General features: G+C 37.9%; 2 protein-coding genes and 3 pseudogenes across 2 annotated transcripts; all 5 read right to left on the bottom strand.

The window, feature by feature from the left end:
• Window positions 1–3304: 3304 nt before the first annotated feature.
• LOC119525329 lies at window positions 3305–4221 on the bottom strand (annotated as a pseudogene).
• A 12688-nt stretch (window positions 4222–16909) lies between these two features.
• LOC119525328 (olfactory receptor 7A10-like) lies at window positions 16910–21487 on the bottom strand. The gene is made up of 2 exons (XM_037824005.1): window positions 21430–21487; window positions 16910–17505 (listed from the first exon to the last, which is right to left on the bottom strand). Exons 1-2 carry the CDS (start codon window positions 21485–21487, stop codon window positions 16910–16912), a joined length of 654 nt encoding a protein of 217 aa, XP_037679933.1.
• An 11263-nt stretch (window positions 21488–32750) lies between these two features.
• LOC119525327 (glycogen synthase kinase-3 alpha-like) lies at window positions 32751–43198 on the bottom strand. Its single transcript, XM_037824004.1, is given in 4 exon segments — window positions 32751–33307; window positions 33310–33477; window positions 33480–34108; window positions 43185–43198. Coding segments are annotated over 4 exon segments (1368 nt in total).
• Window positions 43199–46958: 3760 nt separating this feature from the next.
• LOC119525441 lies at window positions 46959–53494 on the bottom strand (annotated as a pseudogene).
• A 1909-nt stretch (window positions 53495–55403) lies between these two features.
• Window positions 55404–70559, bottom strand: LOC119525326 (annotated as a pseudogene).
• Window positions 70560–72089: the final 1530 nt, after the last annotated feature.

Genomic DNA, 72089 nt, shown 5'->3' with positions numbered 1-72089 from the left:
TGCATTGTCACAAGCCAGCTGAATCCCAAATTCTCTTAGGAAGCTCTTGGCCACAGTGCTGTGAAGGGGTATCTCCCAAGCTCTTGCAAAGATGGCTGCAAGGGCATGGAAACTATGCATTTCTATGATCATCTTCCTGGTGCAGGGGCCCTTTCTTGGCTCAGCTGCTCTTTGCTGCATGTATGTGATGGGTTATCACCTATGCCAGATGAGACAGGTGCCATGCCATAGAAGGCACTCCCACCCTCCTTGACTGTGGCTCCCACTGCCAGTTCCTGCCTCTGAACACAGTCTCTCAGTTTCTCCCCACCACAGCTCCAGCTGCCATTTCCCCAGCAGCCTCTGGATAAAACACTTACATGACTCTGAACTCAGTCTCTCAGTTTCTTCAAGTACACAGTCACTGTGGATGAAGAAGTCCTTGCCCAGCTGGTGGAACCCTGGAACAGCTATTCTAGGGCACTTTCTGTCTTTTTTCTAGTGCTTTTCATGGAGGAGAATTTTGCTGTATCTCTCCTAATCTTTCATTTTGGATCTTTCTCTCCTTGTTTAGTCTTTAAAGAGGGTTAGTTCAGGGTGAATTAAAACCTTAAAATTATGACTCATAAATATAAGCCAGATGAAAATTATGGTTCATAAATATAAGCTAGATAAATATTGTACACATCTTTTAATAAGTTAGGTCTGATGTGATACCTTTGAAATAAATATATTTTGGATATAAATTGAACTTTTCTTCATTTGTGGTGAAATTAACTTAAACTAAGAAATTTAAGAAAGCTGAGTTAAATTTGCAGATAACCTTTAGTTGTGGTGAGAATATATTAAAGATAATGGGTGCAGAAATGTTTCATTTATTTGTAGGGTAAATCTGGATATTTTTAAAATTAACTGAGTAATCATTTCTGTTGGGTAATAAGCTTGAAGGCATGAGCAGAAATAAGTATCAGGATTATTCAGCCAAAAACTGAAGTAGATGAATGACTCAGATTAGTGGCACTTTACAGACTCAGTTGTGGGAGGCTGTGGTCATCAGCATTTTTCCTTGACCCTGAGTACTTGTTCACAGAGGGACTTCCAAATTAAGTATTGCCCTGCACCAACCCTTTCTAATAATCTTAAGTAGATCAAGGGCCTCATTTTTATGAACAAATATGAAGTCAGTGTTACCCTTTTTTTTTTGGTAGCTTTATAAAGACATAACTAACCCTTTGTACTGAAAAGTTACTTTTATTTCTCTCATTATCAAAATATAGTTTGATTATAGTTTTCCAAAACATGGATGTTTATAATATCCCTTAGTTCATCAGAAATTTCAGCCTAGATTGTGCAGCACCACTAGGAGGCCATTTTAGGAGTTTGCACTTTCAGTTTTCTTGGTGAAAGTCTGGAATCTGAATACCCAACTAAAATTTCACAGAATACTTTGGGTTGAATTATATGGTCTTGAGAAATAAAAAAATCCTATTTTATTAGTTAATTTTAAAAGTAAAAAACCATTGCAATGGTTGTTGAGTAGGTGTGGAAAAAAGAATGTGGCTTCAGGAAGCTTAGTTGTACTTGGTTATGACTGGTGGTATATTGTTATTGAGCTTCTTTGATTGCACTTGAAAAAAACATTTATATGAATAACTGGGAATTGCTCTGGGAAGTGTTGCCATAGTAATCTTATATTCTTGTAATAGAATTTTCTACTTTTATTCAAACATGAAATATCTGGATATGAAAATTATATGGGCAACATGCTCAGATATAAACTTCAGAATTGTCTCTCCATTGATTTCATAATTTTCTGCATCCCCTGCCTGTGGACTTTTTATTTATCTGGAAAGTAATTACAAAGAGGTGGTAAAATAGAATAAGAAGCCAAGGAGGGGAGAAAAGTCCTTTTAAGTCAGAAGCACCAAAAAACTTCAAAAGCTGATGGGAACCGTTTCATCATTGTCCAGGTCTTTCAGTTGGGCAGAAAGTTGAATCTCCAAAAGAGGATTTGGCCATATTGAAAATAAAGTGTGTGTGTGTATATATGTGTATATATATACATATATATAACATAATAAAATGTGTGCATATGTATATTTACAAAACAAGAGGCCTATATATGTATATGTATATATTTATTTGCAACATAAGAGGCATAAATGGTTAATAAAAGAGAAAGGGAAAATCAGTGCTAAGGAATGGAGCATTATTCAAATATCTCAACAATAAAGCTTACCCTGGTTGCTTTGACTGTGCATCAAATTTGAGTGTGAATTTCTTGGCATCAGTAAGTTACATGATTTCATTATCAGAAAAGAACATAATATTTTTTCAGAAAAATAAATGGCAGACATCCTTAGAAGTTAACTCTAAAATAAATTTTTTGTGGAGAAGCCTTCCTTTCATGTAAGACTCAGTGGCTACATGAACAGTGCTCTTCATAGCAGCTTTATAACTAATAAAAAGGAATATATTTCCATGATTATTTCTTGAAATCAGGATAAAACATTAGATAAACTACATTTCAGCAGGTGATTCTGCAGAAGATAAGCTAACAGTCCATATATAAAGCTTCTCAGTTTCCTAATATGGTCAGATATGCACTGTAGAGAACCTAGAGAGGAGGAGACAAAATCCTTCTCTTTTAGATGATCTTCCCTAATTGGCATTTCCTTCAGGCAGGCTTGATTGGTGCAGGCATCTTGTGGTTGTTCTCTCTCTCAAGGCCTGAAATGATGCAATAATGAGGAGGGAAATGTGCTACCAGTAATCAAACACAGCCTAAAGTTCTGTATGTCAAAACAATGTTGTATTTGTTCAAAAGGGAGAAAACCACAGACATATAATGAAGGGTTCAGAAACAGAATTAATTATAGCTATGAATTTATTATATTAAAAATGACAAAAGGAGACTGTGAAAAACAAGGAATATTCTATAAATGCTGTTGGATAACAAAGATAACCATGGCCAGCTGAAAAGAGATGAATCTTTATTGTGTTTACCAGAAACTTAGAAAAAGAGAAGTGGAACAACAAAGTGGAAGATTATATAAAGTTTCTGATTACAAACACAATTAAACTAGAATATCAGTAATCATCAGTGAGTTTAATGTGAGGAACTAAAAAATATTTAATTTAGAGTGGAAAAGCTGGATAGCTGAGGGTTGTAGTGCTCCTGACACTATTAGAGAAAGAATGAGTGTTGCTTGTTCACTGAATAAGGTAAATTACATGGTATATTGTGATCTAAAATCTGACTACATGAATGATGCAGAGATTCTTCAGGTCCTCTATTTCTTGTAGGAAAAACATGAGTTAATAGTTAGGAAGGCTTATTGCCTCCAGAATATGTTTTATACCATAATCCATGCTGATTGTTCCTCTTTGGCCTTAACAAAATGATATAACAGTTTGGGGCAAAGATGCAGCCTAATAATCCAGCACTGGAGGCCAAGATGGAGAAAATCTCCACAGCCACCATGACCTTCCCCTTGGTGTTGTGGTAGTCAGGGAGGAAAGTGACCCAAACACTGCAGAGACCAACACGCTGAAGGTCAAGAACTTGGCTTCATTAAAGGTGTCAGCATGTTCCTGGCCATGAAAGCCACAGTGAAGCTCCCCAGGGCCAAGCAGCCCAGGTACCCCAGGACACAGTAGAAGGCAGTGACTGAGCCTTTGTTGCACTCAATGATGATATAGCCAGGCTCAGAGTGTGCATCTTTGTCAATGAAAGGGGCAGGGGTTCCCAGCCAGACTCTACAGAGAGTCACCTGGATAAGGGAGCAGATGGGAATAACAGAGTTGGATGCCCCTGACACCAACCACTGTCTCATCCTTCTCCTTGGTGCAGTGGCCTTGGATGCCAGAACCACAGTGATGGTTTTGGCCAAGACAGTGGAAAGAGCCAGTGAAAACAATTCCAAATGCCATTTGTAAGAAGATGCAGGTGGCTGTATTAGGATGACTGATGAAGAGTAAGGAGCAGAGGAAGCACAGGAGGAGGGAGATGAGCAGGACATAGCTGAGAGCCCTGTTGTTGGCCTTGACTATGGGAGTGTCTTGGTTCTTCACAAAGACCCCAAGAATAACAGCAGTGAGGAAAGAGAAGCAAAAAGCTGTACAAACCAGAGCCATCCCCAAAGGGTCACCATAAGCCAGAAATATCACAGCTTTTTGGAGACAGTGAGTTCTATCACTATTTGCATACTGATTATCAGGACACTTCACACACTGATCCATATCTGGGGAGAAATGCAAAGTGCCATCAGCCCAGGTTCAGTAATTTTCTCTTACTCACAGGAGCCCTAATGAATATCATTGGACAGTTTTAGCCAAATCTCCCTAGCTTGCATTAACTCAGTTTTCCAATCTGCTTGGTTTTCTTTCCCCCAACTTTCTCTTAAACCTCTGACCCTTTTTTTAAGACTTTTAGACCCTCATTTGGTTACCTGTTGCATTTTTCATTCCACTGTTCAGCTTTCATTCTTTTCTTTTTAAAATATGTATTGGCACAAAATATACACACATAAATGGCAGGAATCATATTTGTATTGATTGTTGAATTATGAGGAAGTGAAAACATGTCTAACCCCTCACAGGCCAAGGAGTAGAACATAAACTGCCTCTTAGAAGCCCCTTCCCTAACACTTCAAATCATTAGTCCCTCCCACATCTCCAAGAAGTGACCTTCCAGGTTTCTAACACCATAGATTAATTCTGCTTGTGTCCTTTTGCTCATATTATATTTGTGAGAATCATCCCTGATACTCCATATACATATAGTTAATTCATATTTTAAATATATACTTTTTGTTATTTTCTTTTTACAAACATACCATGCCCTACAAACACACATTTCCCCTTCCCTCTGTCTTCATCCCTAGTAACCCCGTTTCTGTTTCTGGGGTTTTATTATTTCTAGATATTTCTTACAAGTGACTTTATAAAATATTTGTCACTTTGTGGCTTGCCTATTTCAATGAGAGTAATGTTTACAACATTCTTCTATGTAGCATCACATCTCAGAAATTCCTTTCTACTTGTCATCAATTAATATTCCATTGTTTTGTTTATCCATTCCTTTGTTGATGGACACTTGGGATATTTCCACCTGTTGGTGATTGAGAATAATACTGCTATAAACTCTGTTCAAATTATCTGAGAGTCTGTTTTCTCCTTGTTTGCTAATATGCATAGAAGAGGAATTGCCAGGACATATGGTAATTCTATATACAACTTTTCAAAGAACTGCCATACTGCTTTCCCTAGAGGCTGCACTATTTTACACTTCCACTAATAACACACTAGAGTTCCAATTTCTCCATATTTCCAACAATTTTTATTTTGCATTTTTAAGATGTAGTAATGTTTATGGGTGTCAAGTTTTGTATAATCCATTCACTTATATTGCTGGATAGAATTCAATTATATTAGCACATCATCTTGTATTTACCCATTTTACTGGTGATGGACATTTGAATTGTTTATGAGTTTTAGTTGTTACTAAAAGTGGTGCTATGAGCTTCTTTGTAAGTCTAGTAAAAATAAGATGCTATATTGCTGGGTCTTATAATAAGCAAATATTCCCCTTTGCAGGTAATGCCATACCATTTTCAAAATGCCTACACCAATTTACACTCCATCAAGCAATAGAATTCCAGTTGTTTCATATTCTCTCCAGCACTTGCACACAATGTCTGTTGAATTTTAGATAATTTGGTGATATTTTGAGCTATTTCACTATGATATTTATTTGCAATTTCCTTATGACTAATTAATCTGAGCCCTGTTTCATATGAGAATTTTGCATTTGGAAATGTTTTTGAGTAAGAACTTTCTATATATTCTAGATGTGAATTCTTATTGTTAAAATATGTTTTTATTATTTTATTCCACCAGTGGCTTGACCTTTCATGCTGAACAGAAAGCAGTAGTTTATTATAGTTACATTTAGTAAACTTTCCCTCTAAGGCTGAAGCTATATCTGTTTTAAGAAATTTTTCCCTTCCCACCTTCCCAAGTTGAAAATACTCTTCTTTCAGTTTCTTTCTTTTTTTTTTTTTTTTTTATAACATGTCTCATATCGATCAGTCCAAATGTGACCAGTTTGTTTCTGGACTTGCCAATTGTCTCCTTTTATTTTCTTTTTTAACCTTATGCTGAAACTACATTACTGTGATTTTTAAAAACTTGAAACAGGTAGCATAAGTACTTCCACTCCATTCTTTGTCTTCAGTTTTGTCTTAGCTATGCTTTTCTTCTTTTACCATATTCTTATGAATTTTATGTTATATTTGCAAAAAAAAAAATGTGGTACTTATAGCAATTGCATTGTATCAGTACAGCCATTTGGATAATACTATCATCTTTAAATTCTTGCATGTTTTCATCCATGAGCATGGTTTATCCCTCCTTTTATTTCACTCTTCTTAAAATTTTTCTCAATGTTCTTCTATAACTTTATGAGCAGAATCTTACAAACTTTATTTAGTTTTATTTACAGGCATTTCATACTTTCAAGATGTTGTATATATCATCATTTAAATTTTCACTTTAGAATGCCTTATAATTAGCATACATAAATTTTAAAGTTTGGATATTAACCTTATATTCAGACCACTAAACTCAGTTTATCAAATCTTCCAGATTTTATACTTACAAAATATTATCACCTGTAAATAGAGACAGTTTTATTTCATACTTTTCAGTGGCTATTCCTTTCAATTCTTTTCCTGCCAATATTCCATTGGGCAGGGCATCTAATGTAGTGTCTGGTAGAATTGGTAATATTGAGCATTTTTTTTTCTCATTTTTGATCTCTCTGTCCTGAAATTCTTTCAATATTGCACCATAAAATATTATGTTTGCTCTAGTTTTCAGTAAGTGTCCTTTTTGGGATCAAGATTTCTCCCTTCTCTTCCTAATTTGATAATAGTTGTTTTCATTGTTTTTTGTTTTAAAATCATGAATGAGTTTTGAATTTTATTAAATGTTTTCCTGCATTTTTTGATATGATTATTCCTCCTTTTCAGGAGGCTCATGTAATGAATTGCATTGCATGAACATAACTGGCTCATGATACAGACTCCAAATACTTGCAATATATTTGGAATGTGGACTATTTTAGGATATTTGAGTTTATGTTCAAAAATGTTTGTTCAAAAATTTCAATAAAAATGCATTAATAAAAGATAGCCTATAAATTTCCATTTTTTAATGATCTTGCCAGATTTTGGTACCAATGTTAAGCTCTTCTCATAAAATGAATTGAGAAGTTTTCCATTTTTTCCTATGGGCTGGAAGAGTTTGTATAAATTGGTAATTTTTTTCCACAAAAGTTTGGTAGAATTCTCTAGTGAAGCCATTGGTCACAATAAAAATTTATGAGGACTTTTCTTCTAGGGATTCAGTATCCATAGTAGATATTAAACTTTACAGATATTTTGAATGTAATTTTATTGAGATATATTCACACACCAAATAATAGATGCAAAACATGCAATCAATTGTTCACAGTATCATCAAATAGTTGTGCATTCATCACCATAAGGAATTTTAGAACATTTTCATTACTACAAAACAAAAAATAAAGGAACACACAAAACATCCTATACCTCTTATCCCCCTATTATTTATACTTTTGTCTTTATTTTATTATTCATCTACCTATACACTGGATAATTGGAGGATAGGTCACAAAGTAAAGTATTCACAATCACACAGTCACATAATAAAAGCTATATATTTATACAATCATCATCAAGTATCAAGTTTACTGGATTATACAGTTCAATAGATTCAGGTATTTCATTCTAGCTGTTCTAATACATAAAAAACTAAAAATGGATATCTATATAATGCATAAGAATAACCTCTAGAATGACCTCTTGACTGTATTTGAAATCTCTTAGCCACTGAAACTTTGTTTCATTTCTCTTCACTATTTGTCAAGAAAGTTTTCTCAATTCCAGAATGCCAGGGCCAGACTCATCCTTGGGAGTCATGTCCCATGTTGCCAGGGAGATTTACAAACACTGGGAGTCATGTCTGATGTAGGGATGAGGGCAGAATGTTTACCTGCAGAGTTAGACTAGAGAGAGGGACCACATCTGAGCAACAAATGATATTTTCTTTGGGCACAATTATAATTAGGCTTAGCTTCTCCTTTGCAGGAATAAGTTTCATAAGAACAAGCCCCAGGATTGACAGGTTGGTGCATTAAACTGGACTCTATAATACTGGCAAGAATATCTGGAATTAACCTGGTGGGGAGGTTTAATATTTCCACATTTTCCCAAGTCCCTGAATGGGACTTTGCAAATACTTTTTATTTTCTGCACAAAATTCTCTGGGATGTCTTAGGGTAATTCATTAACCTATATAGAATAAGAGGATCTCATTCCTTATTCTGGGGTTCATGTAATTATGTTGGTTAAATAAGCTGACCATGCAGGTTAAATTAGATAATGTACTACAGAAATTATAAATGTTGTACTAAATAAACTTCTCTTAAAAACTAGTAAAACTTAGGAATAGATGTTACTACTGTAAAATCCCAGGGAAATGCAGAGCTTTTCAGAGCCTCTACAGACCCTCTCCCAGGCCTATTTGAGGTGGTCTACACCCCTCCATGGATACACTGCCCTGTTTTGGCTGAGAAATATGGTGACCCAACTGTCAAAGCAGTGCCCTAATACAAACCCAGGTCCTCCTGGCCAACAGAATGCAGAGCACTCCTGGGCCAGCTGCTGCCTGGGACAGTTGAACCTCTTAGTCCCCAGCACAAGGTCTTTCCATGTGGGAACCTGGAAATCACCAGACACATTGTGCCCACAGTGGAGTCTCAGCAAAGTTGCAGAGTGCCCAGCCCCCACCCTGGTCTTGGTGCCTTCCAGTGCCCATAGAGACCTGTAGCCTTGAGTGGATTGTTAACTGATAAGGTCCCAGCACAGCAGCCTGATGCAGAAAGGGAGAGTTGGGGCTGTGGGTATGAGGAAGCCCAGGAGTGCCATATGCTGGAAAGTCATTAAAGTGCAATCTGGAAAAGTCTCTTTCTGCCCAGCCTCTAATAGTATTCTGAAAAGTGTTGCATTTCCTGAATGAGACCCCAATCCTTGTATGGCTGGGAATTACTGATAAACCAAGTGCCAAAATACATATTCAATGGTAACCAAAGCAACTATAAAACCTAAGATGAGTGAAGGAAATCAACTTCCAAACAAACTTTATCAAGATTATCCAATGCCAAGAAACTAGGAAAAAAATCACAGAGCATGTGAAGAAGCAAGAAGATCTAGCCAACCCAAGTGACCAAATTAAAAGGCCAGAGGAGATACAGAATTTGAAACCAATAATCAACATATTCCAACAAATCTCCTAAATAATTTCAACAACATAGCTAAAGAGATAAACAAAATCAAGAAGACACTAGAAGAGTATAAACAAGAATTTGAAAGAATATATTTAAAAATAGCAGATTTTCTGGAAATGAAAGATACTGTAGCACAAATTAAAAACATTCTAGAGACACAGAACAGCAGATTTGAAGAGGCAGAAGAAAGAATAAGTGAATTAGAGCATTGAGAAACTGACTTCAAATGAACAGAACAAATGACAGAAAAGATGGAAAAGTTCAAATTGTTTCTAAGGGAAATGATTGACAGCACAAAGTACACCACAAATAAAAGAATCATTGGTATCCCAGACAGACAAGAGAAGACTAAAAGTTTGCAAAGTTTATTTCCAGAGATAATTGGGTAAAACTTCCCAAGACTTACAGTAAACATAAATATGCAAATAAAAAAGCACAATGACCTGAAAAAATGAATAAATCCAAATAGGTCCACAACAAGACACATAATAACCTGACTGTGCCATGCTGAAGAGAAGCAGAGAGCACTGAAGGCAGCAAGAAATATGTGAATCACCACATACAAGGGAAGCCATATAGATTATGCACTAACTACTCATTGGGCACTATGGAGGTAAGAAAGCTGTAGTATGATATGCTTAAGGTTCTGAAAGTGAAAAATTGCCAGCCAAATATTCTTTATACAACAAAGCCTTCCTTCAAAATTGAGAGAGATTTAAAAATTTTCACAGATAAATAAATTATGAGAGAAGTTGTTAACAAGAGACATGCTCTACAGTTATGTTAACTGAGAAAGAAAGACAGTTGAGAGAGGTCTGGATGAGGGTACAGAACTGAAGTGTATTAGTAAAGGTAATTTAGAGGATAAAAGAGACAGAGAAAAAATAGATCATACAAATAAAAACTAAAGGATAAGATGGTTGAATCATGAACTAACCACGCTAATAACTTTGAACATTAATGGATTAAACTTCTCAATCAAAAGACACACATGGGCAGAATGGATTAAAAATAAGATCCATATATATGCTGTTTACAAGAGACTTATCTTAGATACAAATAGGTTGAAAGTGAAAGGATGGAAAAAGATATTTTAGACAAGTAGTAACTAAAAAAACTGGGGTAGATATATTAATATCAGACAAAATAGACTTTACATGTATAGATATAAGAAATGGTAAGGGCCCTATATATTAATAAAGGTAAATTCACCAAGAAGGAATAACAATCATAAATGATTATGCACCCAATCAAGGAGCTTCAAAGAATGTGAGGGAAACACTGGCAAAACTGAGGAAGCAATAGACATTTCTACAATAATAGTGGGAGACTTCAACACAATATTCTCTTCTGTAGATAGAACAACCATACAGAAGATCAATAAGGAAATAGAGAACCTTAACAATGTGATAAATGAATTAGCCCTAACTGACATATATGGATTGCTACACCACAAAAGACCAAGATATATAGTCTTCTCATGTGCTCATGGAATATTCTCCAGGGTAGATCATATACTGGGGGCACAAAACAGGTCTTAATAATATTTAAAATGATTGAAATTGTTCAAAGTACTTTCTCTGATCATATGAATCAGAAATCAGAATCAGAATGAAGCTAGAAATCGGTAACTGCTGAAGAGACAAACTTTCACAAATATATGGAGGTTAAACAATACACTATTAAACAATCAGTTGGTCAAAGAAGAAATTGCAAGAGAAAATGAAATATCTTGAGACATATGAAAATGGGAATACAAAATATCAAAACCTATGGGAAGCAGCAAGGCAGGGTTAAGCCTATATTGAAAAGGGAGAAACGGCTAAAGCCAAAGACCTAACTGAACAACTGAACAAACTAGAGGAAGAGCAGCAAACTAACCCTAAAACAAGTAGAAAACAAGGAATAACAAAGATTAAAGCAAAAATAAATTAATTGGAGAACAAAAAAGCAATATAGAGAATGAATAAAACCAAAAAATAGTTCTTTGAGAACATGAACAAGATTGACAAACACTTAGCTAGACCAACAAAGTAAAAAAGAGACATGATGCAAAAAATAAATTTAGAAATGAGAAGAGGGTCATCACCTTGGACTCCAAAGAAATAAAAAATATTATAAGAGGATAATATGAAAAACAAAATACTTGCAAATTTAATCCCTTCACATTAAAAGACTTATACACTAAGACCAAATTGGGTATATTCAAAACAAGAAAATCAATCAATCTAATACAACACATCAACAAATTGAAAAGGAAAATCACATGATCATCTCAATTGGTGCAGAAATCTCATTCATCAGAATTCAGCACACTTTCTTCATAAAAACATTTCAAAAGGTCAGAATCAAAGGAAATATCCCCAATATGATAAAGGGCATATATGAAAAACCCACAGCCATCTCATACTCGACAGTGAGAGGCTAAATTTTGGAATGAGACCATGATGGCCCCATAACCACTGTTATTCAGTATTTTTCAAAAGTTCTACCTAGAGCAATTAAGCAAGGAAAAGAAATAAAAGGTATCCAAATCAGAATGGAAGACACAGAACTCTCATTTTCTGCATATGACATGATCCTCTATTTTGAAAATCCAGATAAATCTATGACAAAGCTACTTGAGCTAATAAACAATTTCAGGAAAATGATGGGATACAAGATTAATGTGCAAAAATAGGTAGTGTTTCTACACACTAGTGAACTAACCAAAGTGGCAATTAAGAAAAACATTCCATTCACAAGAACAATTAAAAGAATCAAGTATATTGGAGTAATTTTAATGAAAGATGTAAAGGATGTTTACACAGAAAACTACCAACCATTGCTATAAAAAGTCAAAGAAAACCTAAATAAGTGGAAAGACATTCCATGTTCATGGATAGGAAGGCTAAATGTCATTAAGATATCAATTCTACTCAAATTGATCTACAGATTCAATGCAATAGCCATCAATACTGATCAAAATTTCAATATCAATCACAATTTCAGACTTATAAAAGTAGTTATTAAATTTATTTAGAAGGGAAAGGGGCCTTGAATAGCCAAATATTCTACAAAAGATGAATGAGGTAGGAGAATTTACACCTCTAGATATTAAAGCTTATTATAAAGCCAAAGTGGTCAAAACTGCATAGTATTTGCACAAAGACAGATCACTGATCAGGGGAAATGAACTGAGAGTTCAGATGTGGACCCTCAGATCTATCTTTCACAATCAATCTATTTATGTCTTTATGTATGTTTGCCTCTTGTAAAATGTATATTTGGATAATGCTTTTTTACTTATTCTGCCAAACATTGTCTTTTGACTGGAGAGTTTAAGGCATTTCCATACAGAATTATTACTAATAAGACAAGACAAAATTTAGTCATTTGCTTATTTGTATCTTTTACATTTTACACTCCTTTTGTTATTTATTTCCTCTAATGCTGCCTTACTTGTGTATGTATGATCTATTATAGTGATGCAAGTTAATCCACTTCCCATTTCCTTTTCTGGGTGTATTTTAGATATTTTCTTTGTGGTCACACTGGGGTTTGTATTTAACATCCAAAATCTATAATACAATAGTTTGATGACACTATAAAGGTATCAGCAGGAAGATACCTTCTCAGAAGAAAGGCCAGTGGCATCTTGGGTTCCTCTGTAACATGGCTGTCATCAAATGTTCATTTGCTTCCAGGTTCCATTACCTTCAGCCTCTGATTCCAGTGGCTCTGTTTCTCAGCTGTCTCTGTCTCTGGGTATTTCTCTCTCCATAAATTTCTGTTCTCTCTGGGCTTTTCTTTGTCTTTTATCTTCTCATAGAGGACTCCAGTAGAGAAGTAACACCCACAAAAACTTGTTTCTTTGAGATCAATAAAATAAAAGACCCTTAGCTAGACTGACAAAGACTAAAAGAGAGAAAATGCAAATAAAATCAGAAATGAGATTGTGGGCATTACCACAGATCCTAAAGAAATCAAAATGATAAGGGGATACTATGAAGAACTGTATGCCAGCAAACTAGACAAAAAAGATGAAATGGACAAATTCCTTGAAACACATGACCAACATTCACTGACTTAAGAAGAACTAGAAGACCTCAATAGAGCAGGGACAAGTCAAGTGATCGAAGCAGCTATCAAAAACCAATGAACAGAGAAAATCCAAGGCTATATGACTTCACAGGTAAATTTTACCAACCATTCCTGCTCAACTCTTCCCAAAAAATGAAGAAGGAACACAATCTAACTCATTCTTTGATGCCAACATCACCCAAATACCAAAGATGAAGATACTGTAACAAGAAAAGAAAACTATAGATCAATCTCCTCAATGAATATTATGCCAATATCCTCAACAAAGTACTTGCAAATTGAATCAAAAAGCATATTAAAAGAATTGTACACCATGAGAAACTGGGTTTAATTCCAGGTATACAAGGATAGTTCAGCACAAGAAATCAATTAATGTAATATATCACATTAAAAAATTAAAAGGGTAAAACACATTATCATTTCAATTAATGCAGAAAAGACATTTGACAAAATTCAGCATTCTTTCAGGATAAAAACACTGCAAGGTAGGAATCAAAGGAAACTTCCTCAACATGATAAAGGGCATATATGGAAAACCCACTGGTAACATCATACTCAGTGGTGAGAGACTGACAGCTTTCTGTTTAAGAGTGGGAGCAAGACAAGGATACCCACTGTCACCATGGTTATTGAACATTGGGCTAGTTGTTCCAGCTAGAGCCATTAGGACAAAAAGAAACAAAATTATCCAAATTGGAAGAGAAGAAGAACAACTTTCAATGTTTGCAAATGGCATGATCCCATATTTAGAAAATCCTAAGGAAAACACCTCAGAGCTACTGAACCAAATAAAATAAGTTCAGCAAAGTGGTGGGATACAAGATAGACATGCAACAATTAATGGTGATTCTATACACTATGCATGAGCTACCTGAAATGGTAATCATGAAAGAACTCAATTTACAATTAAAACTAGAAGAAGCAGATACCTAGGGATGAAATTAACCAAGATGTAAAGATCTTGTACATAGAAAACTAAAAAATATTGCTAAAAGAAATCAAATAACATCTAAATAAATGGAAAGAAATCCCAAGTTCATGGATTGGAAGTCTAAATTTCATTAAAATGTCAATTCTACCCAAATGGATCCACAGAATCAGTGTAATACCAATCAAAATTCCAACAGCCTAATTTGCACAAATGAAAACTAATTATAAAATTTATTTGGAAGAGTACCAGGTGTCAAATAGCCAAAAACCTCTTGAAAAAAAAAGAATAAAATGGCAGGACTCAAGCTTCCTGACTTTACAGCATATTCCAAAGCTTTAGTGTTCAAAACAGCCTGGTATTGGCATAAAGATAGGAAATCTGGTCAATAGAATCAAAATGAGTGTTGAGAAATAGACCCCCAGATCTGTGGACAATTGATTTTTGGCAAGGCTCCCAAGTCCATTCTACTGGGACAGAACAGTCCCTTCAGTAAATGTATATCTGTAACCAGAAGAAATAAGGAAGAACCCCGTTTCAAACCCTATAGAAAAATTAACTCATAATGGGACAAAGACCTAGATATAAGAACCAGTACCATAAAACACCCATAAGAAATGTAGGGAAAAATCTTCAAGTTCTAGTGATAAGTAGTTTCTTAGACTTTACAGTAAAAGCACAAAAAATGAAAAAAATAATATATAATTAGGGGCACCACAAAATTAAACACTTCTCTGTTTCAAAGGACTTTGTCAAATAGTGAAAAGGTAATTAACCCAATGACAGAAAATATTTGCAAACCACATACCTGATAAGGGTTTGATATCCTGATTATATAAAGAAATCCTACAATTCAACAATACAAATTCAAAAAACCCAATTAAAAATGGACAACAGACATGAATAGACATTTTCCAAAGAGGAAATACAGATGGTTAAAAAGCACATGAAAAGGTGCTCAACTTCACTAGCTATTGGGAAATGCAAATCAAAACCCCAATGAGATATCATTTCTGTTAAACAGGAAATTACAAGTATTTGAAAGAATATGGAGATTGGAGAACTTATTCACTGCTGGTGGGCATGCAAAGTGGTACAGCCTCTGAGGAGGATTATTTGGTGGTTCCTCAGGAAGCTAAGTGTAGAGTTGCCTTAAGACCTGACAATCCTGCTACTTAGTATATACCCAGAAAAAAATGAAAGCAGGGTTATGAACAGACATTTGCACACCAAGGTTCGTGGCTTAATTTACCATTGCCAAAAGATGGAAACATCTGAAGTGTTCATCAACAGATGAATGGATAAACAAAATACGATATATACATACTATGGAATATTATTTATCAGTAAGAAGGAATGAAGTCCTGAAGCATGCAATGGCATGGATAAACCTTGAGAACTTTATGTTAAGTGAAATAACTCAGACCCAAATTACAAATATTTTATGAACTCACTAGTATGAGCCAATTACAATAAGTAAACTTATAGACATAAAATACATAATATATGTTACAAGAATATAAAATGAATCTAAAGAATGGAGGTTGTTTTCTTAACATGTGCAGAATATTTAACTAGTTTGAATTTTAATGTTTGGAAATGGATAGTGGTGACAATAGCATGTTACTGTGAGAAAAAGTAATGTAGTGAATTGTGTGGGAATGTTGTGGAAAGGGGAATTTTAGAGTCCTACATGTCACCAGAAGGAAAGTTAGAGGATAAAACATGGGAATTTATAATACAATGAATTTTCTGGTGGACAATGACTGGGATTACCTGTAAAAAATTTCAAAAAGTTATTTTATGAACTAGAAAAAATGTGTGACCCTATTACAAGGAGTTAATAATTGAGGAGTATATGGAGAAAAATGCCCCTATTGCAAACTATGGACTATAGTTAGGGGTAATATCTCAATATACTTTCATAAACAGTAAAAATATGGCATGCCTATAATATCAATCAATATTAGGGAGGATAAGGGGTATGGGAGAATTTAGGATTTCTTTTTTATTTCTATATCTATCCTGGAGTAGTTAAAACATTCCAAAATTGATCATGGTGATGTATGCACAACTATGTGGTGATGACTCTGTGAGCCTTTGATTGTAAAATTCAGATGGTTTCTATGATGCATGAATATAAACCAATAAAATTGCATTAAAGTAATAATGGAAATGATAATTATATTAAAATAATGCATTTCCTTGTGCACAGCTGAAAACCTATTTCCAGTTTTCTCAACATTCATCCAAAGTACCAAATGTAATAAAAGAAAAACGTAGAATTCTAGGAAGTAAGCAAATGCAGATTAAATTTATATGCACTAATAAAAATATCAAGATTTATATCTTGTAGTATTTAACCTCTGTTAATCATAAGAAAATTTCTAAACCTGAAATAAATGACCCATATATACAGATAATGATTTTCAACTGGAGAGTTTCTTTAAGGCATGCTTTATGTCCTTGTTTCTAAGACTACGGATAAAGGGGTTCAGTGTGGGAGTGACCACCATGTACATCACTGAGGCTATTGTGCTTCCCCTTCAGTTTTGTGTAACAGCAGAACTAAGATATATTCTAAGAACTGTACTGTAAAACGGGAACACTACAGACAGGTGAGACCCACAAGTGGAAAATGCTTTATACTTGCCTTCAGCTGATGAAATATTCAAAATGGAGGATACAATCTTGGAGTACGAGAAAAGGATCCCAGTGAGTGGAATAACAACCACAAGTCCAGCTGCAAAATACATCACCAGGTCATTGAGGAAAGTGTCAGAACAAGCAAGTTGGACTACCTTATTAAGTTCACAAAAAAAGTGGGGGATTTTGAACTCAGTACAAAAAGACAATTGCAAAACCATTAAGTCTAGTAAAAGAGAGTCAAGAACACTCAATAACCAGGATGCAAGTAGTAGGAGACAACAGAGCTGAGGGTTCATGATGACCATGTAGTGCAGGGGGTGACAGATGGCCACAAAGCGGTCATAGGCCATCACAGCCAGTAAGAAGTTGTCTAGTCCTGCAAAAAGCAGGGAAAAATACATCTGGCTGAGGCAGTTTCTATAATTTATGATTTTGCTCTCTGTCTGGATGTTCACCAGCATATTTGGGACAGTGCTGGAGGTGAGAACACTATCTGTGAAAGGTTAGAGAGGAAGAAATACATGGGTGTGTGGAGGTGGGAGTCAGAGATGATGGCCAGGATGTTGAGCAGGTTCCCAGTGAGAGTCACCAGGTACAGCATCAGGAACATCCCAAAGAGGAGAGGCTGCACTTCTGAATCTTCTGAGAGTCCAAGGAGGATAAATTCTGAAACATCTGTTTGGTTTTCTGATTCCATGTAGCTGATGAAACTGCTGGAAAAGAGCCCAAAGCAAAGAAAATTTAGTCAAAAATAGTGACCTTCAAATTAACTTAAATGCTATTATTTTCATGGTAAACACATTAAATTATTCCTTTCTTATTTACACATAGAGAACTAGGGCACTGTATCTGAAATTGTCATGGAAATCAAGTGTTTTTGCTTGTCTTTGATGCTGTTGCTGACTAGCCATCTTTCTCCATTAGTGTAATCATTTTCCCAAGGCAATAGGTTCCACTACAAAGCTCTTAGACTGTATTTTATTCAACAATTATTTTGACCAGCCATTTAGAACCAAGTGATGAAAAGGTGGGTAATGCATATTGGTGATGGTAGCGCAATAGTTTTAATATCACCATTTTGTACACTTGAAAATGGTTTAATGAGAAATTTTGAGTTGTGTATAGGTTGCTACAAAAAACTTAAAAGATATAGAAAACAAGCAAATAAATAAATTAATCCTTATTTGCGGATGGGAAGATCCAATATTGTTAATATGCCATTCCCTCCCAACATGATCTATACATTCAACTCAATCCTATTCTAAATGACAGCAAATAATTTTGTGGCTATTGATAAATTACTTCTAAAGTTTCTAAGGAAAAGCAAAAGAACTAGAAAGCCTAAACAATTCTGATAAAGAAGAAGTTGCAAGATCTACAATATCTGATTTCAACTCTAACTATAAACATACAACAATCAGTGTTTTGTTGGTGAAATAGACACATAAACTAATATTAGTTAACTCTGACATAGATCCACACAAATGCAATTAACTGGTCTTTCACAATGCAGCAAGGGCCATTCAATGAAGAAAGTATGGTCTTTTCAAAAAATGGTGCTAGAACAACAAGATGCACACATGCAAAATAAAAACAAAGGAACTTCCAAACAGATTGTATCCATTTCACTGAAATTAATTCAGAATGAATCCTACACTTAATAAAATGTAAAGTATAAAACTTCAAGAATAAAACATAGGAGAAAGTCTTTTGGAATCATGTTTTGGTGATGAGCTTTTTGATTTAGTATTCAAAGCATAACAGAAGAAAATGTATACTTTTGACTTTGTTAAAATAGAAATCTGCTCTATGAAAACATTGATAAAAATAAAAAGAAAACCCACAAATTTCAAGAAATTTTTGCAAAACACATATCAGCTAACTGATTTGTATCCAAATAAATGAAGACTTCTTGACACTGAAGACTAAGAAAGCCAACACCAATTTTTTTTAAATGTGCAAACATCTAAACAGAAACCTAGTGAAGAACACATACACTTGTCAAAGATGTATATATTGAAAAAAAGATGCACATTTGTCATTAGAGAATTGCAAAATTATACTGCAATGATACGTCATCACACACCCCTTAGAATACCAAAAAACCTAAACCCTGACAATACAAATAACTGGTGAGGATATGGGGCAATACAGACTCTCATTGTTTGCTAGTGAGAATACAAGATAGTGCAGCCAGAAGACAGTTTTTCAGTTTCTTGTAAAAGTAAACATAGTCTCACCATACAATCCAGCAATTGTGTTCTTAGGTATGCAGCTCAATTGAAAATTTAGCTCCACACAAAAACACACACATGAATGTTTATAGCAGCTTTATTTATAATCTCCAAAATTTGAAAACAAAACCAAGATGTCATTTAATAGGTAAGAGGATTAACACAGCCTGCCATATCCATAGAATGGAATATTATTCAATGGCAAAAATTGCCACCCAGACACAAAAAGTAATGCTTGGATCTTAGATAATTGTTGCTAATTGAAAAAAAAAAAGTCTAAACATACTACATAATTTCAATTATATGACATTCTGCAATTGGAAGAACAATAGAGAACTTAAAATGAGCACTGGATGCTAAGGGATTGGGGAGAGGGAAGGACAGTTGAATAAGTGAAGCATGGAAATTTTTAGAGCAGTGGAACTATTTATGTAATAATATATTTATAGACTCATTTTATGCATTTGTTAAAACACATTGACCTTAAAACACAAATTATGAAGCTTAATATACACAAAGATTTGTTTCAATACCAAGGTAGTGTTAGGATTAAATGCAAAATGTGACAGAACACAACAACTGTATCACAAGTGTATGAAACACCATTACTGGCATGATGAGGGGAAAAGGTGCTGAAACTGTAATATTGGACATGAATGGAGTCTGGAAAATGAAAGCAACAGAAACTGTGTATACATACTGTACTCTGGGGGATAAAGTTTATCCCACCAGGGTGTGGCTTGACAAATATATTACTTCTATAAATTTATGCTAGAATCAAGCAATTAAGTAGATGGGTGGTAGATGAGGGGAATATGTTTCTCACTGTGGAGTGGGAGGTTAAACATAAACAAGGAGAGGAAGCTAGAATGTTCTTTGTGGTAATGCTTTAGAGTTAGACACATCAGCATGAACTCATGTATAGGTTAATACAGACACAGGCAAAAACAATTATAGATATGTGTATATGCACACATTAGTAGGCACACATTCCTTTTCTTACTTTCTCAGCACAGAGGGTTTAAAGGTCCTAATAGAAAGGAGCACAGTTAGTGCCCAGACTTTGATTTTTACACTATCCCTCAAAAATGCTCCTTGGAGAAATGATGACTTAAGGACTGGGGCAAGAAATTGACAAAAGGAGCCTGGAACATCTTGCAGTACCAAAAAATAAGTAGGTGCTAAAATAAAACCTGCAATGATGGGGCTATATCAGAGACATAGGGCAGAGTGGAAAGCAACCCCATGGCCAAAGCTAGAACAAACTGAACAAGAAAGTAAAGCAGAATTGTATCACTAATGGAATAAATGCTTTGAGTACATACAGCTATAAATAAATCATTGAATAAATGAATAAGAAGAAACAAATCTCCCATGCAGAAGAATTCCAATAATTTTGGGAGGTATATCTCTCTCAAGGAGGAGGTATATAATCCCACTCCTATAGTATAGGTTTCACATAGTGACTTCTTTCCAAAGGCGATATATGGAAAGGCAGAGAAATGAGGAACTTTATTGTGGGAAAACCAGGCAAACACTGTTGATCCAAGTGAACATCAAAGGTTGTAAGCCAAATTGCTAGGGTGCACCCTGGGTATGATGTGATGAAAATAGCACTTTATCTCTTGTGCCTTCTTCTGAAAACCCATAATCTCACTCATATCATGACAAAAACATCAAATCCCAAAGGTCATACATTTACAAAAACCTATCTAGCACTCCTCAAAACTGTCCAGTTCAACAAAAACAAGGAGAGTCTGAGAAACTGTCAATGTCACAAAATATCTAAATATTTATGACAAATAAATGTAGGGTAGTATTCATTTGGGAGATGTTAAGAATAAGGGAAAGGATGAGGGTTCTGGAAAATGTCCCTACTGTCCTAACAATTTTTCTGTAAGTCTAACATTGTTTTAAAAATGGTTTATTAAGAAGTAAAATTATTACTGAAATGCAAAATCCTAGGAAACAATGAAATCTGAGCTTCATTTCAGACACAAATACATGCCTTGGACAAGAATATTACTTTACTTAACTCTCACATTCTTCATCCATTAAATCAGAAAAGTGCTAATAATTTCATAGAATAATTGAAAGAATTAAATATAATAATGACTATAAAATGTCTGGCATTTTGTTGGTTTTAATAGAAAATATTTTTATACATTACATTTCAACCTCACACAGATTGATCCCCCACACCTCCATCTCCACTTCCACTGTGCTATTTCCAGCCCTCATTATCTCTTCAGTATTTGAAAACAGAAATTGATCCAGAGTGAGTTTCCACAGGGCAAGTCTTTTCAAGAACATCACCTTCTATTAACTCTACATGGCACTCCAATAACTTCAACCATAAATATCAATCTTGGGGAAAAAAACACAAGGCTCTCTGTGATCTGGCTGCTGTCAACCTGTCCAGGCTAACATTTCACTATTCACTCCTTGTCCCTCATTATTCATTAAATATTAAAAACTACTTTTAAAACCCAACCATACCTACCTTGGACACTTTATGGCCTTAAGACTGTAACTGTGTAACCAAATAAACCCCCTTTTATAAAAGCCAAAAAAAAAAAAAAAAAAAAAAAACCCAACCATACCTTATGTTTATATTGATCCCACATCTGTGTCCCTGTTTTCTCTTCTTGATGTGTTTCTATCCCTTTCTTCATCTAGAATTACTCCAATTCCTCCTTCATGGCTCAGTTCAGTTATGAGGACTATTGTGATCTTTTCAATAACCTGCACAGGTTGAGTCCAAATATTTTGATCCACTTCACCAGGATTTCTGTGCCACCTAAGGATATTGCATGTATTCAATTTCCATGTCTGTTGCCCAATATAGACATAATCCCTATGAAATAAGAAATAATATCTTACAAACTTATTCATTCCCAGAATAATATTCAGTGCCTACCATGAAGTATTTGATGAATATATATTTGTTGAAGGATTAAATAAAGAGATGATTGTGGTTAAACAGATACATCCATGAGGGAAGCCCCATAAGTGAGAGCTAACACCACATGAGACAAATTAGAGAAAGAAGATATTTCATTGTATCCATTATCTCCCTCCACATCAGGCTTTTTAACTAGCAGGGCATTTTATTAGTAGGCTTTCTTTAAGAGTTTTCCCTGTTGATGAACCTAATGTTACAATGAATATAAGGGGTCTCTGGACTGGAAATATATCCCTCACACTTTAATGAGTATTCTCTGACTTACCCAGAAATTATCAAGGAAGGGTCTGTAATTACCAATGCAGATTATTCCTTGAATTAAGGATGCAGATGAAAGCACTGCTCCCAGAAAGGCAGGGAGACACAACTACTCATGAGGTCCCTAAAAGACAAAACTGTATTTCCTTCTCACCAAAGACTGGTGAAATAGACTTGAGATAATGTAGGGGAAGCATTTAGAGTTTCTATGCCTTTAGGGATATCATTCCCATTAGTGTCATCAATGATGTATTCGTTTGTCTCTCTGCTAATAGAGATATTTAGTTCTCTTGAGGTAAGAAAAACACAATGCAAACTTGTGCCACTCTTGACCAGTGGGAGACAGCTTGGAGCTTCATGTACATTCCTTAACCCCAAGGACTCTTTTCTCCCACGAGGAGGTCACCTCTTCTTAGCTGGGTGCTCTAGTATTGCAACACCTCCCAAAACGATTTCCATATCTCTGATTCTAAAGAGAGATTCTGGATACACTAAAATACCTTCTGTGTCTCCTTCTCTGTTGAATCTCATTCATGGGGATGCCCTCACCAAACAGTATTTCTTCTTGCTTCACTACTCTTTTCTCCCCTATCATTAGTAAAATCTGTACAGTTCTCTTCACCATTAGCTTTTATCATCCAACAAATATTTAGTCTGCAATACTGTTGGTTAAGCACTAAACCATGGTCTGAGAATTGAGAAAAGAGTAAAATATTGTGATTCTACTCAGTCTAAACAAGCTATGAGACATGGAAATCAGTAAAATCAACTCCTCCGAGTGTCACTGCAGCCTGCTGAAGTGAGTTCCATATGAATGAGGAAAGTCTTCTACTTCTGCTAAAATGTCTCCTGGGATTTTGATTGGGATTATGTTAAACCATAGATCACCGGGGATATTATTGACAGTATAATAATATGAAGTGTTTCTGTACAAGGACACAGGAAGTTTGCCATTTATTTAACTCTTCTCTAATTCTCTTCAGCACTGTTCTTTAGTATTCAGTGTAGTCATTCACCTCTAGAGTTCATCCTCTCCCCAGGAGTTTTATTTTTTAAGATGCTGTGGAGAATGATTTTTTCCTAAACAACCAATTAGGAAAGTTATTTTCTGGCATATAAAACATAACTGATTTTTGCATGTTAATCTTGTAGCTTGCAGTTTGCTGGATTCCTTAGGAGCTTTACAAGTTTTATTGTTGATTCTTGTGCATATTCTATATAAAGTATCATGTCATCTATTTTAGCAATTTATTGAGGTATATTCACATAACATACAATCATTTAAATTGTAAAATCAGTTGTCCACAGCATAATCATATAGTTGTGCATTAATAACCATAATCAATTTTTGAATATTTTCTTTACTGCAAAAAATAAAAATAAAAACAGAATATGAATAAAAATAAAAGTTTAAGAGTCACCCAATACATGTCATACTCCTTTTCTACTGCTAGTATTCATTAATTTTTTCCCCTTTTGTACTACTCATCTGTCCGTACACTGGATAAAGGGAGTGTGAGCCTCAAAGTTTTCACAATCACACAGGCACACAATATAAGCTATATAGTTATATGATCATCTGCAAGAATCAATGATACTAGATTGCAGTTCACTGGTTTCAGGTATTTCCTTCTTCCTATGCTAATGCCCTAAAAACTAAAAAGGGATATCTATATTGCAAAGAATAACCTCCATAATGAACTCTCAATTCCATCTGAAACCCCTTAGCTACTGAAACTTTATTTTGTTTCATTTCTCTTCCTCCTTTTCCTCAGGAAGCCTTTCTCCATCCCAAAATGCTGAGTCAAAGCTGATCCCTGGAAGTTGTCCCATGTTGCCAGAGAGATTTACACCCTATAAGGCATGTCTCATGTAAGGAGGAGGGCAGGGAGTTTACCTGCTGAGTGGGCTTAGAGAGAGACAGGCCACATCTGAGCAACAAAAGTGGTTCTCTGGGGGGTGACTCTTAGGCACAATTATAAGTAGGCTTAGCCTCTTCCTTGCAATAACAAGCTTCATAAAGGCAAGCTCTGGGATTTAGGGCATGGCCTACTACAATGGTAGACCCCAATGCTTGTGAGAACATTATCCCACAGTTGAGGAATATTAATATTTCCATATTTTTAAGCATTTCTTCACAGGGACTTTGCAAATACTTTTTCTTTAATTTGAGTTTTGTATATTTCCTTTCCCTTTATAAACAAGATAGAACAAAAATCATCAAAATTATTTCAGCAAAAGATTTTTCTACCATTGTGGCAAGTTAAAAAAAATACAGTGAGAAGAAGACACTTTAAAACCTATTGGGTTTTTTGTTTGGTTTGGTTTTAAATTTAGCAACATCTCAGAGTTGGCACAATTCTGGTACTGATTCCAGGATCACCTTTCCCCTTCAATCATAGTGGATGTGGGAATCTTTACTTCTTCCTACATGTCTCAGGGCTGCATGTAAACCTGTCTAGGGAATCTGAGCATCAAACTTCCATTTAGAATCACAGACATCTCCCTTCCCTGCAAATGTTTAGAACTCCCAACGGTTTCCCAAACTCATCTTTAATACTTCAGTGGACAGGGTTTGCAAAAGCCAGCTCCTAAAGATGACTGGCCACAGCTAAGAAAAATAATTATATTTGTAAATGTTTATAACGTGACATTTTAGTAAAAAATATAAGGTACAAATAATACAAATGTAGAGTAAGTTTCATGCCCTAAAGGAAGGTCTTTTCTTCCAATGTATCCTCAACTGATCCTCATGACAGCTCACCTAAAGAAGCTTCCCAGCTCTCACAGTTCGTCAGAACCAGCTTCCCAAGGAAACATCAGAAAAATGATTCAGATGAAGGGGTAATGTCTCTAAGCCCCAGCTCTCCACTAAGGGCAGGGGGTCCTTGTACCTTGGGCCCTGTGATGGTTAGGTTCATGTGTCAACTTGGCCAGGTGATAGTACCCAGCTGTCTGGTCAAGCAAACACTGGCCTAACAATTGCTGTGAGGATTTTTGTGGCTGGTTAATAAACCAATAGGCTGGTCTATTAAATCATCAGTCAATTGACTGCAGCTGTGACTGATGACTCACCAAAGGGCGTGTCTTCCACAATAAGTGAATACAATTGGCTGGATATAATCCAACTAATCAGTTGAAGACTTAAAAGTGAGACACCTAGAGGACCTTCACTTCTTCTTTGGCTGCCCGGTGAAGCATTTACTGAGGAGTTCATCAAAGTTGCCAGTTCATTTCCTGAGGAGTTCATCAAACATGTTCATTGAAGATCCCAGTTCATTTCCTGAGGAGTTCACTGAAGTTGGCAGTTTGTTTCCTGAGGAGTTCATTGGACATCTTTCTTGGAGTTGACAGTTTGCTGACTGCTCTACAGAGTTTGAACTTGTGCATATCCACAGTTGCATGAGTCACTTTTATGAATCTCATATTCATAGATATCTCTAATTGATTCTGTTTTCCTAGAGAACCCTAATACAACTAGGTACTGGGAGTGGTTCTTGGGAAACAGAATCTTAAAATGGGCTTTTACAATTTGTTTTCTACTCTAATTAGATTAAAATACACTAATGATTCTATTTCCAATAATGAAGAGGGCACTGACAGTCCATGGCATGAGTTGGCAAAGGAGATACACAAAATAGCACTGTTTGATTCTCCTAATCATACTCTAGTATGAAGCAAGGCTCTGGGTGACAGTGTTTTCAGCACCTTCACAGAGTTTTGCAGAATTAAGAGGTACAATGATGTTGGCTGGCTGCTCTTAGATACTTTGGATAAAGTAAAAGAAAGGGACAAGCTAAAGGCTTCAAATTCAAAACTTAAATGCTGTATGACAGATGTAAAGGTTTCTACGTGTGCCCTGAAAGAAAATCTTATTTCCTGTGCCCACAGACTTGAAGTTTCTGAAAACCAGGTGCAGACTCTCATTGTGTGAGTACCAAATTTACAATGTAAACTAAAATCTCAACCTCTCAGGGTGTCTGCTGTTAAAGTAAAGGCATTGATTGGAAAAGAATGGGATCCAGAAACTTGGGATGGGGACATATGGATTGACAACAATGGCAGTGAGGACACTGGACCCTGGATTCTGCTAAGTCATTATTAGATTTACCTGTAGAGGGCTGTCCTGAGGAAACAGCTTCCCCACCTCCAGTCTGCTCTAAGGAGCCTGCCATCCAACCCCCACCTAAAGAAATTAACCCTTCAGTGCCTGCTAGTCCCATAATCACCTCCCCTGAGGAAGCAAACCTCACTCCTCTTTCTGGAGAGATTAATCCTGTTTCAAGAGATGAAAATGCAACAGGTTGTCCTGAGGTAAATGGCTTGAGGGATAATTCTAACTCTTCATGACCCACCCTCACCACCAGTCTTTGCTTCAAGACCTATAACTAAAGTCCCAACAGGCCCAAAGGGTGAGGTACAAAGTGTGACCCATGAAGAGGTACACTATACTCCAAAAGAACTGTATGAGTTTTCCAACTTATACAGATAGAAACCAGGGGAATATGTGTGGGAATGGATATTAAGGGTGTGGGATAATGGTGGAAGGAATATAAGGTTGGATCAGGCTGAATTTACTAATATGGGCCCACTAAGCAGAGATTCTGCATTAAGTGTTGTAGCTCGAGGGGTTAGAAAGGGTGTTAACCGTTTGTTTGGGTGGCTGGCTGAAACATGGATCAAAAGGTGGCCGGCATTACTGGAGGTTGAAATGCCAGAACTGCCCTGGTACAATGTGGAGGAGGGGATTCAAAGGCTTAGAGAGATTGGAATGTTAGAGTGGATTTATCATGGAAGACCTGCTCACACACCTCTGGAATGTCCAGAGGACACACCTTTTACCAGGACTGTGAGGAATAAATTTGTGAGACTAGCTCCATCATCCCTGAAGAGCTCTGTAGTCGCCCTTCTCTGTAGGTCAGATATTACAGTAGGAACTGCTGTCACTGAGCTGGAATCCTTAAATGCAATGGGGATAATCAAGTCCTGAGTAGGCAGAAGCCAAGTGGCTGCAGTTAATCATCACAGACAAGGTGGGCATGCCTACCATAATGGAAAACAGGCTCAAAGCAGCAACCAAAATACTATGACTTGCAGAGACTTATGGCACTGGCTAGTGATCATGGAGTACCAAGTAGTAAAACAGATGGACAATAGACTAAATTCTTGTTTGAACTATATAGGCAGAAAAATTCTAGGCCAAGTGAACAAAAGTCTCCCTTGAATTACAAAAACAGAGAGTCATGGCCCCTTAATCAATTCTCAGACCTGAGACTGTTTACAGATCCAGAGCTCCTTGAATGAGGGGAAGGCTGGGTACCTTGGGGAAGGACACTGTTACACTGCCAAAAATTTATACTGTTAATCATCCTCCCAGCCTTCCCCAGGGAGACCTATGTCCTTTTATCAGGGTAACTGTGCATTGGGGAAAAGGAAATGATCAGACATTTTGTGGATTATTAGACACTGGTTCAGAAGTGACATTAATTCCCAGAGATCCAAAACATCACTCTGGTCCACCAGAGTTGGGGCTTATGGAGGTCAGGTGATTGACGGAGTTTTAGCTCAGGTCCATCTCACAGTGGGTCCAGTGGGTCCCTTGACCTCTTCTGTTGTTATTTCCCAGTGCCGGAATGCATAATTGGAATACACATACTCAGCAACTAGCAGAATCCTCACATTGGTCCCCTGATTTGTGGATTGAGGGCTATTATGGTGGGAAAGGCCAAGTGGAAGCCACTAGAACTGACTCTGCCTAGAAAAATAGTGAACCAGAAGCAAAACTGGATTCCTGGAGGGATTGCAGAGATTAATGCCACTCTTAAGGACTTGAAGGATGCAGGGGTGGTGATTCCCACCAGATCCCCATTCAACTCTCCTATTTTTCCTGTGCAGAAAACAGATGGGTCTTGGAGGATGACAGTGGATTATCATAAGCTTAACCAGGTGGTGACTCCAATTGCAGCTGCTATTCCAGATGTGGTATCATTGCTTGAGCAAATCAACACATCCCCTGGTACCTGGTATGCAGCTATTGATCTGGAAAATGATTTCTTCAATTGCTGTCAGTAAGGACCACCAGAAACAGTTTGCATTCAGCTGGCAAGGCCAGCAGTTTACATTCCCTCTGCTACCTCAGGGATATATCAACTCTCCAGCCCTGTGTCATAATATTGTCTGCAGGGATCTTGATTATTTTTCCCTCCCACAAGACATCACACTAGTCCATTATATGGATGATATCATGTTGATTGGACCTAGTGAGCAAGAAGTAGCAACTAATCTAGACTTGTTGGTAAGGTATTTGCATGGCAGAGGATGGGAGATAAATCCAACAAAAATACAGGGGCTTTCCACCTCAGTAAAATTTCTAGGTGTCCAGTGGTGTGGGGCCTGTTGAGATATTCCTTCTAAGGTGAAGGATAAGCTGTTGCATCTGGCCCTTCCTATGACCAAAAAAGAGACACAATGCTTAGTTGGCACCATTGGATTTTGGAGAAAACATATTCTTCATTTAGGTGTGCTACTCTGGCCCATTTACTGAGTGACCAGAAAAGCTTCTAGTTTTGAGTGGGGACTGGAACAAGATGAGGCTCTATGACAGGTCCAGGCTGCTGTGCAAGCTGCTCTGCCATTTGGACCATATGATCCAGCTAATCCAATGGTGCTGGAAGTGCAAAAAGAGATGCTGTTTGGAGACTTTGGCAGGCTCCTATAGAAGAATCACAATGCAGACCCTGAGGATTTTGGAGTAAAGCTTTACCATCCTCTGCAGATAACTACTCTCCATTTGAGAAACAGCTGTCGGCCTGCCACTGGGCCTTAGTAGAGACGGAATGCTTAACCATGGGCCACCAAGTTACCATGAGACCTGAGTTACCTATCATGAGCTGGGTATTGTCTGACCCACCAATCCATAAATTTGTGCATGCACAGCAGCACACCATCATGAAATGGAAATGGTATATATGAGATAGAGCTTGGGCACGTCCTGAAGGTATAAGTAAGTTACATGAGGAAGTGGCCCAAATGTCCATGGCCCCCATTCCTTCCACCTTACCTTCTCTTTCCCAGCCCAAAGCTATAGCATCTCATGGAGTTCCTTGCAATCAGTTGACTGAGGAAGAGAAAACTTGGGCCTTGTTTACAGATGGTTCTGCACTATATGAAGGCACCACCTGAAAGTAGACAGCTACAGCACTGCAGCCCCTTTCTGGGATGTCCCTGAAGGACAGTGGTGAGGGGAAATCCTCCCAGTGGGCAGAACTTCGAGCAGTGCACCTGGCTGTTCACTTTGCTTGGAAGGAGAACTGGCCAGAGGTGCATCTGTATACTGATTCCTGGGTTGTTGCTAATGGTTTGGCTGGATGGTCAGGGACTTGGAAGGAACACGATTGGAAGATTGATGACAAAGAAGTCTGGGGAAGGGATATGTAGATAGAACTTTCTCAGTGGGCAAACACCATGAAGATATTTGTGTCCCACGTGAAAGCTCACCAGAGGGTGACTTCATCAGAAGAAGATTTTAGTAACCAATTGGATAAAATGACCTATTTGGTGGATACCAATCAGCCTCTTTCCCCAGCAACACCTGGTATTGCCCAATGAGCTCAAGAACAAAGTGGTCATGGTGGTAGGGATGGAGGTTATGCATGGGCTCAGTAACATGGACTTCCACTCACCAAGGCTGACCTGGTCACAGCCACTGCTGAGTGTCCAATCTGCTAGCAACAGAGAACTACACTCAGTCTCCGATATGGCACCATTCCCCAAGGTGATCAGCCTGCTACCTGGTGACAGGTTGATTACTTTGGACCACTTCCATCATGGAAGGGGCAGCAATTTGTTCTTTCTAGAATAGACACATACTCCAGATATGGGTTGCCTTCCCTGCATGACATGCTTCTGCCAAAACTACCATCTGTGGACTTACAGAATGCCTTATCCACCATCATGATATTGCAAACATTGCTTCACACCAAGGAACCCACTTCACAGCAAATGAAGTGAGGGAATGGGCACATACTCATAGAATTCTGCGGTCTTACCATGTTCCCCATCATCCAGAGGCAGCTGGGTTGATAGAACGGTGGAATGGCCTATTGAAGACTCAATTATGGCACCAATTAGGTGGCAATACCTTGCAGGGTTGGGGCAGTGTTCTCCAGGAGTCTGTGTATGCTCTGAATCAGCATCCACTCTATGGTACTGTTTCTCCCATAGCAGGATTCATGGATCCAGGAATCAAGGGGTGGAAACAGGAGTGGCACCACTCACTATCACTCTTAGTGATCCACTAGGTAAATTTTTGTTTCCTGTCCCTACAAGCTTAAGCTCTGCTGGTCTACAGGTCTTGGTTCCAAAAGGAGGAGTGTTGCCACAAGGAAACACAACAAGAATCTCTTTGAACTGGAAGTTAAGATCACCAGCTGACCACTTTGTTCTTCTTATGCCTCTGAATCAACAGGCAAGGAAGGGGATTACTGTACTGGCTGGGGTGACTGATCCTGACTATCAAGGGAAATAGCACTGCAACTACACAATGGAAGAAAGAAGAGTTTTCCTGGCATACAGGAGATCCCCTAGGGCATCTCTTAGTACTACCATGCCCTGTGATCAAAGTCAATGGAAAGCTGCAACAACCCAATCCGGGCAGGACTACCAACTGGCCAAGAAACTTCAGGAATGAAGGTTTGGGTCACGCCATCAGGCAAAGAACCACAGCCAGCTGAACTGCTTGCTGAGGGTAAAGGGAACATGGAATGGGTACTGGAAGAAGGTAGTGATAAATATGAACTACAGCCACATGACCAGTTACAGAAATGAGGACTATGATGGCATGAATGTTTCCTCCTTGTTTTGTTATAATTATGTTTGTATTTGTCTGTAAAGCAAATATCTTTGCTTTCTTCTCTGTCTTATCCCCTTATCATATGGCATAAGCTGTACTGTTCATTTTGCTCTATTTAAGCTAGAGGAAATCAATTTTAAGAGCTAATGTCACCCAAGGACTTGCACCCTATTCTGGAAAGATTTAGTGCATTTCCAGTTGTATGCTGTACAGCAAAGTATTGTTAGGCAAAATATATGTCTGGTATTGTTGTCTACTTAGAGATAAAGTATGGTTTTAGGTGATATGTATAACTGCCAAGTTGACAAGGGGTGGATTGTGATGGTTAGGTTCATGTGTCAACTTAGCCAGGTGATAGTACCCAGCTGTCTGGTCAAGCAAACACTGACCTAACAATTGCTGTGAGGATGTTTGTGGCTGGTTAATAAACCAGCAGGTTGGTTTATTAAATCATCAGTCAATTGGCTGCAGCTGTGACTGATGACTCACCAAAGGGCATGTTTTCCACAATGAGAGAATGCAATTGGCTGGATTTAATCCAATTAATCAGTTGAAGACTTACAAGTGAGACAGATAGAGGACCTTCACTTCTTTGGCTGCTCAGTGAAGCATTTCCTGATGAGTTCATTGAACACATTCATCGAAGATCCCAGTTCATTTCCTGAGGAGTTCATCAAAGTCATCGGTTCATTTCCTGAGGAGTTCATTGGACATCTTCCTTGGAGTTGACAGTTTGCTGACTGCTATACAGAATTTGGACTCGTGAATACCCACAGTTGTGTGAGTCACTTTAGTAAGTTTTACAGTCATAGACACCTTTCATTGATTCTATTTCCCTGGGGAACCCTAACTAAAACACAGTTACAGTCTTAAGGCCATAAAGTATTAGGTACCTTCACTGGAGGATGGCCAATTGTGTCCAGAAAACCTCTGGTAGGTGGGAAGGCACATGGCTGGTGTCTGCTTCAAAGTTCTGGTTTCAAGATGGCTTTCTCCCAGGACCTTCCTCTCTAGGCTGCAGTTCCTCAAAAATGTCACTCGTAGTTGCACTTGTGGTATTTGTCGTCTCTCAGTTTCTCTGGAGCAAGAGTCTGCTTTCAATGGATGTCTTCAAAATGTCTCTCATCTGCAGCTCCTGTGCTTTCTTCAAAGTGTCCCTCTTGGCTGTACCTCCTCTTCAAAATGTCATTCACAACTTCACTGAGTTTACTCTGACCATCAGCTGATTTATATGGCTCCAGTGACTCAATTTAGACCCACCCTGAATGGGTGGAGCAACACCTCCATGGAGATTATCCAGAGTCATCACCCACAGCTGGGTGGGGCACATTCCAAAGAAACACTCAAAGAATTACAATCTAATTAACACTGATAGGTCTGCCCACACAAGATTACATAAAAGATAATGGCATTTGGGGGACATGAAACATTCAAACTGGCACACAGGTCATTGGACATCCGAGCTCATCAAAGAAGCTGTGGGTGCAGGCTTCCAGAAGGGGGAGCCTCGAGGACGGGGTGTACTCCTGCAGGCTAAAGCAGAGCACAATGGCCTCAGGCAGTGTCTGAGATTTGAACACTTTTGTCCAGGGATGGGCTTTAATCTGGGGGAACCTGAACTCCATGTAGTTGGGGTTCATCTCATGGATCTGCTCCCGGGTAGGTGTTCCCAGCACCCTGATGATCTCTACCAGCTGTTCTACCCCACTGTCCCCAGGGAAGATGGGCTGGCCCAGGAGGAGTTCGGCCAGGACACAGCCAGCTGACCACACATCGATGGATGAGGTGTAATCAGTGGCTCCGAAGATGAGTTCGGGGGCCGGGTAGTAGCCAGAACATATTCCGGAGAGGTTAGGCTCCCCCGGGACCAGCAGCTTTGCACTGCCCAAATTGCAGAGCTTGAGGACAGCAGTGCTGGGGTTCACCAGCAGACTCTGGGGCTGGATGTTGTGGTGACACACGCCCTCGGAGTGGATATAGGCCAAGCTCTGAAGAGCTGGTACATGTACACCTTGACATACATGATAGGGATGGTCAACTTGGCCTTGGTGAGATGGTGGGCCACCCCGCACACCATCTCAGGCACATATTCCAGCACCAGATTTAGGTAGAGCTCATCTTTTTTCTGCCCACTGGAGTAGAAAGAGTGTCTCAACTCACCATATTGCAGTGGTCCAGTTTACACATAATCTGCGGCTCTTGGTTCCTGAACTTCTGGTCCTGGAGAAGCTTCTTGATGGCCTCCAGCTCCCCAGTCTTGGCCAGTCGTGCCTGGTACAGGACCCCAAAGGAGCCACTGCCAATCACCTTGATGTCTGTGTAAGCCACCTGCTGGGAGCGCTCTGGGCCCTGGCCTAGGGTGGCTACCACTGTGGTCACCTTCCTGCTGTCACCGTCCAGCTTCACTCCGGGCGGCGGGAAGCTGGTGCCCGACCCGGGGCTGCGGCTGATTGTTCCTCTGCTGCTGCTCGGGTCACCCCCAGAGCTCACGGGACCCACGCCCCCACCCATGGCCCCGACCGCCGCCTTCCTGCCGCCTCCGCCACCAGACTCCACAAACAAGCTGGTCCACTCCCGGCCAGAGCCCCCAGGGCCATTCCCTGAAGATGCGCCGCTGCTCAAGGCGCGGAGCGCAGGCCCAGGCTGCGGGGCTCCTGCTGCCCCGACTGCCCCCGACGCCGCTGCTGCCGCCGCCTTCCCGGGCTCCGGCCTCCTGCAGGCCGCGCCGCTCCAGCTCCTGCTCCAGCCCAGCGCCGCCGCGGGGCATGCCGGGAGCTGCTGAGAGTAACTTTTTAAACAGCAAAAGCACAAACGGCTGGTGTGTACAGATGGATTAAAGGGCGAGGCTGTGCACCGAGTTTTAGAATGCTGGTGCCATAGTGACTAGAAGGCATCACGCTGAGAATTCCTGCCAAAGTTTAGTGTACAGAATGGTTTAATTGGGTTTATTTATCAAAGATAACTTGGTTTATTCAGTATTATATTTATATTTAATATATTTATATTTAGCTGCTAAAATAAATGCCATATGATTGATTGGTTGGTTTTACACCAATAATTTATTGCTCAGAATGGTAGAAACCTTTCTTCTTCCTCCATCAGTTTTCTTGCTGGCTGTCAAAATTTGGATTTCCATGCCTTTTCCATTAAATGTAGTGCACAGGGCAATGTCTTCTGGTTTATACTCTGGTTTCCATTGACTTCCAGCTTCTGGCTTCTCCCCATGGCTTTGACTGCCATCGGATGCTCACTCTACTTGTGTAGGTCTCTAATGATCCAGATTAAAGTCCAAATGATTCAGGTAGGAGATGCCTTACCTTAAGTTACATATTGAAGAGATTTTATTTAAAATAGGTTTATGTTACCAGAATGTGGACCAAGAACCAAAACATATTCAAACTGGGATACACAATTAAATCCACCACATACAGTAAAGATAGAGATTTGCTTTTGATTTCCACAAGTCCCCTCATAGGTTGCATATCCTAAAGGAAACAATAAAGCTACTTCACGCTTTCATTACCTATTTAGAAACCCTATTGAGGAATTTAGATGCACATTTTTATCCATGTGCTATTCGTGGAATTTATAAAAACACACTCATTATACTATATCTATTATTCTTGCACACATTTGGTGGTGTGCAATACATACCTCTGAATGAACCTAATAATAAAAAGCAAACAAACCATATTTTTCTACACACAGGAACTTTTATATTTTTGTATAGTAGATTTAATTATATAAGGAGGAAGGACAATGTTGGATGTATGGATATTAAAGTATCTTCACATTTTCCTGTGAGATAATGGATAACTTATTCATCATTCTGAGGGTAGATAAGGGATACATCTCATCTCACACTGTGCTCGATTTTAAGTACAGGAACAAGTGGTATTCATCCTCTGCCTTTATACTGTTCTTGTTCTAATTGTGTAAAGATTAAATTATAATGGTTTGTCAGGCATGCAAGTTAAAACATAGCATAAGTTCAAATAATTTATTTGAGTTCAATGATCTTTGCAGTCAATGATCAAAATGAAGATATCTGAATATAATGGTTTCTTACCATGTGCATATATTATTTGCCTAATCCTAAGGTGAAGTGAGTTAAGCTAAGTATGATCAAAAATGTAAAACAAATGTAAGAAAAAGACAACTGAGTCAAGCAGACTGTAAAAGGATGACATCTCTGTGAGTGTGGATATCCAAAAGCATTTTGGGACTGTAGTAGGGGTGAAACTGATGTCAGCCAAGGACAGGTTGAAGAATAAGAATTACATAGGAGTGTGTAGGTGGGAGTCAGAGCTGACAGTCAGCATAATGAGGATGTTCCCCTGCACAGTGACAAGGCACATGGACAAAAAGAGCACAAAAAGGGGTGGTTGTATTTATGGGTCAATGTAGAACTTAAGAGGAATTATTCTGCGACACTGGTTAGATTCTATGATTCCACAAAGTAGATATATTTGCAAAGGAAAAGAGGGTTTTGTTTTAAGTATGCACACACCCATCATTGTGTCTTTTTTTCAGATTCAAGTAATTCATATATAAAATATTCACCCTTGAGGAATATACACCCTGGCACCTTAGCAATACTTCTCAGTAGTTACAAACCCATTTTTCTTAGAACCCCTTTTCATTAATTTATTTTCTTTTCACCTCTTTCTTTATACACCTACTCTAGAGACACTGAGAGCAAGGGCATATATTTCAAAAAATACATCAATGCAGTTAAATGTCTGGTTCCTCCATTGAGGAACCATAAGGAATAAGAAACATTCTTTTGCTTTTAAGAAAAATAATGATCTCATTGAAGGACATAAGGAAACAATTAAATGTCCTTTTCTGAAGTGCAATGAAATAAATCCTTCTGATTTGGACTATTTATTAACATCTTCTATGATTGAAGGACATAAAGAAGCAAATAAATGTCTTCTATTTTTTGAAGTACATTGAAATAAACCCTTCCAATTTTGACAATTTATTAACACCATATATGAACTATGTAATAAAAGAACATAATCCATATTTTGGATTGCGGTCGCGGTTACTGCTTCTGGGGGGAGGGGCGGCCGGTAGCTGAGCCCTCAGCTCTCGGGGCTGCTTAAAGGGTACCGGCGGCGGGGGCTCTTTCCCGGAGGCGAGGGCGAGGCGGAGGACTTGGCCGGGTCCTCGGCGGGAGGCGTGCAAGGTGAGGAGGGCGGCGATAAGGACAAGACACTCTTCATCCAGTAGGAGTATGCGCCAAAGAGATTTATTCAGGGGTGATTACAGGTTATATAGGCTGGTAAGAAGGGCAGGGCTGGAAAGGAGATGAAGCAGCCTTAAATGGCAATACTGAAGGGATAGGGGCTAGGATTGGTTCTGAGAGAACGCAGGAGCCGTTGCAGCGGGGCGGGGGTTGTTCTGGCCACGGTGCATGCGCGCTGGCGGTGGCAGGAGTGGCCTTGGCACCAGGGAGTGTGTGGGTAAGATAAGGAAGTGGGGAAAGGGCAGTTGGGAGAAAGGCGGTTTCCTCCGGCAAGCCTCCCCTACCAGTGACATTTTGGGTGAGGAAAAGGGAGCTGCCTTGACCTCGCTCCCCAGGCTCGGGGGGGCTGCAGAGGGCACTCACGCCCGTACCTACTACCCTCCCCAGGGGGTGATCAGGTCCCCTGGCCCAGGCCTGGCAAGCCGAGGTACAAGCTCAGTCACCCGCATTGGATGGTTGACTTCAGACAGCACTTCAGGCACACTATCAATGTTGTTTCCATTGCAATTTGTCTGAACAAATTGCTGTGATCCCATTTATCTTAGTGGTCTTTTCAGCATGGACATGTAATAGAATTCTGGATAATGAGAGAAGAAGCAAAATTTCATGGGTAGAAGGAAGGGATTCACTTCAAAAAAGGTCTCATTTTCTTTGTTTCTGGATGCCAATATCTTTGGCAATCATTTTCAGTGAGTAGGGTAGCTAGCTGGAGAACAACTAGACAAAAGAAAATGTCAGAACCAAGACATGGAAATTAATTCTTTGGATAGTGTCATTGATTGCAGAAACAACCAATCCAGAAATATCATGACTACTTTTTATGTGAGAAGATATATTTTCCTCACTGGTTAAGTTTAATTACTCAGATATAAAAACATCCTAATCATTACAAAATCCATCAGAATGTTCTTTCATTTATTTATTTTTTTTAAATTTTTACTGGGATTGTTCAGATACCATACAATTATCCAAAGATCCAAAGTGTACAATCAGTTGCCCCTGGTACCCTCATACGGCTGTGCATTCATCACCACACTTAATTTTTGTTCAATTTTTTAGAACCTTTTCATTACTCCAGACAAGAAATAAGGTGAAAGATGGAAAAAAAAGAAAAAGAAAAGGAAACCCGAATCCTCCCATATCCCTAATCAACCCCCCTCAATTGCTGACTCGTAGTGTTGGTATAGTACATTTGTTACTGTTTATGAAAGAATGCTGAAATACTACAAACTGTAGTATATAGTTTGCAATAGGTATATATTTCTTCCCTATACGCCCCTCTGTTATTAACTTCTAGTTGTATTGTCATACATTTCTTTTGGTTCATGGAAGAGTTTTCTAATATTTGTACAGTTAATCATGGACATTGCCCACCATAGGATTCAGTTTCATACATTCCCATCTTTTGACCTCCAGCTTTCCTTCTGGTGACATATATGACTCTGAGCTTTCCCTTCCCACCTCATTCACACACCATTTGGCACTGTTAGTTATTCTCACATCTTGCTACTGACACCTCTGTTCATTTCCAAACATTTAAGTTCATCCTAGTTGAACATTCTGCTCATACTAAGCAACCACTCCTCATTCTTAAGCCTCGTCCTGTATCTTGGTACCTTATATTTCATGTCTATGAGTTTACATATTATAATTAGTTCTTATCAGTGAGATCCTGCAATATTTGTCCTTATTTGTCTGGCTTATTTCACTCTGTATATTGCCCTTGAGGTTTTGACATCAACCCATTTTTTTTAAGATGGTTTTGTTCACACCCCGTACATTCCATCCTAAGTAATCAATCGATGGTTCTCTGTATGGTCACATATTTATGTGTTGACCACCTTCACCACTATCTATATAAGGGCATCTGCATTTCTTCCACAAGGCAGGAGGGAGCATCAGAGAAGGTAAAGAGGGAAAAGAAAGAGGAAAAAAATGACAGATAGGGAGTAGCAAAGGAAAAAGCAAACTTAAATCAAAGTAGGGTAAACAGTCAGACAACACTACCAATGTCAAGTGTCTAACATGCCTTCCCTATCCCCCGTTATCTGCATTTACCTTGGTATATCACCTTTGTTACATTAAAGGAAACATAATACAATGATTCTGTTAGTTACAGTCTCTAGTTTACATTGATTGCATCCCACCCCCAATGCCTCCTCATTTTTAACACCTTGCAAGGTTGATATTTGCTTGTTCTCCCTCATAAAAGGACATGTTTGTACATTTTTTCACAATTGTTTAACACTCTAGATTTCACCAAGTTACACAGTCCCAGTCTTTATCTTTCCTCCTTTCTTCCGGTCTCTCACATGCTCCCAACCTTCCCCTCTCAACCATATACATAGTTATCTTTGTTTAGTGTACTTACATTGCTGTGCTACCATCTCCCAAAATTGTGTTCTAAACCACACATTCCCATCTTCTCCTCTCACTCTGCAGTGTTCCCTTCAGTATTTCCTGTAGGGCGGGTGTCTTGTTCACAAAGTCTCTCATTGTCTGTTTATCAGAAAATATTTTGAGCTCTCCCTCATATTTGAAGGACAGTTTTGCTGGATATAGGATTCTTGGTTGGCAGTTTTTCTCTTTCAGTATCTTAAATGTATCACACCACTTCCTTCTTGCCTCCATGGTTTCTGCTGAGAGATCTGCACATAGTCTTATTAAGCTTCCTTTGTATGTGAAAGATTGCTTTTCTCTTGCTGCTTTCAGGATTCTCTCTTTGTCTTTGACATTTGATAATCTGATTATTAAGTGTCTTGGCGTAGGCCTATTCAGATCTATTCTGTTTGGAGTATGCTGTGCTTCTTGGATGTGTAATTTTATTTCTTTCATAAGAGATGGGAAATTTTCATTGATTATTTCCTCTATTATTGCCTCTGCCCCTTTTCCCTTCTCTTCTCCTTCTGGGACACCAATGATACATAGATTCTTGTACTTTGTTTCATCTTTAAGTTCCCTGAGATGTTGCTCATATTTTTCATTCTTTTCTCCATCTGCTCCTTTGCATGTAGACTTTCAGGTGTTTTGTTCTCCAGTTCCTGAGTGTTTTCTTCTGCCTCTTGAGTTCTGCTGTTGTATGTTTCCATTGTGTCTTTCATCTCTTGTGTTGTGCTTTTCATTTCCATATATTCTACTGGTTGTTTTTTTGAACTTTCAATTTCTGCCTTATATATGCCCAGTGTTTTCTTTACAGCCTCTATCTCCTTTGTGAAATATTCTCTAAACGTTATGAATTGATTTAACATTAGTTGTTTAAATTCCTGTATCTTAGTTGGAGTGTATGTTTGTTCCTTTGACTGGGTCATAGCTTCATTTTTCTTAGTGTAGGTTGTAGTTTTCTGTTGTCTAGGCATCTGACCTCCTAGGCCACCCCAATCAGGTTTTCCCAGATGAGAACAGGTTCAGGTCATAGAAGGAGGAAATATTCAGTATCTGGTTTCCCTAATGGTTTTTCTTAGAGGAATAATACACCTGTGCTTTTCTGCTCAACAGGTGCAGCCTGTCACTGCCTGTGTAAGAGGGTGTGACCTGTGGCTCTCCTCCCCAGGCTTTGGGGTCTGGTTCCAGAAAGGTGGGCAGTAGAGCTGGGCCCCTCCCTTTCCTCTTGGGAAGCTATGCCCCCTCCAGAGAGGTCACTGCATATCAATAAGTTCTTTGTTTCTCTGATTCTGCTGATCAAAGTGTGTTGATTTAAAAATGGCTGACGCTGTTTTTACTGCAAAGCACTGTGGGCTGGAAGCAGCTGTGGTTTTCTCCACAGAGAAAGGGACAGAAAAGCTCCCAGGTTCACCTGTCAGCCTCTGGGCTCCCCATCCTGAGACAGATATGTCCCCCAACTCTCCCAAGGTCAGTTGTCACCAAAAGCCTCTGCCTGCTTGTTGAGGATTCACTGTCTGTATTGACAGTTAACATCAAAACCCCAGTTGGAGCTGGGATGCGGCACACTAGCTTGTTTGGAGAGTGCTGCTTTCAATCACTGTGAGGCTTCCATGAGGGAGGGGCTCTCAGCTCTCAGCTCTCAGCGTGGGTCCATGATTTTACTTACAGATTTTATGCTGCGATCTCAGACATTCCTCCCAGTTCAGGTTGGTGGATGATGAGTGGACAGTTGTGTTTGTCTCTCTGCAGTTATTCCAGGTTATTTACTAGTTTTTGGTTATTTATAAATTGTTCTGGGGGGGACTAACAGTCTTCCACTCCTCTGTATGCCGCCATCTTAGCTCCTCCCTCTCTTTCATTTATTTTTATTATTTTCTTCTAGCACAGTGTCTGGAATATAATAAACCTCAATAAATACTTTTTGAATAGTTGAGTGATTATGTGGTCTGACTTAATGTTAAAAATTTCACAGTATTTCCTTTACATTCAGGATCAGGGTCATCATGGTAATACTGTTACAATTTCTAGTCAAAACTGTGATAAACCAAATCATGTACCCCAATTTAGACTGTTCTTAATCCTAATCTGCTTTACTGTGGGTGTGAACCCATTTTAATAAGGTCTCTTGAAAATGTTACTTTTGTTAAAGTATGAACCAACTGAATGAAGGCAGATCCTAGTCCTCATTACTGGAGGACATATAAAGAAGGAGCCAGAAGCTGGAAGTCAGAGGAAACAGGTGGAACAGAGGAAGAGAGGACATACCATGTGATGTGAGGCAGTTATTCAAGCCAAGGAACCCTGAGGATTGTGGCAAGGCAGCATCAGAACACTGCAGTCTTCATGGAGAAAGCAAGGCTGGTTGATACTTAGATTTTGGATGTCTCCTTGCCTCGAAACTGTGAGCCAATGAATTCCTGTTAAGCCAAAATCAGTTTGCGGTATTTGTGGACGCTGCTCAGGCAAATAATACAAACATTATTTTGGAAATGCTTCCTAGTGAATTAATACAAGAAAAATAAATAAAAGTTGAAAAGAGAAAAAAGGAAGAAAGAAGGCTATTATGAGTCATGGGCAATATTATTATTAAAAAAAAAAGAAAAAGAAAATACCAAGAGAATCTATAGAAAAACTAGTAGCACTAATTTAAAAGTTATGTTATGCAAGGTTATGAAATAGATCAATGTTCAAGTACAAACTGTATTACAATATGCCTCCAACAATTAGAATATGTAGTAAACATACAATTTCCAATAGCAACATTATCTATAAGGTTCCTAGCAGTCAAGCCCCTATAAAGATATAAAAACCCTTTATGCAGAAAATTACCCAAGTTCACTGAAAAATATAAAAGAAGACATAAATAACTCAGGAAATATCAATTAAAAAGTGACCAAAGTTACCACAAAATTAATGTTCTCTCCAAATTGAACTATAAATTCAACATGAAAAATAAAGAGGGGACTAAATTCTAGTTTAACTGATGCTTAACATTGCTGGGGAATGAACTTCATTCTATGAAAATTCTCAAGCCTCTATCCAATTACAAAACTGAGAATTTCTGTTACATATGTGCATGAAGGTTAATTTTATGAATTTTAACACTTGAGGCATATTGAATCTTACTATAAGTTGCCTACATTTTTTCCCAATAGTAAAGTCACACACGATCAAGCACATGCTCTTACTGTTAGCTATCATTTCAGAAATAACCCTGAAGCAGGAAAGTAAAAGTTATCTCAGGATTGTGCCCCATGAAACCCCATCTTCTCTAGAGAATAATATTTCCAAATACTGGATTTCCAAACTGGTTTTAAAATTAATATCTTCTCATAGAAACCCTACAATCCAAAATGTCATGTCTAAGGCCCTGCTAACCAATGGTTTATTCAGCAACTCACAGATGAAATAGCCAAGTCCCAAAGGGAAGAATCAGTGGTTCTGTTTCCATTTGCTCATTTGTGATTAAAGCAGATATCTAAAGGAAAACAATCTTCAGCTTGATGGTGGGAACAAAGAATCAATATCTGTTTCTCATATTTTTGATTCCCTGGAGGTTTGGCACTTAAAAATATTCACTGATAGTTTGGAATTTTGAGATATGAATCATTATTGGATTAACAGGTTAACTGATAAATACAACCAAAGAAAGATTTTATCTCCCAAATAAAAATTCCATGGAAGAACTAGCAGCCTTTGTTAGTTTGAGAAATCTGGACATGAAATGATTTTAAATTCTAAATTGTGATTCAGTCCATAAGACAAGATTGAATTTCCTTTTCTCTTCCTCTATTTTCTTTTTCTGTTTTAGTTTTTTATGAAACTCTCCCAAAGTTTTAATATAGTATTAGATGTTCCACTAAAAGGAAAAGATTGTCTTCCTAAAAATTTCATATCATGGATGCAATGCCCCAATTTAAAATCTTGTTTCTAGTTCTATGGCACATCCTTGGAAGGGATGAAAACATGCAGAAGGGTACCCAACTTGTAGAATCTGTATTTCTTCTCCTTTGTTGCTGTGAAGCAAGGAAGGGTAATCAGTATTCAACAGATTTTTTTATTCCTTTCGTATGCTGTATGAAGTACTGTATATACTCTGGGGATCAGAAATGAGTGAGATTCAAAACTTTCCCTACAATCACCATACCTGGATTGACCAGAGAATTGAAATGGCAGGTTCAGTTGACCAGGTGCCTTGTGTCTAGAGTCTTACTTCCATGAATCATACCTGGCCTCACCCATTTTTAGACCAAGACCTGGTAAAAATTACATTGAAAGGCTGTGCTTTTCTTCTTTACTGGGGTGATTATGCAGATAAAATTAATTAAGTTACATCGGTCACTTTGCTCAGAGCCAGGAACTAGAAAACCCTCCGTATGGGTCACGATTTCATGATTAATTTCATCCCCCTCCTACTCTTCACTGCCCTCATGATTATTTGGAGTGAACATGGGCCAGTTTTGGGAGCCTCGTTTCCTGCTGTGGTGGTGACAATACTTATGGAAGGTAGGAGCAGAGATGGGGGAAAGCAAAATTCTGAACGAGGCTTCTGAAATCCCCTCTAGAACCAAGAACAAAAACTCCATAATCCTGTGAGCTGATAATGGCATTTGAGGACCACCCACATGGCTTTCTCAATGGTTACACTCATACTGATGATGAGGTAGCAATATTCCCAACAGTCCCACTAAATTTAATGTCTCTCATGACACTTAATGAGCTGCATCTTGTTTCTGCTGGGGTAAGACTGAGGAATGTGTGTGTGAAGCCACTATTTGTCTGGAAGAGAGAAAAGCCTAAGGCTGTGTCCTTAGGACTGACAGAAAGACTCAGGCATGGGCCCTCCTGAGGCAGATGACAAGTCTGGGAGGAGAGAACTCCCATGGAGCCAACTGGCCTAGGACCAGCAATCTGAAGTGTTGTAGGACACAGGTCAATTATTTATTGTTGTGTGGCTTTATAGCTCAATTCACAGAGCAGATAATTAGCTGCACTGGTTGATGTTATCCAAGTCTCTGAGGACTTCTTTCTAATAATGGAACAGGAGGAGGAGAAATGTCAATTTTCTCACTGGATCTGGGCCTGCCCTCTTTTCAGATGGAAGCTGGCATTTACTCCAAAATTGACTTCCATGTAGCAGTGATATTAATATAAAATTCAGACTCTAATTTAAAGAATCAACCTATGACTTTTGATGTTTCAAGTAATTTAGGAAGAATAAGAGCTTCCATACAAATCACCTGACACTATTTATATTTTATTCAAAAATTTTTCTCTATGGATTACTAACTGCTTATTTTTCTTTCTATATATCTTTTACATGGTTTGGGATCTTATGCATTGAGATGAATCATTTTGCTAATTTGAATGAGAATACAATTCTATTTTTTTATCATTGAAATACACAGCCATGTTAGAAAATAATTATATTTTGCACAATTATTTGAAACTCTTCGCTTTTCTTAAATATTGCAGGTTTCTTCAAGCTGCAGGAAAGCTGTTGGGTGGGGTTATAGTTACATCAACACCGGAGCAGTGGAGGATATTCTTCCAACCTAACTCACATGATGGTTACCATGATTCAGTTCCTTGTGGGCTAAAGGGCAGATGATTCCTGGGGTTCCTTCCCACCTGGGTCTCTGTGGGAGATCTCATAACATAGCAGCTGGCTTTCATCTGAGCACACAGGCAAGAAAGCAATCACCTGCCAGAAAGATGTAATTCAGATTCTTTTCAAGTCTTGTAGAGCCATAGTCCCAGAAGTAATATGACATTTCTTTTTTCATAGTCATTTGATTTGAGTCACTATGACCAGCTCACAGTCAAGAGGAGGGATTTAAGAAAGGGGATGAACATGAGGTGGCAGGGGAGGGGGTATGGGGAGAATCTTATATGCTGCCCACCAAACAACCTCATCATCTATCAGAACACTTGGCTCTAAAATGCAACAAGACCTTGGAGATGTCTCTCTGATTTCCAGCATAATCTCCAACCCATATCACCATAATGCACTGGGCAAAAAATCTCTGAGAAGGAACTGGTACATGCAGAACCCCCTCTGTATTTGTTCCACTGCAGACCTCAACATGATGCATTTTCCATGCAGTCAGAAGACTCACCTTTGTTAACCCTAAACCAGCAGAGTCACTCCATCAACATCAGGCAATACTGCAGCCATTCCACCTGCCCCAATTCATCAAATATCTTCAGAGGCTGTAATTTCTGTTAAGCTAAAAAGGCTTACTTTTATTCAAAATGTTTACCCTTTAGAATTTTAGTTTCACAAATCTTGATGTCTTTCATAAAAGGTGGTTTTGACTGATATTATTTTAGTAGTTGTTAATAGATCTGCCTAGTGAGGAACTCTGTGATTGGTTTGTCAATTACCAATTAGAAGAAAACCTAAATATGTAAACTGAATGAGAATTGATATGGAGAAAAGAATGCTATTTACATGATAAAAATTAGGTAAAAGTTGGAGAGTAACAATTTAGAGATCAAAAAACCTGATGGCAAATGTGTATAGATGAATTAAAGGCTGAGAGGCCATGCACTGAGACATTTTAGAATGCTGGAGCTATAGTGAGTACCCATTCTGAGTTCCTGCCAAAGGAAAGATGTATGAAAAGTAAAGAGGTTGGAGTTTATTTTTCTAGGTTCTAAAATAAACACCATGCAGTGGATTGGCTTTATACCAGGAATTTATTGGCTCAGAAGGCTAGAAGGCTTGCTTCCTCCTAAGTTGGTTTTCTTGCTTTCTGCCAACTTTTGTCTTTTCTTGGCTTTTCTATCAAATGGCAATGAACACAGCAATGTATTCTCTTTATTCTCTTTCTCCTCTGGATTTTGTTGACTTCTGTCTTCTGGGTGTCCCCAAGGCTGTTATTGCCATTTGACTTTCACTCTACGTATAAAGGAACTTCAATAATCTGTGGTGAAACCCATATTGACTCAGTTGAACCACACATTAACTGAAGTAACAATTTGATATCTGTTTTATAATAAGTTTATACCACCCGAAAGGGGACCAAGGCCAAAAACATATCCAAATTGGGGTACATGATTCAAACCACCACCTAATGTAAAAAGAAAAATTTGCTTTTTGATTTTCTCAATTCCTGTTCATTTCTTGCGTGTCCTTGAGGAAACAGATACTACTACAGGTTTTCAGTATATATTTGGAAGTCCAATTGAGGAATTTCTATCCAAATTTTTAATCCCTGTGTTATTCATAGGACTTTTCAAAATAAAAACATTTTACTACTTCTATTATTCATGCACCTAAAATTAGATGGTATATAGTACATCCCTCTGAATGACCCTAATAAGAAAAGCATGCAAATCATATATTTTTATTCACAGCAATTCTTAGATTTTTGTATGGAGTATCCAGTGGAAAGTAGGATGGAAAATGCTGACTATAAATAAGGCCATGTGACTTCATATTTTCTTGTGCAACAATGGATAACTTATTCATCATTTTGTAAGTAGATATGGGATACAGCTCTGCTTTCACACCACTAGCCTTTGAGTACAGAAACAAATGGTATTTAGCACCTGCAATTATACTGCTCTTGTTCTAATTGTGTAAAGGTTAAATTATAATGGTCTTCAGGCACCCAGGTTAAACATATATAAGTTCAAACAAATTATGTGAATGGAATGATCCTTAGAGTAAATGATCACAATGAAGTTATCTATAGTTAATGGGTTCTTACCATGTGCATACATTTCTTTAATCCTAAAGTGATGTCAGTGAAACTAAGTATGATTGGTAATGAAAACATACAGGAATTGAAAGCTATATAAAATGCCCTACTCCACAGCTATGCTCCTGCAACCCCAAAAGACAGCCAAAGGAGCAATATTCAGAAAAGTGGTATGAAGAAAAAGCAAAGTAATGAAAAATACTGTGACCCAAGAGGCATATTTGAATTTCCGGATATTTGTTTTTACTGTCTTGTCTCATCTACAAACTTGAAAATATGGCAAAGTGTTGAGATTATGATGTTCTCCTCAGTATCTTCCCCAAGGCCCTCTTGGTGTCTGTGTTCCTCAGGCTGTAGATGGAGGGGTTCAATATGGGGGTGACCAACAGGTACATCACTGAGGTCACTGCACTCTTCCTGGGTGAATGTGAGTAAACTGAACTCAGGTTCACTCCCAGCCCTGTCCCATAAAATAAGCAAACAACTGGGAGCTACAAGTGGAAAAGGCTTTATACTTCCCACCTGAAATTGGGACTCTCAGAATGGATGAAACAATTCTAGTGTAAGATAAAAGAATCCCTGATAATGGAATTGCAGCAAAGATGGCACTAATAAAATGCATTAATATGTTACTGAACGAGGTGTCAGAACAGGCAAGTTTGGGGAGTTGAGGAGGGTCACAGAAGAGATGAGGAATCTCCACATCTGAGCAAAACATTAGTTGTGACACCATTAAGCAGTGCACCTGGGAGCCCAAAAGACTGATGATAAAAGACAGTAAAACCAGCAGGCCACATAGCCAGGGGTTCATGATAACTGTATAGTGGAGGGCATGACAGATTGCCACAAACCTGTCATAAGCCATCAAGTCAGAATCAGACTATTCAAACAGCCAAAAAGGTTGAAAAAGGACAACTGTATCAGGCAATCTGTAGAAGAGATGACTCCTCTGTGAGTGTGGATATCCATAACCATCTTTGGGACTGTGGTAGAGGTGAAATTGAAGTCATCCAAGGACAGGTTGAAGAGGAAGAAGTACATGGGGGTGTGGAGGTGGGAGTCAGAGCTGACAGCATGATGAGTAGGTTCCCCAGCACAGTGACCAGGTACAAGGACAAAAACAGCCCAAACAGGAAGGGATGTAGTTTTGGGTCAACTGAGAGCCCTAAGTGGATGAAGTCTGAGACACTGGTTCCTCAAAGCCAAGCCATATTTAAAAAAGAAAAGAAGGTTTTGTTATAATTACACATACACTCATCAATGTGTCATTATTTCCAATTCAAGTAATTAATAGACAAATATTCACCCTTGAGGAACACATACCCTGGTACCTTAGCAATATTTCTCAGTTGTTAAAAACCCATTCTTCTTAGTATCACTTTTCATTACATTATTTTCTGTTCACCTGTTTCTCTAGACACCCACTTAGAGACACTGGGTGCAAGAATATCAACTTGAAAATATTCATGAATGCAGTTAAATATATGTTTTCTTCTGTTGAAGAAACATAAGGAATAAGAAATATTCTCTTTTTAAGGAAAAAATGGTCTATTTAAAGGACATTAGGAAACAGTCAAAGGTTCTTTATTTTATCAAAATGACATGAAATAAATACTCCTGATTTTGGGCAATTGTATTCATACCTTATATAACTATGCAATAAATAGTCTAATGCCATTTTATTGATGTTTGACTCCTGATAGCATTTAAGGCTCACCATCAACATTGCTTCCACCCCACATAGGGTTATTGTGATAAGAAATCCTGGTGCTCTCTTCTTTAGCATTAGCCAGAGATTTAAGCCACACAAGAAAAGTCCCAGCATGAGGACTCGGAGCACAGTCTCACCCACTAACCAGAATAGAAACACAAGTCCCACCTCTTATCTTTTTCCTCAAGCCAGTTTCAGAGAAGACTTGGAGGCCTATCCTGCTCTACACCAACAACTACCTTATACAAGTTATAATGTTTCCACAATCTTAGTGTGTGTGTGCACATGTGTGTGTCCATAATCTGTCATGAAATCTGAACCATGTTTTGTGTGGTGGTCCATTCTCTGGCTTTAAGAGTCAGAGAAACCTAGAACCTGACAATGTGATTCCATACTAAAGGCAAGTGAATTTAAGTGGTTGATATTTATAGGTAATACTTTAACCTGCATAAGGAATTTGTTGGAAGAAATTAAGTAAACTGTTATAGACAGAATACTGTGTGTGGTGGTACCATTTTGTGGTTGATACTTATAAATACACTAGTTCTGTTAAAATATATGGAAGCCGAAGCTACAGTCTAGAACAAACAAAATCAGAAAGCCTACATAGGAAGCCCTTGGTGATCTTAAGTACATCTAGAGCTAAGAACTATTGCCCTAGAAAAATGCCAGGTTCTTAATAAATGGTCCATTAATTTTACCTACTATCATTATCAAGAATACCCATGCACCATATTAAAATGCAAACATTTAAAATATTTGTTTCATATGTTACAGTGTCTTAAAGGATTGCCAATAACATTTGATTTTTCCTACTATTCCTACATTTTCCATTTTACTTGTAATTATGTCCCTCTACAACAATCACTGTCCTGAATGTGGTTGATACATTTACCTGATACTGTTTCTATAATGTTAGCAATGAGTTAAGTATTGATAGTTTTCTTATCAATTTACCTAAATTTTCTTTTACTTGTCATGTCAACCTACAAAACATTCTAATTTAGCAACATTGTGTTTTTTTAAGAAATTTTATTTTGAAGTAAATTCAAATTTACAGGAACAGTTGCAAAAACAGTTCAAATCCCATACATAAAACCCCAGCATACCCCAACCCCCCTCCCATGATACCCCAATCCACCACCTTTAACATCCTGTCACACCACCATTTCTTTCTTTCCCTCCCTCTCCCCCTCCCTCCCTCTCTCCCTATCTGCCATCGATCATCTATTGCTCTGTCCTCTGAACATATGAGAGCAAGCTGCATGCATCTTTGAACAAACACTATAATTCACATATATCTTTCCCAAATGGACAAGAACATTCTTTTATGCAATCCCGTTAAGCACAGCTAAGAAGATCAAGAAATTCAACATTGATACAAAGCTTACATTCTATATTTCCTTTTTTTCCCCCTTATGCCCCATCTGTGTCCCTTTCAGCCTCCTCTCCTCCATTATCAGATCCCATCCAGGATCATCCTTGGCATTTAATTGTCATCTATTTAGACTGTCTTTTTTTTTCAATTGTGGAAACATATATACAGCCTAAATCTTCCCATTCCACCCCCTCCCTTGCATTCCATTAGTGGGATTAATCACATTTAGGATGTTGCAGTGCTATCACGTTCCCACCATCCATTTCTAGAAGTTTCCCTTCACCCCAAACAGAAACCTGACACTCATTTCTTAACTCCCCATTGCCCCTTCCCCCACTTCTCAGAACCCCTACTCTACATTTCATGTCTATGGCCATATTCTCTGATACTTTCTTTGTGTTTACCATGGGGCTTAAATTTAACACCTTAAATCTATAACAATCTTGTTTTTCTTTGATACCAACTTAAGTTCAATATGACACATAAACTATGTTCCTTTACTCCTTCATTCCCCTACCTTTATGTAGTTCTTGTCAAAAATTACATATTTTACATTGAGTCCAAAACCACTGATTAATCATTACAGTTTATGTATTTTAGATCCTGCAGGAAGTAAATAGTGGAGTTACAAATCAAAAATACAGTAGTATTGGTATATATATTTACCATGGGATCTTTACTGGTAACCTTTATTTCTTTATGTAGTTTCAGTCAATTGTTTAGTGTCCCTTCCTTTCAGCCTGCTCAACTCCCTTTAGCTTTTCTTATAGGACTGATCTACTGGTGGTGAAGTCCCTCAGCTTTTGATTATCTGGGAATGTTTTCATCTCCCCTTCATTTTTACCTTTCAGGTGCTTGTGATTTCTCCAAGTCTCTGATGGTTATTGACTTCTATTTGTATTCCATTGTGGTCAGAGAATTTGCTTTGAACAAATTCTTTTTTTTTAATTTATTAAGGCTTGTTTTTATGTCCCAGCGTATGGGCCATTCTGGAGAAAGATCCATGATCACTAGAGAAGAATGTGTGTCTCAGTGACTTGGGATGTATTGTTCTATATATGTCTGTTAAAATTCTCTCTCTCTCTCTCTCCTCTCTCTCTCCTCTCTCTCTATCTCATCCCTTCTTTGTTTCTCTGTCAATAGGGCTCCCTTTAGTATCTGAGGGTAGGGCAGGTCTTTTATTAGCAAAATCTCTCAGCATTTGTTTGGTCTGTGAAAAATTAAGCTCTTCCTCAATTTGAAGGAGAGTTTTGCTGGATAAAGTATTCTTGGTTGGAAATTATTTCTCTCTCAGAATTTTAAATATGCCATGCCACTGCCTTCTTATTCATGATGGCTGCTGAGTAGTCACTACTTAGTCTTTTGTTGTTCCTTTGTATGTGGTGAATTGCTTTTCTCCTGACTGCTTTCAGAACTTGCTCCTTTTCTTCAGTATTTGAGGGTCTGATCAGAATATGTCTTGGAGTGGGTTTATTTAGATTGATTCTATTTGGAGTTTGCTGGGCATTTATGCTTTGTGTATTTATATTGTGTAGAAGGTTTTGGAAGTTTTCCCCAACAATTTCTTTGAATACTCTTTCTAGACCTGTACCTTTCTCTTCCCCTTCTGGGACACCAATGATTCTTAAATTTGGACATTTTGTTTTATCTGTCATATCACTGAGATCCATTTTGTTTTGTTTTTTTTTTTATTTTTTCCCCCATTCTTTCTTTTGTTATTTCATTTTCTGTTCTGTGGTCCTTGAGGAGGCTGAGTTGTTGTTCAACTTCTTCTAATCTTGTATTATGAGTATCCAGAGTCTTTTTAATTTGGCCTACAGTTTCTTTAATTTCCATAAGATCTTCTATTTTTTTTCTTTACTCTTGCAATATCTTCTTTATGCTCTTCTAGGGTCTTCTTTATGTCCTTTATATCCTGTGCCATGCTCTTCTTCATGACCTTTATATCCTGTGCCATGCTCTTGTTGTCTGTCTGTAGTTCTTTGATTAATTGTGCCAAATACTGAGTGTCTTCTGATCTTTTGATTTGCTTGTTTGGATTTGGGTTCTCTATATCATCTAGTTTTATTATATGCTTTAAGACTTTTCTGTTGTTTTTGGCATCTTGGCATTTGCTTTACTTGATCCCTAATGCAACATTGTGTTTATGTCTATGTAGGGTGCACACATCTCATTAAAATCTAGTTTAACTAGGTATTGCCTGGGGGATGAACTCCACTTACTTATCAGTTCTTATTTTAACAACCTTTCAAAATTCTTCTCTCCATTAAATAAATGAGAGTTTTAATAATGAATTCATGAATGATATGTATATGAATAGTACTGATCTATGCTTGTTTAATTAATTTTACTATTAATTACTTATATTTGTTCCACAGAAGAAAAATGTAGCAATTAACTACTTGCACTTATTATTAAGCCCTAGAATCAGAAATGCACCTGATGTCATTTAAGCAATAGTCATTTTATGAATGCACCACAAAATTTCCATCTTGTATAGGAAGTATCTATATTCTCAGACTCAATGTTGTGCTTTAAAATGAAGTATTATGCATTAAAAATCCAAATGGTGAACTGTTTTTATTGTATAAAATTCACTTTTAAAAGGTAGCTTATTTGGCTAATTCAAAGATGAATTCACTCCCTGTCAAGAAATCAACGATTCTGCTTCAATTTGCTCTCAGGGACCAAAGCAGTTTTGAAGAAGAGAAACACTCATTCCTCTCTCTGGTGGAGAGGACATATCCCTAGAATAGGAGCCAGAGAAACTAAATATGAGTCCCATATCTTTCAACCCCTGGAATTAGATTTTAATGACTATTTGTGCAGCAGATTTATTGATGAAATACTAACCCTAAAATATTTAATTAACTTTGATTTTCAATTTTATGACAGAGAGGTTGAAAGCTATCTTATCTGAAAACATGGGATGATGGAATAACTGGAAATCCTAAAATGTGACTCAGACCACTCAATAAGATGTACTTCTTCCTTGTCCTTCTCCATTTAGTCTTACTGCTTTAATTTTTATGAAAATCTGCCAAAATTTTTAAATAATATGCTGGAGAGCCTATTAAATGAAGAATGGGTTCCATACAAAAGTCATGACACAGAACATTAAACACAATTGTTTTCTTGACTCAAGTCCTAATGCTTCTCCCTGGAAATGATAAAAGGCACAAGTAGGAAGACACCCACTGTGTGGTTTCCATAATACTTCCAGTTCTCCCTGTGAACTAAAGAAGTATAATCAATATTTTTAACAGAAATCTTTTAAATTTGCTTCCCTATTATGCCATGCACTATATAGGTTCTAGGGAATCAGATGAATGGGACAAAGTAATTTCCTCTCCAACCACTCTGGACGAAACAACAAAAGTAAAACTGCAGGTTGGATATTCTAGGGGAGCATTCTGTACAGTTTCCGCCGTCTGGATTCTCACTACCCAGATATACCTGGCTTCTCTCCTTTCCACACCAGCACTTGTTTAAAAAATAACAAAATGACATGCTCATGTCCTCATCTGTAAAACAGCAATAATATTTGCATATGTATTTTGGGGATGAATATACTGTTGAAATGAAGATGGTATTTAGAAAACTGAGCTCAGTGCCTTGCACTAGGAAGCCTAAGATAACTTTTTGTTATATTTTGATTTCTGTCACCCTCCTTGTCATCGTTATCATAATCCTCACTTGATAATTTTAGAGTACTTAGTGGACAGATTATAGTGGCTCATTTATGTTCTAGGGAGGGCTATTTCAAGTGGGTGATGTAACCAGTGGTGGAGAAGAGAAGGAAAAGGAATAACAGTAATGAATTCCCTCCTAGAAACAAAAATTAAACCCCATAAGCCTCTGAACTTAAACTTTACATTTCAGAGCCCACACATTTGGCTATCTCTTCTGCTTTGTTCTAATGGTAAGGAAAACATGCTCACACACTACACTACTACATCCAATATCTTCCTAAATAACCAGGGCTGAGCTGTGCTTCCCCTAGGGTCATGATCAAGAACTGTGGATTCACTGAGGCTTCTTGGCCAGATGAGTGATGAGGGTTGAGACTCTGCACTCTAGCCTGGTGGGGAGACATGGTCAGGCATGGGCCTCCTTATGCAGACAATGATGCTGATGATGGGAGCCTGCTTGACTGAGACACCCAACTTGAAGGAGAGTAGTTCACAGTTGGATATTTAACACTGTATGATCTTGAGAGTTCAAGACTCTCCAGGTCATAATTACACAAATTATGAGGACTTTTAATATGAATATAAGAGGAAGAGGAGAAAAGTGAATTTCCTTCATGGAGTTTTAGCCCTTTATCAGTTATTTGAAGCTTTTATGTACTCCTTAATTCTTCTATTTTTTTCAAATTTATAATGCTAATTTTACTTTAAATTAGTTATCAGTGACATACAACCAACTATACCATTACTCATAATAAATCTTAGAGAATAATTATGAATGTAGTATGTAAAATATGATGAGTCACTTTATACTTTTTCTATAATAGGTATTCAATTTTGTAGAAAAAATGCAAACCTCACCTTTATTGTTAATATCTATTTGGTTCTGTAAACAAAGTATGCAAAAAATTCTAAGATTTTTTTTAAAACAATGAAAAAAGGTATGCAGAGCCCCCCTGAGGAGCTGGGGCAAAATGCAGAGGTGTTGGGCTTCCCCAACTGGATAGTTGTTGCTGTGCTTCACAAACATTGAGGACTGGTGGTTTGATATGCCAAACACTCTATCACAGGACTTGCCCTTGGGAAGTCTGTTACCACAAAGGAGAGGCTAGACCTGCTTATAATTGTGCCTGAGAGTATCCCCTGAATTCCTCCTTGTTGCTCAGATGTGGCCTCTTCTCTCTAGCAAAGCCAACTTAGCAGGTGAAATCACTGCCCTCCCCCCCTACATAGGATCTGACCCCCAGGAGTATAAATCTCCCTGGCAATGTGAAATATGACTCCCAGAGAGGAATCTGGACCTGGCATCGTGGGATGGAGAACATAGTCTTGATGAAAAGGGGGATGTGAAATGACATGAAATAAGTTTAAATGGCTGAGAGATTCTAAAAGAAGCTGAGAGGTCACTCTGGTGGGCACTCTTATGCACAATATAGATAACTCTTTTTAGGTTTTAATGAATTGGAATAGCTAGTAGTAAATACCTAAAACTATCAAACTACAACACAGTAGCTTTGAATCTTGATGAGTGCATAACAATGGAGCTTACAATGGGTGACAATGTCATTGTGAAAGCCATGTGGATCATACTCCTCTTTATCCAGTGTATGGATGGATGAGTAGAAAAACAGGGGCAAAAAAATAAAAAAAAATAAAAAAATAAAGGAAAAATAGGGTGGGGGGCAATTTGGGTGTTCTGTTTTTACTCTTAATTTTTTATTCTTACTTTCACTTTTTCTGGTACAAGGAAAACATTAAAAAAATAGATTGGGGTGATGAATGAACAACTATATGATGATAATGTGATCAATGGATTATATACTTTGGATGATTGTATGATATGTGAATAAATCTTAATAAAAGAGTACATATTGAAAAATTCTAAGAATTTTATATGTGCTTATAAAAATTTCAAGAATATGATACTTATCACTTCTGAAAAGTATAAGTTTTTGAAAGACTAAAAGCCAGTAAATGTAAAAGGGGAAAACAAAACTGACAACAGTTTATCTGAATTTTTTTGCTCTTAAAATCTAAAACATTATACATGCCACTGTTTTCAATATAGATTGGGAAGCCCCCAAATTCTGATTTTTCTTCACTACTCTGAAATAAGTCTAGTAAAGACTGCACCGTGAACTACAAATTCTATTTTCTTCTTCTGTAGTAAGAAATTCAGTTCTTTTCTTATCTGTTTCCACATTTGGTTCCAGATTTTCTTTGTTATTTCTTCCAAATAATATTTTCACTTTCTGATGGATTTTAACAGAAGGTAAACTATCCATATTCTTGGTTCCACAAGAGGGCTAAGGGATGGAGTGTTTGCCTGAAGTGTTAGGTGCTCTTGTGGCCTATTCATTGCTATGAGAACAGAATCATGACCAAATGTTGAATTAAAGTCTTTTTCCTTCAGTTTCCTTTGCTGGAAATAGCACAGAATCTGACTGTGTTTTCAGTTGAGATGCACTATTATTCTTACTGAAATTAGAAAATTGTATAGATGCCTGTAGCCCACAGGGACACTTATCCTACCCTTAGTTCTTTGAAGTCACTTTCATTTATAATGCATTTGTGTTCAGAAACATCAAATATGTATTCTTTTTGTTTTTATGGGAAGGTAGCTGTGTAAATTCTGGTTTATGTCATTTTCAGCTGGATTTAACATGTAATATTTGTTAGTATTTTTCTCATCAAGTCTTCTCAGTTCACTTGAAGGGCAGGGGATGGGTTCTGAAATAAACAAATTTTTGTTCAGGTTCCTGGATTTCTTTACACAGGAAATTTTGCTTGATCATCTGCACAACTTTATTTCCCCTGAAGTCATTTTGAGAAATATACTTGCAGTTCCAGGTGTTCTCTTGGCTAATCTTCTTTGCAGTAAAAGGAGAAAGGGATCCAACACAGTATTTTTTTCTTTTCTTTTAGGATGTGTCCCTTTCATATTAAACAAAATCAAAAACTAAATTAGATACAATATAATCAACAACTTGATACTGGTTACTCTGTACAAAGTTTCTGTGTTGCTCACTTAGAAGATGAGTTACAAGATCTTCATATTTCTGTAAGCAACATTCACAATATCCTTTTTTTCCTTCTCTTTCAAATGAAGTTGAATTGTGGTTCCACCATATTTATCACCATCTGTTTGGATTCTTGTTTTAACCTTAGTTGCTTTTGGATGATAGATGGTTTATCCACATTGAATGGACTATGGGGCTTGTGAATAGAATAATATATAAAGGGCAGTGTTGGTCACTGAAGATAAAGTGGCCTATAAAGTGACTCATATCTTCCACCTTTACAAAAGGCTTTTTCAGTTTACCTGTTCTTGTTTTCTGTGCACCAGCTCTACCCCACATCTCTTACAGAAGTGCTTGATTTCTTGAGTAATTGTAATTCTTTTTTCTTTTGTTCAGTGTAGTAACTAATGTCATCAATATGAAGAATTTTTATTCCCTATGATAAGGCATTTTATAATATACTATTTGTAGGAATAAATCATGGTCCCTGATAGCTTTTCAACTAATTTTCCTCTGCTTAAACACACTGAGTCTAGAGACTATAAATGAACTTCCATCATGGCTGGGATGAGGTGAAGTGGTTTCTGCAGTACACACAGATTCTGGACTTGGTATAGGAGAAATTCTACCCAAGGATTGTGCAAATTTTGCTTCCTTTTAATTTGAAATAAGAGTACTGATATCTTTGCTGAGAAAATCTTCAACTCACCCTCCAAGATCTTTCTGCAGCCTTTTAGATATTGTGACAGAATTCCAGGTAAAATACTTCTCCCCAAAGTGGGTTATATTTGAACTTTTTCTGGTTTGTTATCAGTTTTTAGAGATTTCAAAAATGGCCTGGTTTTTTTTTTTTCATTTTGACTTGTATTTCACCCTGGGAATGTCCTTTGCTATGAATCCTCATGACTGTGGAGTTCACGGCAGCACCAGGCACCTACAACTGGGCATGGAGAGGGCATCATGCTGGGTGGCCATGAAAGCACAGCTCCTCAGGGTCTGCTAAGAAGCCAGCTGCCTTCCCCCTTCTGCAGACGATGGCTCCATGCAGCAGAAAAGCTGTGTTGACCACCCCTCTATTCTAACTTCCAATTTACAAGGATCTTAACCTAAATCCATGCTCATTTTTCCAATACAAAAAACCAATGTATCAATTTGAAAATTAATTTTATTATGAAATTAACAAATCTATAAGGACTGTATAGCAACCCTTCCATTTATCCACTTTTTCAGCCTCTAATCTTCAGTCTGTTTATAAGAATTTGCAATTTATAGATATTTCATAAAGTGAAACTATAAGTATTTGTTATGTGTCTTGCTTATGTCACAGAACATATTTTTTCATGTTTTTATTAGAGCAGTTTTAGTATAGAAAAGCCATGCAGAAGGAACAGAGTTCCAGTATAACCCACTACACCCATTTACAGTTTACCCTTTAAATAATATTTTCATATTTTAGTACCTTTGTTAAGTTGATGGAATAGTATTATAATTATTATACTATTAATGATAACCTATAGTTTAACTTAGGGTTCACAGTTTTGGTTGGACATTCTATGCTTTTTTGAAAAAATTTCTTATGGTACTACTAATATAACCTAAAATGTCCCTTTTTAGCCACTTTGAAATATACAATTCTCTCATACTAATTACATTCACAATGTTGTGCTATCATCACCACCAACCATTACCAAAATTATTCCATCACCCCAAATAGAAACTCTGTACAAATTAAGCATCAACTCCCCATTCCCCAAGCCCATCCCTGGCACTTGTAACCTGTATTCTAGTTTCTGGATATGAATTTGCACATTCTATTTATTTCTTATGATTGAGCACATGCAATATTTCTACTTTGGTGTATGGCTTATTTCATAAAAATGGATATCTTAAAGATTCATCCATGTTTAAGCATGTGTAAGAGCTACATTCCTTTTTGAGCTGAATGATATTCCATTTTATGTAGAGATAACATTTGGCTTATCCATTCATCACTTGACAGATACTTGGGTTGCTTCTACAATTTGGCAATTGTGAATAATGACATTCTGAATACCGGTGTGCACATAATTGTTCAAATTTGTGCTTTCAATAATTAGGGGTATATACCTGGAAGTGAGGTGACAGTCAAATGGCAATTAATATTTAACTGTCTTAGAAGTAGCCACAAACAGCCACATCATTTTACATTCTGAACAAAAATATATAAAGATTCCTATTTCTCCACATTGAGCCAACATTTGTTATTTTCCTTATTTTAATTGTAACCATTTTAGTGGGTGCGAACACATAACATATTGTAGTTTTGATTGGCATTCCCTTAATGGCTAATGAAGATGAGTATCTTTTTATGTGCTTACCTGACATTTGCAATATTCTTTGGAGAAATGTTTATTCAAGTATTTTGTCCATTTAAAGATGGATTGTTTACCTTTTGTTGCTGTGTGGTAGGAATTGTTTATAGATTCTGTATTAAACCTTTATCACATTTATGATTTCCAAATATTTTTAGCCATTTTATAGGTTGTCTTTTTAAGTTCTTAAGCTCTTTCACTCATGCAAGTTTTAATATAGATGAAGACCATTTATCCATTTATTTTGTTGCTCATACTTTTGGTATACATTATATGAACCCATGGCCTAACAGAAGATTCTGAAAATATTTTCTTATGTTTCATTCCTGGGATTTTAAGATTTTTCTTCTTATATTTAGGTCTTGATCCGTTTTGTGGTAATATTTGTATATGGTATAAGGTAGGTGTTCCAGTTTGCTAATGCTACTGTTATGCAAATTACCAAAAATGGATTGGTCTTTATAAAGGGTGTTTATTTGGTTACAAAGTTACAGTCTTAAGGCCATAAAGTGTCCAAGGTAAGGCATAAACCATAGGGGTCCTTCACTGGAGAAAGGCCATAGGCATCCAGAAAACTGCTGTTAGCTGGAAGGCATGTGGCTGGTGTCTGCTTGCTCCCAGGTTGCATTTCAAAATGGCATTCTCCAAAATGTCTGCATCAGCTTCCAATGACCATCTTCAAAGTGTCTGTCTCAGCAGCAGCTTGTCTCCAAAATGTCATTCTCCGTTGCTCTCCAAAATGTCACTCTTAGCTGCTCTGGTCCTTCTGTCTGTGAACTCTTTTATATGCCTCCAGTGATCCAACTAATACCCACCCTGAATGGGTGGGGTAACATCTACATGGAAATTATCCAATCAACATTTCACTCACAGATTCATTGAGTCGCATCTCCATGGAAAACGCTGAACCAATAGGTTCCAACCTAATCCACAATAAGTCTTACCCCACAATATTGCATCAAAGAACATGGCTTTCTTCTGGGGGACATATTATATACAAACCAGTACAGTAGGGATTCACTTTCATTCTTGTGCATGTATACATCCAACTTTCCCAGCACTATATATGGAAAAGACTCGTTGCTTCCCATTGACTGGTCTTGGCAGTCCTGTCCAAATCAATTTGGCATATACAAAAAGGCTTCTTTCTGAACTTGAAATTCAATTCCATTGTCTATATGTCTGTCCTTGGAACAATCCCAGGCTGCTTTGAATAGGTGTGTAATAAATTTTTAAAAAGTCAGTTAAGTTAAAAAAAGTCAGTACTTTTTTCTTCCCATTTCAACATGTTACAAAGTTGACATTCACTTGTTCTCCATCATCTAAAAACATTCTTGTATTTGTAAATTTAATCACTTCATTGTCCACTGTTTCACTAAGTTAGTCCAAATTTTTATCTTCTGTCTTTCCTTCTGGTGTCATACATGACCCTAGCCTTCCTTTTTCAAATGTGAGTACTCACAGTCACCTTTGTTCAGTGTATTTACAATGCTGTACCACATTCTCACAGTATTGTTCTATCCATATCTTGATCTATACAATCAATTCTGTTGAACATTCTATACTCCTTCAGCATCAAATACCTGATCACTACCCTCTTCCTATATCCTGATAACCTGTGTTCTCAGCTTTAACTCTCAAAGTTTGCTTATTAATGTTATCTCATATTAATGTGACCATAGATATTTGCCCTTTTGTTTCTGGCTACTTTCACTCAGCATAATGTCCTAAAGGATCATCCATGTTGTTATATGTTCTGTGACTTTATATTGACTTACAGTTGCATAACATTCAGTTTGTCCACTTGTCCATTGATGGACATTTGAGCTTTCTCTATTTCATGGCAATTGCGAATAATGCCACTATAATGATCAGTTTACAAATGTCCTTTCTTTTCCTACCTTTCTGTTACTCAGAGTATGTATCTAGTAATGGGATTAGTGGATTATATGGCAATTCTGTACTTAGATTCCCTGGGGAACTGCCAAACTGCCTTCCAGAGGGTTGGCACTATTCTACATTCCCTCCAAGAGTGAATAAGTGTGCCTCTTTCTCCACATCCTCTGTAACCCTTGTAATTGTCTGTTTTATTTTTAAAATTATAGCCATTCTAGTAGGTTTAAGATGATCTCTAATTGTGATTTTGATTTGCGTTTTTAATATCCAGTGAAGCTGAGAATCTTTTCATATGTTTTTGAGCCATTTATATTTCCTCTTCAGAAAAAGCATGTCCTTATCTTTTGCACAGTTTTTTCATTAGGTTATTTGTATTTTTGTTGTTGAGTTGTGGAATCTCTTTAAATGTTCTGTATATTAATCCCTTATCTGACTTGTGGTTTCCAAATATTTTCTCCCATTGAATAGTCTGCCTTTTTACTTATTTGACAAATCATTTGATGCACAAAAGTGTTTAATTTTGAGGAGATCATATTTATCTACTTTTTTTTCATTTATTACTTGTGCTTTGGGTGTAAGGTCTAGGAAACCACCTCCTATCACAAGATATTTAAGGTATTTCCCTATATTTTCTTCTAAAGGCTTATGGTCTTAGCTCTAATATTTAGGTCTTAGATGCATTTCAAGTTAATTCTGTATTAGGTGTGAAATAGGATTCCTCTTTCATTCTTTTGGCTATGGCTATCCAGTTCTCTAAACATCATTTGTTGAAGAGGCTACTCTGACCCAATTGCATTGCCTTATCTGCCTTATCAAAGATCAAGTGTCTGTAGATGAGAGGGTCTACTTATGAACACTCAATTCTATTCTGTTCATCAGTATATCTATCTTTAGGCCAGTACCATGCCATTTTGACCACTATAACTTTGTAACATGTGTCAAAGTCCAGTAGTTTGAGACTTCCTGTCTTCATTCCTATTTCTCAAAATTTTCTTGATTTCTTCCCCATGTAGCCCATTACTAGTGTTGAGGAACACTCCTGATTTTTGTATGTTGGTCTTGGACCCTGCCACTTTGATGTATTCATTTATTATCTCTAGTATTTTTGCTGCAGATATTTCCAGATTATCTACATATGGGATCATACACTCCACTGTTGCAGTTTACTAATGCTGCCATTATGCAAAATACAAGAAATGGATTGGCTTTTATAAGGGGTTTATTTTGTTACATGTTTACAGTCTTAAGGCCATAAAGTGTCCAAGGTAAGTCATCAATAGAGTACTTTCACTGACAAATGGCTACTGGCATCTGGAAAACCTCTGTTAACTCAGAAGGCATGTGGCTGGTGTCTGCTTGCTCCCAAGCTGAATTTCAAAATGGCATTCTCCAAAATATTGCTGTTGGGGTGTACTGACCTCTCTTAGCTGCAGCTCCTCTTCAAATGTCACTCTCAGTTGCTTTCCAAAATGTCACTCTTAGCTGCTCAGAGGTCCTTGTCTGTGAACTCCTTTATATGACTCCAGTGATCCAATTAGCACCACCCTTTAATGGGCAGGGTAACACCTCCATGGAAACAATCAAAGGAATCCCAAACAAGTCAACACTAATATATCGCCCCCCACAAGATTGCTTTAAAGAAACATGGAGTTTTGGGGGACATAATACATCAAAACTGGCATGTCCACAGTGAAAGTTTTACTTCTTCCTCTCCAGTTTGGATGCCTTCTATTTCTCTTTTACTGTCTAAGTTCTCTAGGTTGAACTCCCAGCACAATGCTGATAGTAATGGAGACAATGGACATCTTGGCTTGTTCCCAATGTTAGAGGGAATGCTTTCAACTTCACATGAGTGTGATATCAGCTATGGGTTTTTGATATATTGCCTTTATCAAATTAAGGAAAGTCCATTCTATTCCTATTCTTTTGAGTGTTTTCATCAGGAAAGGAGCTGAAATTTGTCAAATGCCTTTTCTCATTAATTGAGATAATCAATCTTTTTTCCTGCTTTTGATGTATGCTGTGGTGAACTACATTAATTGATTTATTTTGTGCTGAACCAGCTTTGCATACCTGGAATGAGTTCCACATGGTCAGGGTATACAATTCTATTAATGTGCTGCTGGATTTGAATGTTGTATTTAACTGAGGACCTTCACATCTACATTCATTAAAGAGATTGATCTATAATTTTCTTTTCTTGTAGTATCTTTGCCTGGCTTTTGGTATAAGGGTGACGCTGGCTTTATAGAATGAGTTAGGTAGCTTTCCATCCTTTTCAAGTTTTTGGAAGACTTTGAGCAGGACTGATACTAATTCTCTCTTGAATGCTTTGTAGAATTCACATGTGAAGCCATCTGTTCCTGGACATTTCCTTTGGGAGCTTTTTGATGACTGAATCAATCTCATTATTTGTGATTTATTTGTTGAGGTCTTCTTATTGTTCTTGAGCCAATGTTGATTGCTCATCCTTTCCTAGGAAGTTGCCCATGTCACCAAAGTTTTCTACTTTATTAGCATATAGTTGTCATAGTATCTTCTCATTATCTCCTTTATTTCTGCAGGGTCAATAATTATGTCTGCTTTCCCTCTGTTTCCTTATTGATCCCCTATCTAGATGTTCTATGTATTGATTGATGAGAGTGCATATTAATTCTCCAAATTTTTTTAATTGTTTCTACTTCTCCCTTCAGAGCTGTGTTTGCTCTTGTATTTGTGGCATTCTGGCTTGGTGCATAAATATTTGTTACGTCTTCATGAAAATTTTCCCTTTTATTAATACCTAGTGTCCTTCTTTGTCCTTTTAATTAATTCACATTTTATGTGTAATATTCCTGATATAGTATAGCTACCCCTACTCTTTTCTGGTTGTTACTGCATGAAATATCTTTTTCGAAGCTTTCACTTTCAACCTGTTTCCATCCTGGGTCCTAATGTGCATCTCTTGCAGACAGCACATAGCTTGATTCTCTTTTTTCATACTTTCTCCCAGTTTATGTATTTGATTCAGGAGTTTAATCCATTAAAATTTAATATTAATGAAATTGAGGCAGTACTTTCTCCTACCATTTTTTCTTATTGCCTTTTGGATTTTGTATGTCATATCTTATTTTCTTTCCCTTTTACCCTTACTGATATTCTTCACTTTTACACTCTTTTCTAAACCTCTCTCTCCTGTGTTTTTATATGCCTGTAGCACTCCCTGAAGAACTTCTGTATGACCAGTACCTTGTTGACAAATTCTCTCAGTGTCTATTTTTCTGAAAATATTTTGAATCTTCCTTCATATATTGAAGGACAATGTTTCTGGATATTGCATTTTTTGTTAGCAGTTTTCCTCTTTCAATATCATATATATGTTATACCACTGTCTTCTCACCTCCATGGATTCTGCTGAGAAATCTAAATCTGCACATTGTCTCATTGAGCTTCACTTGTATATCATGGATTGCTTTTATTTTGCTGCTTCAGAATTCTGTTTTTGATATTTGACAATCTGATTGGTAAGTGTCTTGGAGAAGTTTTATTTGGATTTTCTCTCTTTAGGATATTCTGTCCTTCTTGGATCTGTAATTTTATCTTTTTCAAAGAGTTGGGAAATTTTCACTGGTTATTTCCTCCATTTTTCCTTCTGTTTCTTTTCCCTGTTTCTCCTTCTGGTACCCCATAACATGTACATTGTGCACATCATGTTGTCATTCAATTCCCTGAGACCCTGCTCATATTTTCCCATTCTTTTCCCAATCTGATCTTTTGTATGTATCATTTCAGATGTTGTGACCTCTAGGTCACTAACCATTTCTTCTGCCTTTCAAATCTGCTTTGTATGTCTCCATTATGTTTTTCATCTCTTCTTTGTGCCTTTCCTTCCCATAAATTCTGCCATTTGTTTTTCCAAACTTTCAAGTTTGTCTGTAAGTTCACTCATTATCTTCTATATATCCTTCATTGCTTTTGCCCATTTTCCTTCAACTCTTGATTTGATTTAAAAGATTTCTTTGAACAATTTTATTTAGATTTTAATCTCCTGAAACTCATTTGGAGTGTTACTTTGTTCTTTTGACTGAACCATATCTTCATGCTTCTTGTATGACTCAGTAATTTTTGCTGGTGTCAAAGCACCTAATTTCCTTGATCTGTTTATTCTGGAGGTTGCTCCTCTTTTACCTAGGGATTCTTGTTGGCTGGTGTTGGTCTCTGTCTCCTTTGACATTCTACTCAACTTATTCTAGACCTCTGGCATAGCTTCTGTGTAACTGATCAAAAATTTCTAACAAGAGGAGAATGTAATCAAAATCAATGTTTCCTGAGGATGAGACTCAGCAGGTTGCCAATCTTTCCTATGCAGCCTCTTGGTTTTGTACCTTTTCTATCCTGCTCAGCAGATTGCAATTGTCAGTCTGCATTTCCCCACTGGCATAAAGAGTTGTGGTGACTTTATTTCTAAGCATTCCCTGCCCCTTCTAGGGCTTGGTTGAGAAAGAGGCTGAGGCAATGGGCAGACATAAACTTTTTCTCTTTTTCAGCACCTGGAGTCAGGGTTCTCTGAATGAAAGCATCCATTTGGTGCAGCACCGTCCCACCCCCCTTTCTTGAGGAAGATGTGTTCTTCAGGGAATTATATCCTTCACCTAACTTTTTCTCTCAGACATACCTTAGCTCTGGCCTTGTCTGGGGCAGTCCTGACAACTGAAAAATGCTGCTTCTTTATGCTAAAAAGAAGAAAAAAATCCCACTCAAATCTGGTCCCTTTGACCCTGGTACAATAATAAACAGACAGAGTTGGTACCTGGCTTATGCCCTTTTTTTGGAGAACAGCCTTTTTCTAATATTTGGCACTCAGCCAACTACAACGACCTCTGGTTTGTTTTTATTCTTTGGTCAGCCCTACCTGCTCTCTGCTAAGAGGACACCTGGGTTCCTTTCCTGCTTTCTCTGGGTTTATCTGTGCTCAGAGTTTGTATTCAGCTGTCCAAATATATTATTTAAATCTAACATTGGAGATTAGTTGAGATACCTTCCCTTGCCCCTAGTAGAACTGTGTCTTTTTCCCATGGTGAAGTGACTCTAAAACCATCTTCTATGCTAGTGTTGTAGGGGCATCAGCCTCTACAGAGCAGAGTTCTCCATTATGATGTAGGCCCTTCCACCCATCCCAGACTGGTGTATGATGTGTGTCTGGTCACAGAAGTCACTCAGTTGTTTCAGACATTTTCTGGCTATTTACTAGCTGCCCTAGAAGGTAAATAAAATTCCACACCTCTCTATACTGCCATCTTGCCCCACCTCCTCTCCCCAATATTTTACCAACTGGTATATCAGATGTTATTTAACATATTCCAGAGAACAGGGGAACAAAGTAATGGTTACATCTTGGCTTCCAGTTCTAAGTAAATTGAAGATCATATTTGGGATTTACCCAAGTCTTTCCAGGGGAGTTTATGAGATGGTTTTTGCACTCCTTACCCATATCCTTACAATCAAATATCTTGCATCTTGTCCATACACTGATGAATTATCAATTTATGGAACCTAAAACACAAAATATTTCATGTTGACTGCTATATCATCCAGCTAATGACATCTTACTCTCTTGCAATGCCCTGCAACCATCTGTGGTTCAGACACAATTTCCTCCATGCCAGTGTTTCCCAAATGACTGAAATGTTATTCACTCCAGCTCCATGTCCAGAGCAAGAGAGTCTCAGAGAAGGCAATGTGAAACCACTTTCCTTTCCCTTGGTTTAACTTATTAGTTGCTCTAGAACAACATAATTTTACCATTCTGCCTTATACTGTCTCTTCTGCTTAGGTGGTTATTGAGGATTACCAATATGTTCTAGCATTTCTTTTTGCCTTTGAGGAGATCAACAAGGACTCCTTCCTGCTCCCCAACCAGTCCCTGCATTTTCATCTCTACAATGCTTAACTCAGTGACCACAGGAACTTGGAGAGCACCCTGTGTTGGCTTTCTGATGGGACACAGACTCTCCCTAACTGCAACTGTGAGAGGCAGAGCAAATCTATGGCTATTATTTCAGGCCCAAATCAACATTTTCTACTGAGACTGGAATACTTCTGGAGATCTAAAAAAGCCCATAGGTATGTGCACTGAAAGTTATGGTGAGAGAAAATTACATCTTTCCTGATACAATTTGCTCCCATTTGGATAAAAGGAAAGTAGAAAACTGGGTGAACTTAAGTCAGTTAGAACAAGATTCTCTGGAATTCTGTGATTGTGATATTACTAACTGGGGAGAAGGGAGGAAGGAAAGTGATGTGGATACATTAAGGCTCATCCCCAAATCATGCTCATCATCACTGCATCCATCATAGAGCAGTTGGGAATATTGACTGCAGACAGCTCACTGCTGTGTGTCCCTAGGAAAACTCCAACAATATAGAATAATATCACCTGAGGATATGATTCTTATTACTGGGATGATCTGAGACCTATTGGATATTAGGGAGAAATAGAGGCCTGGCTGTCTTGCATAACATGGGAAAATGCTGAAGTTTCATATATGCTGTAATGCTACATGAGGATTGGCTGAGACTCTGTTGCAACTGACTCATAGTTCAGATGCTCCCTGTGTCCAATAGTACCTTCACACTTCCCATAGATGTGTATCTTGAGGGTAATCCATGTGTATTTCCATAACCATCTCTCCTTCTCAGAGTCCTTTTCCAGGGAACTGATCCAAGACAGAGAGATGTCAGGAAATATTTCCACCAAATAAGACATTAGCTTATGAAAATACTTTTTGAGACTTCTTAAGAAAATCTGAGAAGGTAGGTGATTATATTCTTCAGCATAGCTGACATTGTGCTGCAGTAATTATGTTTAATACAAAAGTTTAATAGCATAAATATTTCTTTCTCAGGCTACACAACCAACATTGGTTGCTGGGGAAAGGACCTCATCTCCAAAAGTCACACCTACACCAAGGCTGACGGAGAAACCATCAACTTCTTGGTGCAGCATCTGAAACTCATAACGTCTATGCTTGCCTCCAGAAAATATGAAGAATATACTTCTGAGAAGATGGGAACATATGTGAGGCAGAACAAAGTTCTCTTCCACAAAAGAAGTAGGCAAGGGCCAGAGGATGCCCAGGACAGCAGTTTCAGGGTCCAAGAGGCAATAAAATCACTTCTACAATATATGGGCAGACTTGAATGAAAAAGTGGAGAAATGCATCTCAAATGTCAGTGCTTGCATCATATTTGGCATCTTCTATGTGCAGAACAATTTAGTCCTTAATAAAACCTGAAAGGTAGTTGATTTCATCTTTATTTGCAGACTATATAACTAGTCTCTAGGGTTAAATGACCTGCTTATGTCCACACAGCTAAATGATGGGGGATCTATCAACCTCTAAGATCAGGCTCTCCCATGTTTATCTACTTCAGTCTATGTGAATTCCCTATGTAATTTTAGTGTGATTAAGGAAGGAATAATAGCAATGATAATTTTTCACTCCACATTTTTGTAATAAAAAAGTAAAAACATATCCACAGGCAATTTTAGTCCATTGTGAAATGATTGTCTAAAAATATTCTATTTATATGTGGTTCAGTTCCATATTATCATTCTTGTTTCATACCTCAGAGTCTTCCCTTTCATGAATTTTCTTGATATTTGCATTATTCATTGTTACCCAATGTTGACTGACTTTGCTTTAATTCTTTTTGGTGAAATGACTAACCTGTCATTTTCTTCTTACCTTACACTTGAAGCAAAGCCCTACCCATTATCTAAAAAATACTCTGTTGAGGCATAGCTCAAATACTATCTTGATAGCTCAATAATATACAAGTCCTATATTATTTCCTACATTATGAGAATTTTTACAGTCTATTTTAGTTATTTTTGTGTATGCCTTAATTTCCTTTGAAAACACTGGACATTCACATAGAGACCATATCTTTTGATAATTTTATCCATATCTTAATATCGTATAATTTATATGCACTTAGTATGTTATTATTGAATTATCAATGTTGCTATAGTTTATTTATGACTATTTTCATAATTTTCTGTGGTAATATAAAAACATATTTTTCTGGCTACATTCAACCGAAATCTGCAGGTCCCCTTATGTGACATTCATATTTTCAGTGAACAAATATTAAAGTGCCTAGTGTATACTTTGTCCCACTCTAGTTCTTAGAAGTACAAGAGAAAACAAAAGTCGTTGTTTCATAGAGCTTACATTAAATTTTAATGTGAATAAAGGAAATAAATAAGATACCTAAGTAAAATAAATAGCAGTCAGATGATAACCCTATGAAAAAATAAAGCCAAGTATATATTAATAGACATAATGGAATATCAATTATTTAGATTTGAAAAAAATAGACAAGGAACAAAAGCTCATATCATCTTGCGACTTGTTATTCTCAATGATAGAGACATAATATAATAACAATAACAAATAATATTAATAATTAGTTACAAATTAAATCATCATATAACTATATAACTAGTTATTCATCCCGTGCTTCTTTACACAAAGGCATGCTTCACAAGAATATATACAAAAATAAAGTAGAAAAATGATAATTAAAAACCAAGACCTGAAAGGCAATTATAGATTATAACAGAAGATAAAGACAGGAGGAAAAGTAAAGCACAAGATATGTTTTATAATTAAACTGACTCCTGTTAAAGGTTCTTCTCACTATTCAGCACTATTTCTAGAGCTGTATTGAGAATGAGCTCATGTACAGCTCTCCCTAGACTTGCTTTTATTCATAAAATCAAAGTTACGTGATAGCTTTGAAAACACAAAGAGCATGTAGTTATCATTTCAATCCTGTAATTACAGTATGGTACAAAGACGGTACAATGATCTAGTAAAGTACGTGTGCTCTCTGAAGGATAATGACTTTGTTATTGAACACTATCACCACTTGCTGCACTTACAGTTAATCACGCAAGTATAAACCACTTTGGAAAGTGAGTAACTCTCCAGATTGTTATACATCTGCATAAAGGATGTGAAATTAATATTTTTGCATTTTATGGCTTTTAGATAAAGAAATATAGAATCCCTTTGGATCTTGGATTTTCTCCTCAGGAAGCCTACTGCTTTATGATGCTATGGTTCACATTTGGCCCGAATGGTCAGGAAGGCAGGTGTGTGTGTGTTTATGTGGCTGGCATCTAAGTTCCCTTGGCTACAGCAGCACATCAATAATAAGCAGACTGTCCAATAGCATTTATTCTGGTAATAGGTAAAGGCAGCCTAGCTCATTGTTAAGAGCATAAACTCTGGAGTCATTTTTCTCCAGAATTGGGAAATTAAATTCTCTATATAGCATTTTGCCAAAAAGAAAGAATAATACCTACAATATGTTTTTTTTTAATAAGCACTATACAATTTTCTTTTTTAAATATTTCTAAAGTTACCTGTAATATCTTTTAAAAATGACATATTATATGTCTTGGAAGTTAGTATTGAGGAAAAAAAGCAACAATAATCCAGAGAACAGAACTGTCATCATATACGCAAATGAGGGTGTAACTGAACATTGGGATGGGGGAATTAAGCAGTTTGATAAGTTTACCTTGCAGTGGTTTATGTGGAAAATTTGGAAAGCATGATGACTACAATTTCCTTGGTATCTGCCATTTTCCATTTTCTAGGAGTTAGAACCTGAAGAATTCATGTCCTTCAAAACTAAATTAGTCATCAAAGGACGGATCCAAAGAAGTATGAAGAGGAACTGAAAAAGAAACGAGACCTCCTCACGCCCCGGCCCCGCCGACGCCCCCGTGCACATTCGCTGCAACCGCTGATTGGTGCTGGTCCTGGCGTGTGGGCGGGCACTGGTCAGGCGCATGCGTGCACGCTCGGGCGTCCCTGGCTACCTGGTGCAGGAGTTGTGAGGCTGGACGGCGAAGCGGCGCCTCTGTGGAGAACCTGCTCCGGCCCTGCAATGTCCTTCTCCGGCTCAGCGTCCCCTCCAGCCACCGGCCACGGGCCCTCCTCAAAATTCTGAATTTTCCAGCCTGGTGAGACTCTGGAGAAGATATTTTTGGTGAGGTAAGAAACAAAATGAACAAAGAACATTCTGGAGAGAAGGGAATCCGAGGGAGAGAAGCCGCCACTTCCAGGTGGGCAAAAGTGGGGTAAAGGGTAGCGGGCGTCCACTGTGGAGGAGGGAGCGGGGCACCGGGGTCGAGCCTCGCCCGCCGTTTGCTGTTGAGCTCAGCACACCCCTACAGACCAGGCCTTGCACCCCGAATCTGAAGGAGTAAAGTGGGCACCAGAAGAGTAGGTTGCGCAGGTGGGCCGTGGTCTCGCTTCTTCCATCCTACAGCCCCGCAATTTGGTGGGTGTGGTCATGCGGGAAGCAGCCCCGCACCCAACCCCAAGCCCCACACCTTCTAAACTCCAGGCCTCTCCCAGTCCCCTCCCCACCCCACTCCCTTCCTCCCCCACTCAGGACCAGCCCAGCCCCTCCCCCACCCCAGAACCAGCCAATTCCCTCCCCACCAGAAGCCCAGTTCCTCCCCCATCTCAGGACAGCCAGTTCTCCCCCCCAGAAGCCCAGTTCCTCCACACCTTGTGCCAGCCCAGTCCCCTCCCCCATCCCAGGCCCAGTTCCTCCTTCCCCTCATGACCAGCCCGTCCCCTCCTCCCATCTGAGGCCTGCCCTGTACCTTCCCTCCCCAAGCCCAGTTCCTTTCCCACCCAGTGACCGGCCCTTTTACAGGCCCCAGGCCAGGGCCCAATCCTGCACTACCATTTTATCATCCCTCCCTCACTCCAAACGCTCCCCCACACCACTTACACCCATCAATCCCCTGGCCCCCAGCCCATGAAAACAAACCCCTTTTGGGTTCCTGATTGAGTCTATTAGAGATCTTCAAGATCTCATGAGATTTTGCCCTGTAAAGAACTAGAAACAAGGTTTGGTCAGACAGCACCAACACTGGTAAGGATGTTTCTCTCCTGCTGAAGGGGAATTTGCTGAGTCGGCACACTCCTCTTTCCTCTAGCTGCTGGAAAACTGAACACTGTGGTGAGAGGTACATGATTTGGATGAAAATCATGTCTATGTTCAAGCCCTGATTCCTCCATTTTCGAGCAGAGAGACTTTGGGCTACACACTAGTTATCCTCTGGGGTGTCTGCTTCCTTTTGGTAGAATGGGGATACCACAGTGAAGGCAAAGTGAAGTTACATGCTCCTCTCAGATCAGCCCAGGACTTCTGCTTGGTAAAAGTATGAGAAATAGAGAACAATTTGGCAGAAATGTGGGTGGAAGGACAGTAGTCAATTTGTTGGAGCATAAGGTGTGTCACTAAAATTGTCCTCTGGTTCAGCCAATAAGGAACTGGAGCTCTAATTGGAAGATAAAAAGGAAA

The sequence above is a fragment of the Choloepus didactylus genome, assembly GCF_015220235.1.
Source record: "Choloepus didactylus isolate mChoDid1 chromosome 25 unlocalized genomic scaffold, mChoDid1.pri SUPER_25_unloc1, whole genome shotgun sequence".
Classification (NCBI taxonomy): Eukaryota; Metazoa; Chordata; class Mammalia; order Pilosa; family Megalonychidae; genus Choloepus; species Choloepus didactylus.
Note: the sequence above shows the minus strand (reverse complement) of the source record. Positions and strands in the feature narration are given on the sequence as shown.

Excerpts from the sequence above, each read along its gene's own strand:
- LOC119525328 (XM_037824005.1), bottom strand. The coding sequence starts at position 21,487 with ATGAGGGCTGGAAATAGCACAGTGGAAGTGGAGATGGAGGTGTGGGGG. Across the intron at positions 17,506-21,429 it reads GGTGTGGGGGATCAATCTGT|ATAGTGTTCTCACCTCCAGC; the intron begins GTGAGGTTGAAA and ends AACCTTTCACAG.